At 41.3% G+C, this 68,931-nt stretch overlaps 1 protein-coding gene across 1 annotated transcript; it reads right to left on the reverse strand.

Annotated features, from left to right (window-relative positions):
* Positions 1-20,512: 20,512 nt before the first annotated feature.
* LOC149439354 (uncharacterized) lies at positions 20,513-56,699 on the reverse strand. Its single transcript, XM_089659162.1, has 4 exons — positions 56,473-56,699; positions 55,501-55,556; positions 22,299-22,610; positions 20,513-20,738 (listed from the first exon to the last, which is right to left on the reverse strand). Exons 2-4 carry the CDS (start codon positions 55,544-55,546, stop codon positions 20,608-20,610), a joined length of 489 nt encoding a protein of 162 aa, XP_089515288.1. The 5' UTR covers positions 55,547-55,556; positions 56,473-56,699; the 3' UTR covers positions 20,513-20,607.
* Between the last annotated feature and the right edge of the window lie 12,232 nt (positions 56,700-68,931).

Raw genomic sequence — 68,931 nt, forward strand, 5'->3', positions numbered from 1 at the left:
CAATCATTTTGCTGCATTTATTAAATGAAATATCACCATGTTTTTATATTGTTTCACTGTAAGATCCAAGTTGTGAAATAAACAGACCCAAGGGTCTTTTGATATGCTAGTTCCTGTTATCTCCTGTATCTGTTGTATTATTCCTTGCCAGAACTCCTGTAGTTTAGGACACTCCCACCATATACAGTTGCAAGAAAAAGTATGTGAACCCCTTGGGATTACGTGGAGTTTTGCATGAATTGGGCATAAAATGTGCTCTGAACGTCATCTAAGTCACAACAATAGAAGAACACAGTCTGCTGAACATAATACTACACAAACATTAGATGTTGCCATGGTTTAATTGCATATAACATGTAAACATTCACAGTGCAGGGAGGAAAAAGTATGTGAGGCCCTAGCTTAATGACTTCTCCCAGAGCTAATTGGAGCCAGGAGTGAGCCAACCTTGACTCCAATCAGTGTGATGATATTGGATGTGTTGCTGACAGCTGTCCTGCCCTTAAAAAACACACACCTGTTTTGGGTTTACTGGTTTCAAGAAGCACTGTCTGATGTGAACCATGCCTCGCAGAAAAGAGCTGTCAGAAGACCTACGATCAAGAATTGTTGACTTGCATGAAGCTGGAAAGGGTTACAAAAGTATCTCCAAAAGCCTTGATGTTCATGTGTCCACGGTAAGACAGACGGTCTACAAATGGAGAAAGTTTAGCACTGTTGCTACTCTCCCTCCAGATCGTTGTGCAGGTCTGATCTGCAACTACAGGAAACGTTTGGTTGAGGTTATTGCTGCCAAAGGAGGGTCAACCAGTTATTAAGTCCAAAGGTTCACATACTTTTTCCTCCCTGCACTGTGAATGTTTACATGTTATGTGCAATTAAACCATGGCAACATCTAATGTTTGTGTAGTATTATGTTCAGCAGACTGTGTTCTTCTATTGTTGTGACTTAGATGACGTTCAGAGCACATTTTATGCCCAATTCATGCAAAACTCCACGTAATCCCAAGGGGTTCACATACTTTTTCCTGCAACTGTATGTGCCATAGGTCCTGCCATCCTACAACCCATCCAACATAAAGGTGAATTCTGTGGTTGTTGCTTATTTGCCACACTAGGTGTACAATATCATTTTGCTAAACATTTATAGTTCATTTCTACTATGTTCATATCTACAGCACCATGTGTTAATTTAAATATTTTATTTTTTTCTTGCTCGTCCAATTTTAATCCAAGCTCTTTTTTCCACTTTTCCAAGAACAGTGGAGAAACAGATCCAGATATATTAGTAAGGATCTTATAAATGCAAGAAGGTACATGTTTAAGTATTGTTTCCTGGCTAAAAAAATGTTCCAAATTATACATGTCCTCCACCGCCCTTAGTGGCTGCTGGAGCGCTACAACAAACTGTCTCAGTTGATAGTAACACCACTCATCTAACATAAAAAATAAACTTTTCTTGTTTTTTAAATCTAAAAAAGAACACAATTCCCCTTTTTCAGTGATATCTTTTAAACATGCATTTTTATCTTTTATCCTTTTACCTGCAATATTCTCTTTCCCCGGAGGGAAGAGCTCTGTTCCCTCCAACGGTATTAACAGTGAATTGTACTCCCACCCCATTTGCTTATGAATTCTATCCCATGCCCTTATAAAATGTTAAAGTGCTTATATTTTCAGAAAAAATTCAATACTGTTGTGGGAGCCAAACTGTCTTATCTAATTGTGATCCATTGTGTGTGTTTTCCATTTGTACCCAAATTTTCCCTCGTGTATTATATATCCAATCAGCTATTCATGAAATCAACACAGAACAATAATATCTCCTAAAATTTGGCACATCTAAACCCTCATTAGTTTTATCTCTATACAGTACTTCATAACTAACCCTTGGTTTTTTTATTTACCCATATATTTTTAAGTATCTTTTTTTATAATGCCAAGAATGACCCCAGTAGATATATTGGGAGCATATGAAATTTATACAGGATCTTTGGAACTATTACCATCTTTACCATATTTATGCAACCCACCCAAGAGAGTGACCCTATTGATATTCTCCTCAGTTCATCCTTTAACTCATTTATTAATTGGATATAATTCATCTGATAAAGGTTCTTTAACAAGGGGTTAACTTTACTCCTAAATAACTCAATTCTCTTTTTCTCCATACAAAGGGAAAATCTTTCTGTATAATCTGCTTCTCTGTCTTCCAAGCTGTAATATTTAATATCTCTGATTTTGAAGGGTTAATTTTCAGGTTTGATAGCTTTCCATAATATTTTAACATTTTCATTAGGTTGGGTAATGTTACTCTAGGGTTCACGATATAAAATAACATGTCGTCTACGTAAGCCGCAACTTTATGTTCTTCATCTCCTATCAAAATTCCCTTTACGTCTGTATTCCTTTGAACAGTTGCTAATAACAGTTCTAAAGATATAACAAACAGCAAAGGAGAGAGTGGACATCCTTTCTTTGTTCCATTATACATTTTGAAAAATTGTTACAATGTACCATTTAACCTTCACTGCTGCTGATGGAAAACTGTACAGCTTTTTTATCCATTGTACCATCCTGGGTTCAATTCCTAATACCTCCAATGTGTCAATCATGAATCCCCAATCCACCCTATCAAAAGCTTTTTCAGCATCAATCAACAAAACTAATGCCAAACCAGTTTCTCTCTTACTCTTTTTCAAAATAAGCAGTGATCTCAATCCATTATCCCTTCCCTCCCTCCCTGGTACAAATCCCACCTGATCTATATGTATCTAACCCGACATCAACTCCATCCTGTTTGCTAAAACCTTTGCATATAATTTTGTGTCTATATTTAGTAGTGATATAGGTCTATAACTGGCACATTGGGATAGATCTTTCCCCTCTTTCGGTATAATTGTAATGTATGCCTGCAGCGACTCCTCCCTCATTTCCATCCCCTCCCCTAGTGCATTCATGTGCAAGCACATTTTAGGCACAAGTTGTTCTTTACATTTCCTATAATATCTTAACTTATAACCATCTGGTCCAGGGCTCTTTCCTGCAGCTGTGCTCTTCAAAGCTGCATAAATTTCCACCTGCAATATTGTTTTTTCTAAGGCTACCAACCTCTCTTCCTCTAACCTGGGTAATCCGGCCTCTTTTAAATATAACTGCCTTTCTTCCTTTCTTTCTCCCTCTGATTCTTTCGAGTTTTTAGGTTTTATATCGTATAATTTGCTATAATATTTTTGAAACATTTTAGCAATATCAGTGGTTGAATAAACCATTTCTCCAGTCTCATCTTTAATTTTCGCTATATAATTCCTCGATTTCCTTTCCCTTAACTATCTCATTAAATATTTTCCTGGTTTATTCCCCCACCGATATCTTTCTTTTGCCACCATGTTAAAGACTCTTCTCATTTTCTGTTCCATTATATCCTTTAATTCTCTTTTTAAAATTATCTCCTCATCTTTTTTCTTTTTATATAACTGTTCTAGGTCATATAATTCCTCAGGTAATAATTTTATTTTCTTTCCCTGTTCTGTCTTTTTTTTGGCCCCTATCAAGATTAGAATTCCTCTAATGTAAGCCTTATGAACTTCCCAGACTGTAGCAACAGATACCTCTTCAGTCTCACTAAGTATAAAATATTGCTTTATCTCCTTCTTTAATCTCAGCTCCGTCTCCAAGTCCTGTATAAGCGTCTAATTTCGTTTCCAATTTTCCACATGTTACTTCTGTTCCGTTCCCTTCCCTTCCCAACCTTAATCTCATTGTGACAGGTGCATGGTCTGATAATGACATTACCTCAGTATTGGAATTTACCAAAGATTGTGTTCTATCATTATATAGTTCAATCTTGAGTATATCATGTGCACCTGAGAGAAGGTATAATCTCTTGAATGTTTCATTCTCTATGTGTCCAGCAATTGACACTGGCATAACATTTTTTTAACCAACTTTAGACTACTACCTCGAACCCTCTGCGCCCGTGATGATGTGTGCATCCACGGATCCATGCAAAAATTAAAATCTCCTGCCACAATCAGCTGACCCTTCTGAAAGTCCATAAGTTTTCTTAATAAACTCTTCAGGTATACCATTGGGTTCTTATTAGGTCAATAGATATTCACTAATGTACATTCTATTCCCTGTAATTTCCCTCTCAAGAACAAAAACTGAACGTTTGAGTCCACCAATCTATCTTCCATAGCAAAGCTAACATTTTTTACTAACCCAATTGCCACCCCTTTTGCACGTTTGATTGGTGAGTCCGCATAAAACCAAGGTGGATAGTATTTGTAGTATAACTTAACATTTGTATCCTGGGATAAATGTGTCTCCTGTAAAAACACAACATCAATAGAACGTTGAACAATTTCCCTAAGGATCTTATGACTTTTAGTCGGAGTGTTCAATCCTTTCACATTATATGTCATGAAATGACACACATTCATTCCTACTATTTCATCTATTCTCCATCTATATACCAACTCAAAGGGGTACAGATATATGCATTTTGGAACAGGATGAAGTTTTCCTCAGTGTGACCTTTACCTCTTCTTCCGCTTCCTCCTCCCACCTCCCCTCCCTACTCATAAAACCCCTTGGCCCATATTCTAGCCCTAGAATCAGTTGTGTTTAATTCCCACTATCAATTCCTCTTTGGGGTGAGACTCCGATCACATACACCTATCTGGACCACTATCTCCAAACTTTAATTACCAGTGTAATATTGAGCCTCCTGATACCCTTCTTTTGATTTTTTCCCTTCTTCTTTCTCCCTTCTTTCTTCCTTTAAGAAACAAGAAACAGTTTTTTTAATTTTCTTACTTTTATTCTCTTCTCCTTAGTTTCCTTCCACCCTACCCCCTTACAGTGTCTACCTTTATACTTTGTATCTAGTCAGCTATTTCCAAAGAAAAAAAACAACAGGAAAGAACAAGAACCAGGAATTGCAGCCTTTCTATCTTACTCTCTATTTAGAAACCAATTGCCAGATGTTTTTTTTCTTAATTCTGTACTTTCCTTGGTCCCTTCAGACCATCCTGGAATATCTATTAACTGTAGGTCTAGTCTTTCACAAAAGGCCTATAGATCCTCCGGGAACCACAACCTCGCCGATTGTCCATCTTTCCACCCAATCAGGGAAGCCCCAGCTATATCAAACATTCCCCTTGCTCATCAAGTCCAATAATGGTTTCAAAGCTCTTGTTCTGGCCAATGTCTCTGGTGCTATGTCTGCAAAAATTCCATGCAGCTTCTTCCAGATATTAACTTTATCTTCATAATGATGAAATCACACAATTACATCTCTAGGAGCATCCGGGACCACTCCCTGGGGTCACTTAATCCTGTGCACTCTATCTATTTTTAGTTGTTCTGTCATTGGCCTACCTATTATCGGATTTAATATTTTTCTCATTTCGTCCAATAAATCTCCTGATGTTACTTCTGGTAGGCCTTGGATTCTCAAGTTGTTTCTTCTATTTCCATTGGTATCTCTGTATGCTAGCTTCTTTTGCTCCCTGCGCATTTCCTCAACTTGCGCTTCTAGGTTAATGATTACTTGTGCATGTTTCTCTAATTTTTCCTCTGTCTCTTCTACTAGAGATAGAACTTGTCCCAAATCATTATGTAATACGACCATTTTATCCTTTATTGAATGCTCTAATTTTGCAAACATCTCTGCAATTTCTGTTTTCGTAGGCATTTGCAAACATTCCTTGTTCTTCTATGTTTCTAGAGTCTATTTCACTTTCCATGTTAATAGATTCTTTAATCTGGTTCAAATTTGATGCTCCTAATGACAGTCTGGATTTGTCTCCATTGTTATTTCTCAGCTCACGCCTCCCCCTTGTCTCTCATGGGTATGACCCTCTAGACTTTTCCAGTAGTGTATTTAGGTTTTGTGCTGCCCCAGGCAACACAAAAATCAGGTGCCCCCCCACGGAGAGAGCCTGCCATTGACCAACAACACCCCTGCCCACCTCCCACCTGACAGAGCCTTCCACTCACATCCCCCCCGGTGAGAGAGAGAAAGATACTCACCTTCAAAGCTCCCTAGGAATGAGAGTTGGGCTCTCCATACACTATAAAGCAGCCCGCAATCTCTCTAGGATCCCACCTGGTCCCTATGCCGCATGTGTCCCTTCTGCCATCCCTTCTTCCGGAGGGTGGTGCTGCCCCCCTAAAAAATGCCACCCTAGGCAAATGCCTTGTTTGTCCTGCGGTAAATACGCCCCTAGACTTTTCTCCTGTGGCGGCATATATTTCCTTATTGTACTAGATTGGGGAGTTTTTGTTCCTCCCCTTTAACAGATCTACTCTTCATGCTGTTACAAATTGTCCTTTCATCACTGTGACTCCGAATCAAGATAATATTTTTCAAATTTTGCAACTTAATAAAAAATTCCAAACAGATGTTCTTTTCTTCTATTATACAAGGTACAGCACACCAAAGAAAATTCAGCCTCTTGCTCCTTATCTTCTATGACTGGGTGACCCCTTTCTTTTCCTTTTTCCTTTCCTTAAATGTATTGTCCCCAGGACCCCTCCTAGAGCCTCCTGTAGAATTTTAACATCCACTCCTCTTAAGTACAGACACTGTATTTGATGATAATCAAAAACATTTTTGCCACTACCTGTGGCAACTCACCATCACTGTCTGTATCCCATTTGAAGGGGACCTCATATTTGTTCCTCCAGTCTAGGGTCTTGTTACAGAGGCAGTCGCTTTAACTCACCGGGGGTCACCCTCCGTGGGTAACTGGACTGCTAAATGGCTGTATGGTCAGTTCCTAAAGGATTCTAGCAGCAGATAGAAAATTCCCAAAAGTCGACTATATTCCTATTACAAGCAACAGTTTCAAATCGCATGACAAGTTGTATCCTATTGTCGGCAATAGAACTGTTCAAATCGGTTTGACTCTGATTTTGTGGTGTCGCAATGATTTGATAAAATGGTTCCTGCACTACTTTTTCGCGATTTCAGGTGCGAATTGCATAGACATCAATGTATGAAGTCTCACAGATATAATCCAAGTAGCATCTGAAGTCGCACTGACATGCGGCTTTGAAATTGTGTGACTTCAAGTGAAGTTGCACGATTTCAAATTCAGATCCAATGTGAACAAGGGCTAAGTGTTGTTTCTCTCTGGTGTATCGTTTCTCTGTTATCAGCATGTGTCACCGCCTCCTCTGTGATACTGACAGATGAAGAAGGATTTTATCTCATTTCAGACCTTTATAGGGATGTATAAAAGAGAAGACTGCACATAAACAAGTAAAATTTATGTAGGATGACTTGTTTCATACAGTATCTGTGTATTTGAGGCTATTCACTTCACTGGGTATATGTGAGGGCTTAAAACCACATTACCCTAGGTTCACACCTAAGTGTTTTCTACAGTGTTTTGCGTTTTGAAGAAACACAGTACAGCCCATTTAACATGGTTTCCTATGAGACATGTTCACATCTCTGCGTTTTCACTAGGTGTGTTTTTTAGAAAGGGTCAGGGACTTTTTTGTATGCAAAAAGTTGCATTTTTGGGTCTATAGGCTTCAATGGAAATGCAGCAGAAAAGCAGGTATTGCATTTTTTATGCGTTTTTGCTGTATTTTTGATGCGGTTTGCATTTTCAGTCTGCCTAGCAACAAGAAAAATAAAAAAAATAAAATAAAACTCAGCAAAACGCATCAAAAACGTGTAGAAACGAGTCAAAAACATGTGCAAAACGCAGTGCAGAAACGGGTCAAACACAACCTGCATAGGTGTGAACCTAGCCCTAAGGTAAAAAACCTGCATGCAGCCCCTCCCCAACCCCCAGCCACCCCTTATTCTTAACTGAGGCAACCTCAATCCAGCGCTGTGCACAGAAGCAGCTGCTCGCTCAGCTCTCTCCCTCCTCATTGGCACAGAGACAACTGCTGTCCATCACATCCAGTGAGGGAATGAGGGCTGGTCCAAGCCGCACTGTATGTGTCAAAGGAAACACAAACCTGGCATGGGAGTGGGTGCGCATGAATGCCCCCATGAGTGTGGCTTGCTATGGGGACATTCGGCAGGGGGGAGGAGCTAGGAGTGCCCACGGATTCGGATCAGGGCTGCTTTGTGCAAAACCATTGTACATAACAGATTAGTATAACATGTTTATTATTTTAAAGAAAAAAAATATGTTTAAAATCACTTTACCAGTTGCCAGGAATTCATCTTTAAATGTTGTAGTTTAGGCTTGACCATATTAAAGTAAGAAACTTAGGGTTGCACCGATACCTATTTTCTATCCGCGAGTACAAGTACTAATACTTTCAGTCAAGTACTCACCAATACATTTGCAGTTTGCATACAAAATGAATGGGCTCAAATCGCACTGCAACAAATCGCATGCGATTTGAACAAGAATGTGGTGTGATTCCTGTCCAAAGCTCATGCGATTTACCGTACTACTGTGTGATCCCACAATAGAAAGACTGGGAAGCGCCATCTAAGAAGTGCAGCAATGGGCAGTTTTAAATGTTATTACAACTCTCATGTCAAAAGTGTATGATATCTTGCATGTCAAATCCAAAACTGGCCACTTGTCGTGCTCACAGGCCTGGAGGAGATGTAGGAAGTTCCAGGACCTCTGTGGGTATAGGGCAGAAGTGATGTCAGCTTGGGGGCATCCCACACAGAGGCGCCTAAATTATATAGATATATTCACTTTATCCTAAGCCGTTTGCCTAGTTACAACGTGAAATATCATCATGAATTCAGATTGTATTGGTATTGGGTCCCTGTTCTGCTGCGCCCTGTAGAAGTCACCTACTGTGGCTGTAATCGCGACATTTCGGGTTCTGCCATAGCTTTCTGTAGTAAAAAAAATATATATATATATATATATATATATATACACAGTATATACACTATATTGCCAAAAGTATTGGACCAGCCCTCCAAATCATTGGATTCAGGTGTTCCAATCCCCTCCATGGCCACAGGTGTATAAAATCATCACTTAGGCATACAGACTACTTCTACAAACATTTGTGAAAGAATGGGTCGCTCTCAGGAGCTCAGTGAATTCAAGCGTGGTACCGTGATAGGTTGCCACCTGTGCAATAAGTCCATCCATGACATTTCCTGGCTAATAAATATTCCACGGTCATCTGTTAGTGGGATTATAACAAAGTGGAAGCAACTGGGAACAACAGCAACTCAGCCACCAAGGGGTAGGCCACGTAAAATGACAGAGCGGGGTCAGCACATGCTGAAGCGCACAGTGCGCAGAAGTCGCCAACTGTCTGCAGAGTCAATAGCTAAAGACCTCCAAACTTCATGTGTGCTTCAGATTAGCACAACAATAGTGCGTAGAGAGCTTCATGGAATGGGTTTCCATAGCCGAGCAGCTGCATCCAAGCCTTACATCACCAAGTGCAATGCAAAGCGCCGGGTGCAGTGGTGTAAAGCACGCCGCCACTGGACGCTAGAGCAGTGGAGACGTGTTCTCTGGAGTGACCAATCACACTTCTCTGGCAATCTGATGGACGTGTCTGGGTTTGGCGGTTGCCAGGAGAACGGTACTTGCCTGACTGCATTGTGCCAAGTGTAAAGTTTGGTGGAGGGGGGATTATGGCGTGTGGTTGTTTTTCAGGGGTTGGGCTTGGCCCCCTAGTTCCAATGAAGGGAACTCTTAAGGTGTCAGCATACCAAGACATTTTGGACAATTTCATGCTCCCAACTTTGTGGGAACAGTTTGGGGATGACCCCTTCCTGTTCCAACATGATTGCACACCAGTGCACAAAGCAAGGGCCATAAAGACATGGATGAGGGAGTTTGGGGTGGAGGAACTTAACTGGGCTGCACAGAGTCCTGACCTCAACCCCATATAACACACTTTGGGATGAATTAGAGCGGAGACTGTGAGCCAGGCCTTCTCATCTGATATCAGTGCCTGACCTCACAAATGTGCTTCTGGAAGAATGGTCCAACATTCCCATAGACACCCTCCTAAACCTTGTAGACGGCCTTCACAGAAGAGTTGAAGCTGTTATATCTGCAAAGGGCGGGGCCAACTCAATATTGAACCCTACGGACTAAGACTGGGATGCCACTAAAGTTCATGTGCGTGTAAAGGCCAGCCGACCAATACTTTTGGCAATATAGTGTACATTTAAATCTGTACATAGCATGTGATGATAGTGACCTCCTCTGGCTGTTTTAGGGAAGCATTTCATTAATAGCTACACTGTACTGTATGTGCTTGGTCAATAGTGCTGGGCAAGTATGCACTGGTTTTAGTCATTTAATTTTACTTAGAAGTAAAGAAGATGTTTGGTTGGATTATGCAATTTAAATAAGGTTTCCCTTTAGTGATGTTGCAAAAGCTATTTTATTTTAATTCATAGATTAAAAAAGTAACAACATTGGCCTTTTCCCTGCCAGTCCCCCCGATTACTGTTCTATGAAACTGAAACCAAGACCTTAACACGGAGAACATCACTTAGTCCTCATTCACGCCACATGTGCAGAAAAACTGACACTTGCAGAGACATCAGTCTTCAATTGTATTTATACACATTGCAGATTCATGCACAGAAAATTCCTAACATGATACTAGTGTTGTGGTGTGAACAGGACACATAAAGAATAATTGATTTTGTTATGCCCTTGCAGAATGCATGCAGAGAAACTGACATCTTCACACCAATGGTGTGAACATGCGCTTACAGTTAAAGTGTTACTAAACCCCGGACCCTGCATTCACTATATCTGGTCTCCCCGGACCCTGCATTCACTATATCTGGTCTCCCCGGACCCTGCATTCACGATATCTGGTCTCCCCGGACCCTTCATTCACTATATCTGGTCTCCCCGGACCCCGCATTCACTATAGCTGGTCTCCCCGGACCCTGCATTCACTATATCTGGTCTCCCAGGACCCTGCATTCACTATATCTGGTCTCCCCGGACTCTGCATTCACTATATCTGGGCTCCCCAGACCCCACAATCACTATATCTGGTCTCCCCGGACCCTGCATTCACTATATCTGGTCTCCCCGGACCCCGCATTCACTATATCTGGTCTCCCCGGACCCTACATTCACTATATCCGGTCTCCCCGGACCCTGCATTCACTATATCCGGTCTCCCCGGACCCTGCATTCACTATATCTGGTCTCCCCGGACCCTGCATTCACTATATCCGGTCTCCCACAGTACACAGAACATGGAAGTGCAATTATTTTAGTACATGTAAACTGCTAAATACCTTTTCTCATCAGCAGTATATAGCAGTCTTGTGACTATTATCAGTATCCAGCTGAGCACTGATTAAAGCTTGTAGGAGTTTTCATTCTGCCCTGATTGTCCTATGAGGCTGCATAACCCCTGACCCTCTGTCTGGACAGTCTTGATTGGCCCTGTGATGATCACATGCACTCTCCCAAGAAAAAAAAATTCTCTATAGCAATATACACTAAATTGAGCATCTGCAGCTTGCCTCCAAGGCTCTGTTCTATCAGAAGATGGATTGGGGACAGTAAACGAAGGGGAGGATCAGAGAAGACAGGACCAAACATCCTTTTTACACAATACAGAGGATTAACCTCTTAGGTTCCACAGTGAGTATAATAAGCATGCTTTACTGCACATACAGACTGATTTTACTGTTGTAATTTATAAACCTACTATAGTACAATTTTATGGTACAGTTCATAGAGGCTCCTACTAGGAATAATGCTCTGCTGGACCTGGTAATCTCAAACCATACAGAGCTTATTACGAATGTCCATATAAAAGAACATCTGGGTAGCAGTGACCATAACATGATTTCATTTATTGTTAGCTGTAAACAGCAAGCACATACGGGAAAAATAAAACTGCTCAATTTTAAGAGAGCTAATTTTCCAAGACTGAGAGCTGCTCTCCAAGACTTAGATTGGGAGGGAATATTGGCATTGATGAACACAACATAGAAATGGGAGTTGTTCGAAAACACTGTATGTGAACACACTGCAAAATATATTCCCATGGGCAACAAGTTTAAAAGGCTAAAAATCAAACCTATGTGGCTTATGGACAAAGTTAAAAAAAACTATAAATAATAAGAAAAGAGCTTTTATTCATTATAAAAATGAAGGAACGCTATTATCATTTAACCACTTGCCTACCAGGCACTTATGCCTCCTTCTTGGCCAGGCCAATTTTCAGCTTTCATTGCTGTCGCGCTTTGAATGACAATTGCGCGGTCATGCAACACTGTACCCATATGAAATTTTCATAATTATTTTCACACAAATAGAGCTTTCTTTTGGTGGTATTTAATCGCCGCTGAGTGTTTTATTATTTGTGCTATAAACAAACAAAGAGCAAAAAAATTGAAAAGAAAAAGTTTTTCTTTGTTTCTATTATAAAATTTTGCAAACAGGTAATTTTTCTCCTTCACTGATGTGCGTTGATGAGGCTGCACTGATAGGCAGCAGTGATGGGCACTGATAAGCAGCACTGATAGGTGGCACTGATGAGGTGGCACGGATAGGCAGCACTGTTGGGCACTGATAGGCGGCACTGATGAGCTGGCACTGATGATGCTGCACTGATATGCAACAATGATGGGCACTGGTGGGTGGCACTGATCATCAGGGCATTGATCATCAGTGCCCTGATGATCGGTGCCGATCTGTCCCCTGACAATTGCCGGTTATTGGCGGTACTTTCTTCACACTGTGACAGCGTGAGAAAAAAGTGCAGCCAATAACCGGCAACTGCATTTACAGATGATCTGCTGTGTCATTGGACAAAGAAGAACAAAGCACCTGGACTGGATGGCATACACCCACGGGTCCTTAAGAATTGAGCTCTGTCATTTCAAAGCCATTGTTTCTCATTTTTAGGGACTCTTTAACCGCTTCCCGACTGCCCTATAGTGGAAATACTGCTACAGGGCGGCATGGGTGCACAAAATCACGTATATATACCAGCTCCACCATTTGTGGCCGCAGCTGTCAATCACCAGGTCCCGGCTGGTGATTACTCGCCAGCGCCTGATGATTGCCGAGGATCTCTGGCGGGGAGAACTCTTTGTAAACAAAACAGTTCTCCTTCCTGTCAGCTCATGCACACTGCTTTGCATGGCTGTGCACAGCACAGCCATGCAAAGCAGTATGATTACAGTGAAGCACAGGGACACAGGACATAGTGAAACAGCACACAGTTAACCCTTTGATCACCCCTCATGTTAACCTCTTCCTGCGCAGTGCCCTTAGTACAGTGTCAGTGCTTTTTATTAGCACTGATCTCTGTATTGGTGTCACTGGGGATGTCAGTGACACCAAGTCAGTTCCCCCCAGTATCAGAATGCCCGCCGCAGTCCTGCTAAAAGTTGCTGATTGCCACCATTACCAGTAGAAATATATATGTTTTTAAAAGCCCAGTAAATATACCGCCATTTGCACATGCTATAACTTTCACATAAACCAATTAATTTACATGTATTGGGATTTTCTTTAGCAGAGACATGTAGCAGAATACATTTTGGCTTAAATTTATGACAAAATTAGATTTTTTTCTTTTTTTTACTGGACATGTTCTACAGCAAAAAGTCAAAAATATTGTTTTTTTCTCAAAATTGTCACTTTTTTATAGTGCAAAAAATAAAAAACGCACAGGCGATCAAATACCTCCGAAAGAAAGCTCAATTCGTGGGGAAAAAACATGGCGGTGGACGTGGTATACTTGGACAGAGGGGTGGCGGTGGATGTGGTACACTTGGACAGGGGGGTGGCGGTGGATGTGGTATACTTGGACAGAGGGGTGGCGGTGGACGTGGTATACTTGGACAGAGGGTTGGCGGTGGAAGTCGAACACTTGGATTTTACAAAAGGGTTTGACACAGTTCCCCACACACGGCTAATGTGTAAGGTAAAGTCTACAGGCTTGGAAAAATTGGTATGAAAAACGGATAGAAAACTGGCTAAAGGATGGTATTCAGGGAGTAGTGGTTAATGATTCATACTCTGAATGGTCTGGGGTCATCAGTGGTGTACCCCAAGGTTCAGTGTTGGGACCCTTACTTTTTAATATATTTATAAACAATATAGGGTCTGAGATTATAAATCCCATTTCAGTCTTTGCAGATGACACCAAGCTGTGCAGTGGAATAACGTCCTTACAGGATATCTCCAACTTACAAGCCGACCTCAATGCTCTGTGTAATTGGGCAACTATGTGGTAAATGAGGTTTAATGTTGATAAATGTAAGGTTCTGCACTTGGGGGCTAAGAATATGCATGTATAATACATACTAGGGGGGGTACAACTGGGGGAATCAATGGTGGGGAAGGATCTGGGAGTTCTGGTAGATCACAAGCTTAATAATGGCATGCAATGCCAAGCTGCGGGTTCTAAAGCGAGCAACATCCTCTCTTGTATTAAAAGAGGTATAGACTCCAGAGAGAGAGATATCATTTCCCCCGGTACAAATCATTAGTAAGACCTCATCTGGAATATGCAGTTCAGTTTTGGGCACCAATTCACAAAAAGAACATTGGGGAACTGGAGAAAGTACAGAAAAGGGCAACCAAACTGATAAGAGGCATGGAGGAGCTCAGCTATGAGGAAAGATTAGAGGAACAGAATTTATTCTCTCTTGAGAAGAGGAGATTAAGGGGGGATATGATCTCCATGTATAATACATAAGGGGGGATATGATCTCCATGTATAATACATAAGGGGGGATATGATCTCCATGTATAATACATAAGGGGGGATATGATCACCATGTATAATACATAAGGGGGATATGATCACCATGTATAATACATAAGGGGGATATGATCTCCATGTATAATACATAAGGGGGGGATATGATCTCCATGTATAAATACATAAGGGGGGATATGATCTCCATGTATAATACATAAGGAAGGATATGATCACCATGTATAATACATAAGGGAGGATATAATCTCCATGTATAATACATAAGGGGGGATATGATCACCATGTATAATACATAAGGGGGATATGATCTCCATGTCTAATACATAAGGGGGGATATGATCACCATGTATAATACATAAGGGGGGATATGATCTCCATGTATAAATACATAAGGGGGGATATGATCTCCATGTATAAATACATAAGGGGGGATATGATCTCCATGTATATATACATAAGGGGGGATATGATCTCCATGTCTAATACATAAGGGGGGATATGATCTCCATGTATAATACATAAGGGGGGATATGATCTCCATGTATAAATACATAAGGGGGATATGATCTCCATGTATAATACATAAGGGGGGATATGATCTCCATGTATAATACATAAGGGGGGATATGATCTCCATGTATAATACATAAGGGGGGATATGATCTCCATGTATAATACATAAGGGGGGATATGATCTCCATGTATAATACATAAGGGGGATATGATCTCCATGTATAATACATAAGGGGGGATATGATCTCCATGTATAATACATAAGGGGGGATATGATCTCCATGTATAATACATAAGGGGGGATATGATCTCCATGTATAATACATAAGGGGGGATATGATCTCCATGTATAAATACATCAGTGGTTCATATAGTGAACTCAGTGTAGAGCTATTCACCCTGAGGTCATCACAGAGGACAAGGAGGCACTCTTTATGTCTGGAGGAAAAGAAATGTAATCTCCAAACACAGAAAGGTTTCTTCACAGTAAGAGCTGTGAAAATGTGGAATAAACTCCCTCAAGCGTTGGTTCTGGCCAGCTCAGTGGATTGCTTTAAAAAAGTCCTGGATTCTTTCTTGGATACACAGAATATAACTGGATACTAACATTTATAGGTAAAGTTGATCCAGGGAATATCCGATTGCCTCTCGGGGGATCAGGAAGGAATTTTTTTCCCTGCAGGAGCAAATTGGATCATGCTTTGCTGGATTATTTGCCTTCCTCTGGATCAACTGTGGGTATAGGATTATAACTTTTTTTTTTTTTATGGTTTAACTTGATGGACTTTTGTCTTTTTTCAGTCACACTATGTAATTATGTTGTGGGTTTAGTAACACTTTAAGGCTTTCGCTGTATACAGTATTCCATGTGTACTTGTATCACTCCTATGTTTCATTTTACGCCTGTTTAACACTGCAAGACTCTCATATATATATATATATATATATACATTGCTAGAAATTAATTATTCAATAATGGACACAACAAATATAAAAGAAAACAATTTAATTTTAATGGTTAAAAAAGGCTAAAGTGGGTAGGAGTTAAAAACTTACCTACAGGGCACTTTAACCCCTTTCCTGCCCAGGCCAAATTTCAGGTTTCAGCGCTCTCACACTTTGGACGACAGTTACGCAGTCATGCAACACTGTACCCATATGAAATTTTTATAATTTTTTTCACACAAATAGAGCTTTCTTTTGGTGGTGTTTAATCACCATTGAGTGTTTTATTTTTTGCACTATAAACAAAAAAATAGCAAAACATTTGGAAAAAAAAGTGTTTCTTTGTTTCTATTATAACATTTTGCAAACAGATAATTTTTTTCCTTTACTGATATTCGCTGATGAGGCTGCACTGATAGGCAGCAATGATGAGCACTGATGAGGTGGCATGGATAGGCAGCACTGATGGACACTGATAGACTGCACTGATGAGGTGGCACTGATGAGGCAGCGCTGGTGGGCATTGTTGAAGAGGCACTAATGATGCTGCACTGATATGCAGCAATGATTGGCACTGATGGGTGACACTGACTGGCAGCACCGATGGGCGCAACTGCTGGGCAATGATGGGCGCAACTGCTTGGCGGCACTGATGGGTGGCACTGCTGGGCACTGATCATCAGTGCTGATCTGCTCTGTGACATTTGCTGGTTATCAACAGTACTTTCCTCACACTGTGACAGCGTGAGGAAAGTGCTGCCAATAGCTGGCAACTGTATTTAATCGGTGAGCTTCTGTGTCATTGGATATAGCTGATCATGTGGTAAAAGGCCGCTGACCGTTTACCTCATCATGTGATCAGCTGTGTCCATACGACACAGTGATCATGGAGAACACCGGATGCGCACCACTGGGGATGCGCAGGAGGGCACATTCTGGGAGGACGTCATATGATGCCCTCCAAGAACTGGACAACCATGTTGTAGTTGTCATTCCGCTACAGTGGTTAATTAGGGCTGATTAGGGTTACAGTTGCAAGAAAAAGTATGTGAACCCCTTGGGATTACGTGGAGTTTTGCATGAATTGGGCATAAAGTGTGCTCTGAACGTCATCTAAATCACAACAATAGAAGAACACAATCTACTGAACATAATACTACACAAACATTAGATGTTGCCATGGTTTAATTGCACATAACATGTAAACATTCACAGTGCAGGGAGGAAAAAGTATGTGAGGCCCTAGCTTAATGACTTCTCCCAGAGCTAATTGGAGCCAGGAGTGAGCCAACCTTGACTCCAATCAGTGTGATGATATTGGATGTGTTGCTGACAGCTGTCCTGCCCTTAAAAAACACACACCTGTTTTGGGTTTACTGGTTTCAAGAAGCACTGTCTGATGTGAACAATGCCTCACAGCAAAGAGCTCTCAGAAGACCTACGATCAAGAATTGTTGACTTGCATGAAGCTGGAAAGGGTTACAAAAGTATCTCCAAAAGCCTTGATGTTCATGTGTCCACGGTAAGACAGACTGTCTACAAATGGAGAAAGTTTAGCACTGTTGCTACTCTCCCTAGGCGTGGTCGTCCTGTTAGAATGACTGCAAGAGCACAGCGCAGAATGCTGCATGAGGTAAAGAAGAATCCCAGAGTGTCAGCTAAAGACCTACAGAAATCTCTGGCACATGCTAACATTTTTGTTGACACATCTACAATAAGGAAAACATTAAACAAGAATGGAGTACATGGGAGGACACCACGGAGGAAGCCATTGCTGTCCAAAAAGAATATTGGAGCACGTTTGAAGTTTACAAAAGAGCACCTGGATGTTCCACAGCACTACTGGCAAAATATACTGTGGACAGATGAAACCAAGATTGAGTTGTTTGGGAAGAACACACAACACTATGTGTGGAGAAAAAAAGGCACAGCACACCAACATCAAAACCTCATCCCCACTGTAAAACATGGCGGAGGGAGCATCATGGTTTGGGGCTGCTTTGCTGCCTCAGGGCCTGGACGGATTGTTGTCATTGATGGGAAAATGAATTCCAGAGTTTATCAAGACATTTTGCAGGAAAACGTACGACCATCTGTCCGCCAACTGAAGCTCCGCAGAGGATGGGTGATGCAACAGGACAATGACCCAAAGCATACAAGTAATTCAACAAAACAATGGCTGCAACAGCACAGAATACACCTTCTGGAGTGGCCCTGTCAGAGTCCTGACCTCAACCAGATTGAAATGCTGTGGCAGGACCTTAAGATTGCGATTCACACCAGACATCCCAAGAATATTGCTACACAAACAGTTTTGTGAAGAGGAGTGGTCCAAAATGACTCCAGATCATTGTGCAGGTCTGATCTGCAACTACAGGAAACGTTTGGTTGAGGTTATTGCTGCCAAAGGAGGGTCAACCAGTTATTAAGTCCAAAGGTTCACATACTTTTTCCTCCCTGCACTGTGAATGTTTACATGGTATGTGCAATTAAACCATGGCAACATCTAATGTTTGTGTAGTATTATGTTCAGCAGACTGTGTTCTTCTATTGTTGTGACTTAGATGACGTTCAGAGCACATTTTATGCCCAATTCATGCAAAACTCCACGTAATCCCAAGGGGTTCACATACTTTTTCTTGCAACTGTAACAAAGGATTTATAGGGGTTTAAATAGGAGCAAATTTAGTGTACTTTTTGTTTAACCAACATCAGATGTAAATCAAGGGTCCTACCTCGTGATCTGCAGAAGAATTGAACAGAGTAAATTCACCGTAACACTAAAGTTGCATTGTATCTCTGAAACACAAACACTTATCAGAAGCTCTGTTTGGACAGCAGCAGCTTCAATCACTGCTGGTTATAGTGACATGATAGTATTTCTGGTGCAAACCATATTGAACTTATTTTTTAAAAAACATGTATTTACGTTTTTATTTAATTCCGTGAATTTTGTAATGCAATGTTACAAAAGCAAACACCATCAGTAAATTTTTTTTTAATCTGAAAAAATTTGCTATGAAAAGCGGTAAAGAAGTTAATTAGTACTAAGGCCTATTAAAGTGTTAACTGTCAGGAACGTGTAAAGATCCTGTTCGTCAACAGCTGCTGGTCTCATTCCAGCAACCTGGTTTAGGTTGTGATGCATTCTCCCTGCGTTCCAGTCCACCTGCAAGGTAATTGATGTAGCCATTCTCTGGGTGGAGACCAAACTTGATTTAAGCCACCCAAGCCTGCAGTCTCATGCTTGTGATAGTGTTTAACAAGTGCCTCAAGCTCCCCGTTTGTCTGCCCTGTTCTGCTGTTTGTATTCCCCTGTTTATGACCTCAGATTGGAACTTGGACTATTCTCGGAACTCTGCCTGCCTGTTGACTATGGATTTGACCCTGACTATTCTGAACCTTACCTGTTAACCTGACTTCCAGAGGGGTTGCAAGTCCATTTCCTGTAAGGGGCTGTTACTACTGATCCGCAAAGACGTAAGAAGAGGGAGAAGGCTCAGTGTAAAGAACAGTTGGACCCCATTGAGATTTAGAGTAGGGCATACCTGAAACATACCTGCAAAAAGGGCCAGGCCTACTGTACATGGCTAACGGCTGGCACAAAGGTTTCCCGACCAAATGGGTGCTGGTGTTCCACTCTCCGAATTAAAACAATGGGGAGTTATGTGACAATACTAGGTCCTGGCAGGACTGACAAAGTTGGGACAATTGAGCAAATCTCGGAGACAGGTAGAGCTGAGCCAACTACCCAAGTCCAAGAGACGGAGAGACTGTAAGTCTCAGAGTAGTGAGAGAGCCCTGGGTCCAGGAGATCCCCTATTTAGAGGCGAGGAGTGGACACGTACAACAAGGTGCTGTAATTGAAGGCTCAGTAAGCCAGGAGAACCAGAGAGCTGGGTCTAAAGGAACCTGAAAAGGGCAGTGGTGCTACTAAAGAGTAAGCCAGGTGGCTTGGTATTTTTTTCATTACCTATTTTTGCTGATAGCTGAAACCCCTGTGTGGGAAATACTGACATAAGAGGCTTTGTTTTTTCCTTTTTCGTATTTTTAATAAAAGTGGGTCAGCAAGCTCTAACCACAGTTTGCCTTGGCATGACTCACTGAAAGTGCTCACCACCACTGAGCTAATCAGCCCCCATATCACAGGCCACGCCAAGGCCAAAGAGAAGATAGCACAAATGTATAAAGAACAACAGGGTACTTTCGAAGTATGCTTAGCACTCCGCTGGATTTGGGATTCCACTCCCCCCATTCCCTGCCCCCCCCCCCACCACCACCACCACCAACATCACCACGACAACCCTGATTCCAAGACGACGCAGTCGGTAACACAGCTTACAATTTTTGAGACCTTGAACAATTATTACTTGCAAAAATTTATTATAAAATTTGACAGATGTGTTTTGCATGGAGTTCATATAGGAAATGTTTATTTCTGCTCTTATGTCGACTTTACCAAACCTTCCAAATTAATATGACAAGGAGGATGAGCAGAAGTGTCAGGAGGATGATACGTATCAGATCCACCACTGGCTGGAGCACATATGACCTGGTTACTTCAATTTCATAAAAGTCAGGGTTTGCTGTGAGATAAAAAAGGAGAACATTACCAACGATGGGCAAACTGAACACCATCAAAGATAATTTAAATACACGTGAATTGTTTTTGTTTACAAAATAAGGATCAGTATGGAGGAGATTTTTTTCTCATCCCATTTCTCTCCGTACAATTAATGGGAATGCAAAAGCACGTTAGAAGGAGGTTAAATGCAGATCTAAAGTTGGTCAAATGCACCTGTCAATGTGCTATGAATGATCTCAGAAGAATCACAAACTGATATTAAATGCAAGCCGAAAGCAACTGAACACAACTGCATTTGTCAACTAACACAAGCCCAAAGCCCATCTGCACAGGCCCCCAATTCTGTTTAGACCCTCTTGTTATCTGTACCTCCCCTTACAACCCATAGCCTGGAAAGTGACAGCACTATTCAGAGCCCTACATTTGCAGCATCCTGTGTCACCCCTATCCAATAAGCCACTTAAACTCCTCCCAGCCAGCTACTAGTGCTCTATATGTCCTGGTGCACACTGTGCAGTTGCCATCAGAATGGGAATACAGGGGACATTTTGAAAATGAGGATACCAAGTACAGAGGCAGTTAAAAGGGGATTTCCTCTCAGTTGGACCCTAAGGTGACTCTGTCACATTGGCCATTCAGGTTCAATAAGTTGTGCTCAAAAGTTTGCATACCCTGGCAGAAAATGTGAAATTTTGGCATTGATATTGAAAGTATGACTGGTCATGCCAAAAATGCTCTTTTATTGAAGGATGATGATCATATGAATCCATTTATTACACTGGTCAAAAAAAAAAAAAAATTCTGGCCTGGACTTTTGCAGCTGTTTTAGACTAATTTCAGGGTGCTGATTCCAAAACAACCACGCTGTCTTTTTCCAGAACAGCCTGTATTTTGTTTGTGGTTACCCATGGGTTTCCCTTTGTATCCCGAACAATTCCTCTGGCAGTTGTGGTTGCAATCTTTCTTGGTCTACCTGTACCTGGCTTGGTATCAAGAGGTCCCTGAGTTATTACTTCTTAGTGGAAGTGATAACTGGCATATTCAAGGCTTTGGACATCTTTTTATGTCTTTTTTCATCTTTATAAAGTTCCATTACGCAGGACTTTTGACAGTTTTTTTCTGATCCCCATGGCTCAGTATCTAGCCTAGTCAGTGCTTCCACGTAAGAGCTAACAAACTCATTGACTAATTATACACTGACACTAATTGCAATTTAAAAAGCCACAGATGTGGGACATTAACCTCTAATTGGCATTTTAACCCGTGTGTGTCTGTACCAAGGCTAAACATTCCAAGGCAGGGAAACTTTTGATCCGGGTCATTTGGGTGATTTTTGTTATCATTATGATTTAAAAAGGAGCCAAACAACTATTTGATAATAAATGGCTTCATATGATCATTATCCTTCAATAAAAGATGATTTTTTGTCATGATCAGTCATATTTTCAATATGAATGCCAAAATGTCACAATTTGTGTCAGGGTATGCAAGTGAGCAGCACAGAAATTACAGCCCAGCTCGCACTTTTTTGAAATCACTGAAAAGGATATATACAGGTTACCTATTACGATCAGTTCAGTCCCACTGCCATTAGTGGGATTTCCTCGAATGAGCTCAGCAACGCAGACGTATACTCCGGCGTCACAGAGGAGGGTGCTGGAAATGGACATAGTGAGCGCGGTGTCACTGTGGCTGAGTTTAATCCGACCATCCAAAGTATTCTTCATGGGGTTCCTGTCATCAGGCAAGCGATATAATTTTGCGAAAACCGCCAGTCGATCAGAGCCAGTCTTGAAATCACAGCGGAGTATTGTTGGGTGTCTCTCCTTCACAGTGACATTGGGGATTTGAATGATTTCGAGACAGTAGGCCACTGCAGAAAAGACATTGAAGAGACCTGATCATTAAAGTGCATGTCCAGTGAGTGCAATTCGTAATTATCATCCCAATTTGGGACCAGGACAATTTACTCATTTTTATTTATTTATTTCAGGTACTTATATAGCGCCGTCAATTTACAGATATATATTGTATTTTGCACACGCATGTTAAAATCCTGCAATTTAGCTAGGAAATTACTTAAAGCCCCCAGGTAATGTTTTCTGCAAGCAGAGGCCCTTTAGGATATAAAATGGTTTTTATGTTGCACAATTTTGTGCACAAATGTTTTATTAAATGAATATTTTAGGGAAAAAAAACACTAAAAAGAATTTTAGTGCGCACAAACACAATGTAATACCCAATTTTTGGTAAAACATAAAATCTGGGGTGTACATCGAGTACATAGATACCAAACATGTCAGACCTTAAAACTGCCCTTGCCTGTGAAATGGGAAAAAAACTACAGTACTCCAAATTGTCTATAGGCAATGTATTAAATGCCTTTACAACTCATAAATGTAGAGTTTACAGTGAATGATGGCTCTAGAATTAATGCTGTTGCTCCAGTGTTCACAGCAATTTGTAGTATGTGTGGTGCAATCGTCATTTTTGCACGTAGGTGGAGCCGATGCATGTTTTGTGATTCTATATGTGTGTATTGATAGCAACAAAATTCTTGTACACTTAAAGCAGAACTAAATTCTCTCAATCAACATTGACTATTTTCAATCCTTATGCTGCTAGCATTGGTAAATCACTAGGAAGCAGGGGCGGACTGACAACTCATGGGGCCCCCGGGCAATAGGGGATCATGGGGCCCCTGTGTCCTTGCCCAAACTCAAAAAAGCCTATGAAAAAGGTACCCGGGGCATCTCATGGTGCCCCCTACTGACCCTGGTCCGTCGGGCAGTGCCCAAGTTTCCAAATGGTCAGTCCGCCCCTGCTAGGAAGGTATATTATATATACTTGTTTTAACCTTCTTTAATTCTTCAGTTGCTTCCTGGTTTCTGGTCTAGGCCAAAATTACATCATACATCCCAGGAGTCTTCATGGGCATTCTTTTTCTTTCATCTGGAGGAGGAGAGGAGGGGCTTTCTCAGATATATCTGAGCTAAGGGCAGGGGGATTCCAGGATATAAATGCTACAGGAATCATCTGCCCTAACCCTAGGTTCACACCTAAGCGTTTTCTGCAGCAATTTGAAGAAATACATTACAGCCCATTTAACATGATTTCCTATGGGACATCCAAGCGTTTTCACCAGGTGTATTTTTTGTAAAGGGTCAGGGACTTTTTTTAACACAAAAAGATGCATTTTTGGTTCTATAGACTTCAATGGTAAAGCTGCAGAAAAGAATGTATTGTGTTTTTGCTGTGTTTTTTATACGTTTTTGCCACGTTTTTGATGCGTTTTGCATTTTCAATCTGCCTAGCAACAGGAAGAAAAAAAAAGAAAAAAAAAAACACAGGTGCAAAACACAATGCAGAAACCTGCATAGGTGTGAATCTTTTTCTTTTTGCTACATTTTGATGCATTTTTTAATGCGATTTACATCTGCCTAGCAACAAGAAACATTTTAAAAAATTTTAAAAAACCCCGCAAAAACGCATCAAACATGCAGGCGCAAAAACGCAATCCAGAAATGGCTCAAATGCAACCTGCATAGGTGTGAACCAAGCCTTACTCAAGATGGTCATGGCTAGAAATACTAGGGGAGTGTTTTACAAAGTGACTTCTCAGCAAAATAAAGCATGTAAACATGGATGGATTGGAGATTTTGCTTTGAAAATGAAAAATTACTTAAAAAGCATTTTCAGTTTTTGGTGCTCAGATACCGTAGAGATTAATTCCACTTTAATTTTATTGCCCCCTATGTGATAGTATAGTGGAAGTGACAGGTCCTCTTTATGGCAACCTCAGGAGTTTTGAAATAATATAAGTCCACATTCATATATTAAATAATTAAAAGTCCCAAAATCCAATAACAGTGCTTTGTGCTAAAGATATCCTCCTCCTGTTCTGCAATCCCATAGGACGCGCATCGGGCGGAGCTTTCTGTGATGTCACCTTGTTCTGGTCGGTGGTCTGACACTGCGGGAATTTTGAATGTTTACACTGCCTTTATGCACCTTATCTATGTAAATGCAATACTTTAATACATTTTGTGCTGGTTTATCGGGTCACACTATGACTGTTTTAAACCTTTCCTTGCATGATGTGGAGAGCTGTCTGATGTGATGGATTCTTTCAAGTGAACCTGCAGTTGTCCATTCATCTCCTATTCATCTCCTTAATATGGCTAACTAGGGTGTCAGTGTGGGATCTGAACACCATCTGCTCGTTTGATCTCTTTATTTTAGATCAAAGTGTCTGGTAAAAGGCTGATTTTTTCTTTTGTCTCAAGCAATTGTGGACACCTATGCACTTTCCGTGGGAGGATTTCTTTAGCACACAGCACTGTGTTATTGGATTTTGGGATTTTTAATTATTTAATATATCAATGTGGACGTATATTATTTCAATTAATTTATGCGCATTTTTTATGTAGCAGTATTTATTTAATTTATTATTGTTCATGATTTTTTAGTGTACAGCGCACTCATTTTTTATATGTTTTGTATTTTCCGGTGTTCAGGGAAAGAGTCACTAATTGTTTCACTATTGTTTCAGAATATATTTTTTTTACACATTTATTCACATATTGGATTGTCTGGCGTGTAGCGCAGGTTTTTTCCCTTTTTTTCGACCTTAGGGGTTTATTAGACTTCTGATGTCGTCTATGGACCCTTCTGTAGTTGTTGAAGCACAGATCGTGCTTCAACAGCTTCTCCTCCAGCCACAGCAGCCAGGGTTAAGGACAGCCGGAAACCGGAAGTGACCAAATCTTTGTCGCTTATGGCTTCCATCACTGGAGGTGAGATCAGCGAATGGATATTCTGGGATTTCCCTCTGATCTACCTGCAGATATCTAGCATAGACATCATGTGGGATAATTATTAAAACTGGAGAGTGCAAAATCTGGTGCAGCTCTGCATAGAAACCAATCAGCTTCCAGGTTTTATTGCCAAAGCTTAGTTGAACAAGCTGAAGTCAGAAGCTGATTGGCTATCATGCACAGTTGCAGCAGATTCTGAGTGCTCCAGTTTTAGTAAATCTCCCCCCCATGTGTCTCTTCTACATTAAAGTGTTTTATCTGCCTGACCACACTATACACTGAGATGTGCACCCGCATGGCATGTGCATCTGCCAAGATAAATGAAGTGCTGCCCATGCACAGGAGTGATGTCATCTTGGACCAGCCATTCAAACCAGCCAAAGATTGGTACCTGGAAGAAGACCAGCCAAGGATGTCAATGGTCAGTGATGGAGCTCCGAAGACACCACAGTGCTGGAGTGGAGATGAATATAGTTCAGCTTTAAAGCGGAACTACACCCTCCAATCCTTTTTAGCCAAGGAAAAGCTCATCTTAGCCTCTTTTTGAACTGCAACTGCCACGGTGCTGCACATGTGATCAGTCTGATGGTTTGACAGTTTTGGTGAAGAGCACAAGCGAATGGGACCAGGGGCAGACTGACCATTTGGAAACTTGGGCACTGCCCGAGAGCCAGGGGTCAGTAGGCTTTTTTTGAGTTTTTTCATAGGCTTTTTTTGAGTTTGGGCAAGGACACAGGGGCCCCATGATCCCCTATTGCCCGTCGGCCCCATGAGTTGTCAGTCCGCCCCTGAATGAACCTATAAATCAATGAGTGCTGTCAAAAATTGTCATTTTGAATTAGCATTCGAATTTTGACCATTAGTTGGGCCGCAGCAATGGATGATTTTCGTGTAGCCATCAAATTTGAGCCCTGGTTCACATATATGTGGCCGTTTTGCACAGGCACAAGAGAAATTCATTTGAATTGACTCCCATGACACGCAGGGAAGAAGTCCCTGCACTTCTTTGGAAAACTCAGCCCACACGGGAACCTTGGTTCCCAGTACGGTTGTGTTTTCCAGTGCGGGCGGCGTGCCATTAGAACTAATGGCACCTGCCCGTTGGTCTGCAGTCCTCTGTGCGGGTGGTGCGGCTGCACAGATTTTTGTGCGTATCCACAGCAGCACCACCCGCACAGATGTGAACCTAGTCTGAGTGATTAGGCACGTTGGAAATTTAAAAAAAAAAACGAACAAATTTCTAATCAATGATGGAAGAATTGCGTGATAATTATTTTTTTGTTTACAAAGGTTTTTATTAGGAGATAGACAACAAAAACAGCACCACTTCATGAAGTATAGCATACAACAAGAAAAAGGCACATAAGTAAAAAAAAACTGTCATACAATAGAATCATAAGCAGAGGCGGACTGACCATTCAAGCAATCGGGCACTGCCCGAGGGCCCGGGGTCAGTAGGGGGCTCCATGAAATGCCCCTGTTACCTTTTTTATAGGCTTTTTTGAGTGTGGGCAAGGACACAGGGGCCCTATGATCCCCTATTGCCCGGGGGCCCCATGAGTTGTCAGTCCGCCCCTGATCATAAGAAATCAAAAATCAAAACGAAAGAAATCATAAGAAAGCAAATAGTATCAAAAGAAAGTTTGAGTCCATGAATGAGGTAGGCAGTAAGATATACTGAACAACTTCACAACCAACAAAAATATAATGGCAATAAATCTATGGTAACCCATCATTCTAACAATAAATTCCGAAATGTCTTCCAACCATCCCATTTTCTGAGAATCACATGATAATTATAATCAAGAAAGAAAAGAATATTCCCGGCCACAATTTTTCTTCTCCGTAACAACATGAGGTGAAATTGAAGGCTTGGTTGGCCGATTTTCGAAATCATTGGTGGCATAATGGAAATACATTACAAACGACATTTTCAAATTTCGACCAACAAACTTAGAAATTCAACTCATGTATGGCATTTATTAGCTCAGATTTAAGATAAGAATTGACCTGAACCCATCACAGTTGTTCTATACGATGACCAATTTTCGGTCTATACATAAAGGTTGGTCTCCTACTTTCCCAAGCTACGTGATTTTTTTTTTGTAGTGTTCTTGTGCTGCATTCTTGGCTGAAATAATTGCCAAAGTAGCAGCTTAATTAGGGAACAATGTGTATTCTGTTTAGAACACAAACATCTCAGTGATATGCAGTTACAGGCAGATAAGATCTGGTCCAGCAAACCTCGGCTCCGCCCACCTGTCAGAGTGAAAGGAAACTTTCAGACTTCCATTGTTCTAAAAATGTAGAATGGATAATCTCTTAGCAACAGGCAACATGTATTCACTGAAGTTTTGTAACAGAATGTTTCCAAATAACAATCCTAAAAAACTCAACTGAAGGTGGAACTATGGACTTCCAAAAATATGTGCAGCCGCACTTCATTTTAAGAGTCCGTTTTACAATTTTCTCTTAAACCCTGTACACACAATGAGAGTATCGGATGAATCATCTTCTGTTCTTTTTTGCATGCTAGCATCATATCAATAATGAAAAGGTTACTAAAGTTACAAATATTCTCGTAAAACAGAATAAAAATGTGTGAAGTCTTGTATTGTAATGTATGTCTTGTATTTTATCCACTTGAGCTCCTGAGGATTTACCCCCCTTAATGACCAGGCCTCTTTTTGCTATTTGGCGCTGCACTAATTCAACTGATAATTGCGCGGTCATGCAATGCTGCTTCCAAACGAAATTTACGTCCTTTTTTTCACACAAATAGAGCTTTCTTTCGGTGGTATTTGATCACCTGTGCGCTTTTTATTTTTCACGCTATAAACAAAAAAGACCAAAAATTTTGAAGAAAAACTATATTTTTTACTTTCAGCTATAAAAAATATATAGTAAACTCAAAGTTAGTTATAAATTTAGGCCAAAATGTATTCTACATGTTTTTGGTAAAAAAATCCCAATAAGTGTATATTGATTGCTTTGTGTGAAAGTTATAGCGTCTACAAACTATGGTATAGATACTGCAATTTACGCCATTTTTTTTGCTATACAGCACTGCACTAGTTTAACAGACCATTGCGCGGTCATGCAATGCTGTACATAAATGAAATTTACATCCTTTTTTTCCCACAGATTGAGCTTTCTTTCGTGGTATTTGATCGCCTGTGTTTTTTTATTTTTTGCGCTATAAAAAAAAAGGCTGACAATTTTGAGGAAAAAAAACAATATTTTGGACTTTTTGCTATAAAACATGTCCAGTAAAAAAAAAATGTAAAAATCTAATTTAGTCATAAATTTCTGCCAAAATGCATTCTGCGACATGTCTTTGCTACAAAAAAACCAATACGTGTACATTAATTGCTTTACATGAAAGTTATAGCATTTACAAATGGCGGGACAGATACTGGGATTTTTAATTTTTTTTATACTAATAATGGCGGCGATCAGTGACTTATGGCGGGACTGCGGCGGACATTCTGACACTGGGGGGGAACTGACTTGGGGTCACTGACATCCCCAGTGACACCAATACAGTGATCAGTGCAAAAAAAAAACACTGACACTGTACTAATGGCACTGGGGAGGAAGGGGTTAACTTTATTATTCAGTGAAAGGGTTAACTGTGTGAGGGGAGTGTTTTACTAGGGGGCGGGGGTGTGTACTGCAGGGAACACTGCTGATCGGGACAGATAAACTCTTCTGTCTAGATCAGCCTGTCAGGAGCTGTCAGGGAACTGACAGAAAGCACAGCTTCTGCAGCTGTGCTCTCTGTCACTGATTGCCGCTAATCGCCGGGACATAGCCGGTAACGACTGGCTGTGACCCGGCAATTGACATCTGCGGCCGTGATTGGCGGGACAGGTAGGGTGGCGACGCGCCTCGCGCGCGCCCCCTACCTGTTTTAAAAACACACGTTTTAAAACGTGGTTTTGCCCAGCAGTGCCGCCCTGCCGCCGTATTTCTACAGTGGCTGGGCGGCATGTGGTTATTGTATTTGTATTGTATTTTCAGACGAAAACTGTACTGATTAACCGCTTCCCGACCTCCCTAAAGCAGAACTACTGCTACAGGGCGGCAGGGCTGCGCAAAATCACGCATATACTTGATTTTGTATTTCTGGTTAGGGGGCGCATGCACGCCCTATCCGCCCCGGCATTGGCAGCCGGTCAATCACCGGGTCCCGACCGGTGATTCCCCGCCGGCACCCGGCAATCACCGAGCATCACTGATGAAAGAGAGGTCTGTATGTAAACAATACAGATCTTTCCCCTGTCAGCTCCTGTACACTGCTTTGTATGGCTCTGCATAGCACAGCCATACAAAGCAGTGTGCTTACACAGTAAAGCACAGCACACAGTTAACCCTTTGATCACCCCAGATGTTAACCCGTTCCTGCCCAGTGCCATTAGTACAGTGTCAGTGCTTTTTATTAACATTGATCACTGTTTAGTGTCACTGGGGATGTCAGTGACAGTTAGTCAGTTCCCCCCCCAGTGTCAGAAACACAGTCCCACTATAAGTTGCTGATCACCGTAAAAAAAAAAAATTCCAGTATATATACCACCATTTGTAGATGCTATAAACTTTCATGTAAACCAATTATATTACATGTATTGGAATTTTTTTTTAGCAAAGCCGTAGCAGAATACATTTTGGCCTAAATTTATGACGAAAGGTTTTTCTGTTTTGGTTTTTTTGGGGTTTTTTTTTTACACTGAACATGTTTAATAGCAAAAAGTAAAATATATTGTTTTTTTTTCTCAAAGTTGTTGGTCTTCTTTTGTTTATAGCGCAACAAATTAAAAACGCACAGGTGATCAAATATGACCAAAACAACGCTTCATTTGTGGGAAAAAAAGGACGTAAAGTTCATGTGGGTGCAGCGTTGCATGACCGCACAATTATCAGTTAAAGTGACTCGGGGCCGTATCGCAAAAAATGGCCTGGTCAGGAAGGGGGGTAAATCCTCTTGAGGGCAATGAAAATTGTATGATATGATATCATACAAGAAAAATTTTTTGTGCTTGTCCCTTCTAATAATTTTGGTCGAAAGCTGTGTACTAATGATCAGATTATCGTACGATCACTTTGAAAGCAATATTTTACGTACGATTTTCTGACCATGTGTACTAGGCTTTAGACCCTCTGCAAAGTCCCAAAAATTTAATTTTTGGGACTTTGCAGAAAAAAAAATTAATCAGTTAATTCTGCCAGTAGAGACCACTATTTGCAGCTTCCTGTGGTGGGGTGGCAACGATGCTGCACTGCTCCTGAATTCAAAGCAGAGTTGCCTCTCTTTTGGAGGCTGTATCTGATTGGACTATAGCAGATTGAAAAAATGTTTGCAAGGGATGTGACTATCGGTGGTGTCACTGTACATTCACAAGCCTGTAGCTTCTGAGTCAGCATCTGACCACACCTAGTCATGCCCACTGCTGTCTGGGTTAGCAGCTCTGCCAATATTGCTGTTGAGCTGCAGTGTCTGGAAGGGGGAGCATGTGACACGAAGGAGGACTTGGCTCAGTCAGGAAAGACAAAGGACATTTTTTGTTTATTTTATGGGTCATGTGCATCACATAGTAGCTGGATTTGGTACTCCAGCCGAGCGCCCCTTTACGTATCATGCACAGATGCAGTTATGTGCTCCTTTAGTTTAGTTTATTTACTGAATAAGCTGTACTTTTATTTCAAGCATAGTACTTTTATATACACTGCATCTTACCTTTCCATTGTAACAAAACAACTTTCAATTTCTAAAACTACTCCACACTGAATTTTTTTTTTTTAATTTTTCAAAAATTTCCTTTTTTTCCCAGAAAAAAACAGGGAAAATGTTTTTTCCCATGGCTTCAAAATTTCCAGACATGTTACATCTCTAGTCAGCACAAGTTTCATCACTGGAGGAAAGTAGGATGAGTTCCCAGCACAGCCAGAAAACTGATCATGCGTAGTGTGGTCAGTTTGCAAAAGCAAAGGGACTGGCAGGGTCACCATGGATTTCACACAAAGGAAGCAATACAAAGAGAACAGGAGACTTTTTCATACAAGTACATGGTACAGCAGGCACATATCAGGAATAGGAAATGTTGGGGTAACATATTCTTAAAGTGTTACTAAACCCACAACAGTAAAATCAGTCTGTATATGCAGTAAATCATGCTTGTTATACTCACTGTGGAACCTAAAGGGTTAATTCTCTGCATTGTGTGCTGTTTGATCCTGACTTCTCTGATCCTCCCCTTCTTCCAGTGCCCCCCCTCTTATCTCCTTATAAGACAAATCATGTGGAGACACTCTGCACATGCTCAGTTCAGTGTGTATTGCCAGAGAGTTTTTTTTTTTTTTTGGAAGAGTGCATTTGATCAGCACAGGGCCAATCAGCACTGCCCAAACAGAGGTCAGGGGTTTTGCATCCTCCTAGAGCAAAAAGAAAACTCCTCCTACAAGCTTTAACCAGTGCTCTGCTGAACACTGATAGAAGTCACAAGACTGCTCTAACTGCAGATGGGAAAAGGTATTTAGCAGTTTATATTTACTAAATTAATTGTATTCCCATGTTCTGTGTACTGTGGGAGACCAGATATAGTGAATGCAGGGTCCGGGGAGACCAGATATAGTGAATGCAGGGTCCGGGGAGACCAGATATAGTGAATGCAGGGTCCGGGGAGACCAGATATAGTGAATGCAGGGTCCGGGGAGACCGGATATAGTGAATGCAGGGTCCTGGGTTTAGTAACTCTTTAATTCTTTTTTGCACAATTTCCTGGGTTTGCACAGCATCATAATCTTCTCTTTGCATCGCTTCATAATCTGTTAACATTGTTCTGTACTGTATGTCTGCTGTTTGCTATTCTGTTTGCATTGTAAATATTACTCTGCAGCTATTTAGTGAACTTCAAGTCACCCTATCTCTGATCATTGTGCTAATCTATGATTATGTTACACTTGGCATCACAAACAAGATGTGACCATGTTAGACAATGGTGATGGGGGTGGCACACAACAATCATACTCTGAAGTGAAGCAGACAGCCTATAGCCCCCCTTATTTATATATATATATATATATATATATATATATATATTGCCCCCCTTATTGATGGTGGTGTTCCTTCCACAACAACTACCCAAGTACACAGAGCCAGGTCAAGGCTTGGATGATTGGATCTGAGAATAGTTCAATCATATAGAATCCCATCCATTCAGCAGGTGGAACTGGCAAGGAGAAGCAAGAAGGTTAACTTTGCACTTCCAAGCAGAAGACAAGGTTTCCCTTGACAAGACAGTTAACAGCTCAGAAGCAGTGTAAAGCCAGTCAGTGGCTTTAGGAGAGCTTAGGGCTCACTTCATCGCAGAGAATGGGAGAAACCATTCTTCAATATGCATTGCAGCTACATGATGTAGCAGCAGAGATCCATTGAAAGGAACAGGGCTGAGGAGGACCGCCCAACCAGGGTGATGTGAACAGATGGCTAATGGAAGACTTTGTAGATGGACTGCTGTCCAACAAGGTCAAAGAAACCTTGCAAGAGAAAGACAAGAACAACGCCAATTTGTTCCACAAACTGTTAAAAGCAGTCATTGGAGCAGAGATTGGATGTATCCATGCCTGTCATAGGCAGGAAACCAATAAACCCACCTACAACCAAATAAATAGCCCCATGGGAGGTGGTCATCCACAAATTGACAAAAGGCATGTCTGACAGAGTTATCTGCATTGAAGTGTAGACAGGAATAATCCTCAGCGGGGCAAGGAGGAGATTCCCTCTTGTGGAGAAGGCAATCATTGCCCCAGAGGCAGCCAAGATGGGCAAGGTTATGATCCCCATGCTGGGACTGTCCACTTGGGCCAACCGGAGAAACTGCCCCAAACATACACAACACATACAAACATACTCTCTTTGGCAGAAAGAATCCACCTTCACCTGGTTCAAGAGACAAGACGTGTGTGGGTCTGTTCCATTTGATTAAACAAATCTGCCAACACTGTGTGGTCTGTGCAGGTTGACTTGGCACACGGCTGCCTCACTGGAATTATTGACCATCAATTTTCTTACACTCAACATACCAGAGGAAGACACAATCACATTCTAGTTATGGTGGACCACTTTACTAAGTTTTAGGTAGCGGCACCAATCCGCAACTAAACCTCCAAAACTGCTGTCCAGGTGGTGTGGATGTATCTCTGCCAGTCTATGATTTCCAAAGATAAAGATCTGAACTGAAAATGAGGGAGAAATCCAATATTTTGAGTTGCCTGCAGAATAGGAATACAGGGGGATTTTTCTAATGGGGATTTGCACTAACTTTCATTAGATTTCAACTATACACGTTAAAAATAATTTATAATTACCTAGCAACCTCATTAATTATGGGCTGCAGCCACCCATCTAGCCAAGTAACATCATGGAAGGATAAAATTAGGAAAGGTATCTGTGGTATCGTCGATGATTTTTTTTCCCTTGCTATGACAACTAAAAGGTTACATAGGCAACGCTTTAAAAGGCAGGGGCGGACTGACAACTCATGGGGCCTCCGGCAATAGGGGATCATGGGGCCCCTGTGTCCTCGCCCACACCCAAAAAAGCCAATGAAAAAGCCAGTGAAAGGTACCAGGGGCATCTCATGGCACCCCCTACTGACCCCGGGCCCTCGGGCAGTGCCCGAGTGCTCTAATGGTCAGTCCGCCCCTGTTTACAGGTTACCATTTTAGAGTTATACAGGGGGTTTGGAGCTAAAATGATTGCTCTTGCTCTGACGTTTATTTTTATTATTTGTTTTATTTGAAACTTTAGTTTTTTACATTGTCTCTTTAATTTTTTTTTAATCAACTTTATTGCTATCAAAAGGGATTATTATTACTATACAGGAGTTATATAGCACCAACAGTTTGCTCAGAGCTTTACGATGTAACGGGAGACAATACAGCAACAATACAGTTCAATACAAGAGGGTTGGGAGGGCCCTGCTCCTCGGAGCTTACAATCAAAGAGGGAGGGGCTAGTGGTACAAAAGGTAGTAACTGTGGGGGATGGACTAGTAGGAGTAGAAGATTCCATTATTAGCTGAGGGCAGGATAGGCTTCCCTGAAGAGATAGGTGATAAACAACATCCCCTGTGAAAGCATGGACCATGCCTTCTATTAGACTCCAGATCTCTCCTCTGGTCTCCAATGCAGCTGATCAGACACAGATCAAAAGAGCTGAAGCCAGAAGTGACAGGCATCATCTCGGTCTGACCACTTCCACCCGAGGATGTCATATGATGTCCTATGGGTGGAAAGTGGTTACATTTTCCCATACACTATACCAGGGTTTCTCGACTAGGGTTCCTCCAGAGTTTACTAGTGGTTTCTTGAGCAATGAGCAATTTCTGCCTCTTTAATAAGTTCACACTGACATCATTGATCTGTAAGGGGGCTATCTGTAAGGGGTAATTCTTCTCAGTGACCACAAGTGTAAGGACAATTCTTCCTACTGACCATCACACTAATGTATCATGAGTTGTAGATATAGTCATTTTTAGCAGGGATTTCTTTGAGACCACAAAGCTATATCAAGGGTTCTTCTGTGTTTAAAAAATTGAGAAAGGTTGCGTTTTACTTGAGACTGTGTACTTGAGTACTGCCATATACCCAAGTACAGCCGCACAAAGCCATTCATTTCTATGGGTGGATGTAGGCAGCACCTGACCTTTCCAGACAAGGGAATATACATTGCATGGGCTCAGGTGCCCATGTGCAAGAAGCCTAAAGAGGAAACGAGAGAGAGAGGAGGAAAAAGAAAAAGAGGGATAGTGGGGAGAGAAAGAAGAGGATAAGAGGAAGAGAAAGCATGAAGGTGCATGAGTACAGCAAAGTGAAAACAAAAAGAAAGCGCACCAGCCTTGCGCATTACCTCAGTAAAAACTGTGATTTTATTAAAATGAGATATATTGTATACTCACAAACAAAGCAGTATAGAAATCGTATAAAATCCTGAAGGAACGTTGAAGTACAAGACCAGTGCGAGTCACATAAAGAGGGGAGACACTCAGAGTTCTACTGACGCGTTTCGGGGGGTAGGGTCCCTTCTTCCTCAGAGCTAACAAAACCATGAGTGCCCTCTTCTATATATATCTTGGAACTAAGACTGAGCCCTCCCAAATGGGCTGCGCAGTCCCAAGAAGGTCTATCCATCAACATACCCTTGATCTGGGTCCCTGAGCGCAGGAGGTGTTGTTTCTGTTTCCAGGTGCATGAGTGCAGAAAAAGGTAGGGAATAAAAGAGAGGATGAGAAAGAGGGGAGAGAGGATGGAAGACAGAGGTAGATAGAGAGAATGGAGGTGGGTAGCTGGGGAGAAAGAGGGAAAGGTGCAGTTTAGAGGGAACAGCAAGGCAAACGGGGGAGACATGGGAACAAATGGAGGGCTTTAAAATAAGCAAGAGAATTGAAGTATTGAAGGAGGTGGTTACCACGTGTGGTTACTGGCCTAGATTAGAATTGTCGGAACTGAGCTGCCAGCAACAAGCTTCTTATGTCTTCCTGCCCTGTCCAGCTTCCTTTCAAGCTGTATTTGATGAAGAGTTATTTCACACCTTAACACAGGGGTGTTCATAGAATCTAGATGTCAAACTTCTCAAAACACAACACAGAAATACTACATGACACTAGATGAATCAAAAGAAAGTAGAAAATGTATGTAAAACACCTGGTATTACTCAGTGGTCTCCCACCTGTGGGACATGTAGATCTTGGATACATCTGATGTTGCTTAGAAGCTCTCTCCATTTATTGAGCACCTACCTCAACACAAGCTTTCTTCGCTTCACAAGAATGGCATTCCATTAACCTCCCTAGCGGTATGATTAGTTCAGATTTTTGATGCTGAAAGCGGTACCATTTTTTTGCATGGAAATATGTAGTTTTTTTCATGTAGACCTGTAATATTTAGGAATAACTCACTGAAATCTGTCCGAACAAGAGTCTAGTAAACATTCCGGGTATGATAAAATTTGAAACACGAAATCATAAATTATAATTTAATAGATAATCATAAAAAATAATAATATAATAATAATATATTTAATTCAATAATATAATCAAACCGAAAACACTGAAATTTGAAATATAGCGCCAAGTTGGTACATTGCTGAGCAAAGTCGCAGAATCGTTTTCAGTGTCTGATGACGAATTTCCCCCACGAATCATTATCACTCAATTCTGCAAGTGGTTCTGATTTACTATCGCTGTTCTCTAGCTGGTCTAAACCCGCTTTTGACCTAAAGGGACACTTTTTGGACGCCATGGACTTTTCTCAGTTTCCAGGCAGAAAGAACAGACAAAATGCAGGCAGGGCGCAGGACAAAGCACTAGGGACAAAAAGTATGTGAAATGGGTTGAAACAGCAATGTTTTACTATGTAAAATTTGTTTTGAAAAAAATTACATTTTTTAAAATTTTCAAATTTCCCACCGCTGGCGGCGCCCGTACATCCCGACGTCACAGAGGCCGGGACACAGAAGCCGGATGCCGGCATCGGCCGGAGGTGATGGCCGGGGACGCTGCAGGGGACACATTGGGGGAGCGAAGGACAAGGTAAGCTCTGCAGGGACTCCCTATGCAGCGCCGCATGGTAAGCCCGAGTGTAGCTCGGGGTTACTGCTTTTGGCACAGATATTTTACCCCGAGCTACACTCGGGAATACTGCCAGGGAGGTTAATGTTATATTTGAGATGTCTTCCCTTACTTGATAGTGCTTACTAAGATTTGTTATGACTGAATGTGGCTCAAAGGTTGGTAACTTTTTAAATATCAAATTTATATCAATACTTTTCATTAACACAGCAAAATAATAGAAAATAAAGACGAACAGGAGTATTTAGAAGAAACACAGAAACCAAGATTTTCCAGCCCTGGATTGTCAGTAAAAGGATTCATTGATTGCTCTTTGTGTCAAAACTTTCCTGGCTATGCCATAGAAACATAGAAAAGTGATGGCAGAAAAAGACAGAATGGTCCATCAAATATGCCCATTTTTTTTTTTGTTTTTTTATTATTTATTTTTTTTCCTTGGCTTTTTTGTCTGAGCATAGATCTATGCTTGTCCCAAGCATGTTTGAGGCTATTTACTGTTGACTGGCTCACTACCTCTGCTGGACGTTTATTCCAAGCATCAACTCTTATATCAACAATATAATACTTTCTGAGATTAGTTTTGAACTTTTCTCCACTTAGTGCCAGTTCACATATAGGCAGATTGGATGGGGATTGAACTGCATCCAATCCGCATGAAATGTGATAAAACATTGCTTCCTATGGTGCCTGTTTACATATGTGCGGTGCAGATTCAGTGCTGTTTGAAAAAGAGTCCTGTACAATTTCTGAGCAGTGCCTTCAGGTTCAGGTGAGGATTACAGGCTTTTGACTTCTATGGGAACCGTTTCTAAACCGCATATGTGTGAACAGGATACTCCTGAGAGCTAATCTTGTCCTGAACCTGATGTAAACCTGACCTGGAGCGCTGAACAACTACTGTATCAATTAGCTGTGAAACCTGAGCTTCAATCTGCACCGCACATGTGTGGATCCGCTCTTAAGGTCATGTCCCCGTGTTCTTGATTTTGGTTTCCTGTTGAAAATACTGCCCTTCTGAACCTTATTCACCCTCTTGATGTATTTAAAAGTTTCAATCATGTCTCCCCTTTCCCTTCTTTCCTCCAGACTGTACATATTAAAGTGATATTAAAGACTTAAAAAAAAAAAAAACAACACATCATGCCTGCTCTCTGCAGTGGATTTGCACAGAGCAGCCCAGATCTTCCTCTTCTCAGGTCCCCCGCCAGCACTGCTGGCCCCTCCCTCCTGTCTGGTGCCCCCACAGCAAGCTGCTTGCTATGGGGACACCCGCTGCTCCGTGTGTCTATTCACACACAGAGCCGCGGCTTGGCCCCGTTCCCTCTCTTTTCTCATTGGCTCACTGGTTGTGATTGACATCAGTGGGAGCCAATGGTTCCCACTGCTGTTTGAGCCAATGAGGAGAGGGAGTCCCGCGACTGCAGAGACACCAGTGCACATTGCTGGATCGAGACAGCAGTGAGAGTCATTGGCTTCCTGAAATCCAGCTTCCCTTAGCTCAGGCAATGATGAACTGAGAATTCTCCCTTCCCTCCAGAAGACTGCCAGGAAGTATGATATCATTTGCCTTGGCATGGAAACCAGGAATTAACTGAAGAAATATGAAAAAAAAGTTTTAAAACATGAAAATATGATATGTTCCACCCTGTAAGCAAAGTGATTGCACATTGAGTGTTAAACTGCCTCTAGTGTCTAATCTACAATTGTCAAATAGTTCAACTCACACATTTTCACAAAAGAAAAGGGATGTTTATTTTCATCCACGTGACTGTAATTTTCAAATCTCTGAAAGTAACTGTCACTTTTATGAAAATAAGGATCCTTATCCTGGTTAGTTTTGTGAACTCAGCCCAATGTTTGATGCAATAAAACAATAGACAATAGACAAGTCTGTAAAGACAAGTCTGTAAAAATATGAAAGTTACATAAAAAAAATGACAACTCCATACATTCAGTACAATGAAAAAAGTGTTGTCACTCTAAAACAGGAAGTGTGTCACTGACCGAGTCACCTAAAAATGGAGAAAAGTAATGCAGCCACCATGAAAGATTGGTAAGTTGCAATATATTACATATCTGATTTTTGGTTTTAAATATACTTTTAGCCAAAACAGAATTTACTCTTCTTGAGAAGAGGCGCCGGAGGCGGGTAAGATCATCATGTATAAATACAAAAATGGTCCATTATAATCTATATCCATAGTTTTAGATGCACTCACTTCAAGAGATCTGAACTGAGAGAACTGAAGTGTTTTCAATATCCCTGACACTTCTAGGATTGCTCTCTGTAGGGGTGTAGGAAATGCTGTATGTCGGATGCTGAAGATTCTTCAACTGCCAGAACTCTTGTAGACACCAAACTATTAAATCTCTTCTAACGCAAGAAGCTTTTTTATTTTTTGTGGCTTTAGCCATGTTACCTTCTCACATGAAGTGTTTTCACAAAGTTTCTCAAAATGTGGGCCACAGTATTATGGGGGTGCTGTGATATTGCAGGGGTTGTGCCACCACCGCTGCCAGCCATACCATGTTAGTATGCAAAGTTTGCTGCCACTCCAGCTCCATTTTTAAAAAAAAGCTGGACGTCATGGGTGGTAACATAGAAGCAGATGACGTGAGTGATCTGTGACAGAGGGGTGCAATGGTGCAGATGTGATTAGTCACAGAAGGATGCAATGGTGCAGATGGTGCCAAGGTGATCGGTGGCAGAGGGGTACGGTGGGGCAGAGGTGATCTGTGGCAGAGGGGTACGGTGGGGCAGAGGATATCTATGGCAGAGGGGTACGGTGGGGCAGAGGTGATCTGTGGTAGAAGGGTATGGTGGGGCAGAGGTGATCTGTGGCAGAGGGGTACGGTGGGGCAGAGGTGACCTGTGGTAGAGGGGTACAGTGGGGCAGAGGAGATCTGTGGCAGAGGGGTACGGTGGAGCAGAGGTGATCTGTGGCAGAGGGGTACGGTGGGGCAGAGGTGATCTGTGGCAGAGGGGTACGGTGGGGCAGAGGTGATCTGTGGCAGAGGGGTATGGTGGGGCAGAGGTGATCTGTGGCAGAGGGGTACAGTGGGGAAGAGGTGATCTGTGGTAGAGGGGTACGGTGGGGCACAGGAGATCTGTGGCAGAGGGGTATGGTGGAGCAGAGGTGATCTGTGCCAGAGGGGTACGGTGGAACAAAGGTGATCTGTGGCAGAGGGGTACGGTGGGGCAGAGGTGATCTGTGGCAGAGGGGTACGGTGGAGCAGAGGTGATCTGTGGCAGAGGGCTACGGTGGAGCAGAGGTGATCTGTGGCAGAGGGGTACGGTGGGGCAGAGGTAATCTGTGGTAGAGGGGTACGGTGGGGCACAGGAGATCTGTGGCAGAGGGGTATGGTGGAGCAGAGGTGATCTGTGCCAGAGGGGTACGGTGGAACAAAGGTGATCTGTGGCAGAGGGGTACGGTGGGGCAGAGGTGATCTGTGGCAGAGGGGTACTGTGGGGCAGAGGTGATCTGTGGCAGAGGGGTATGGTGAAGCAGAGGTGATCTGTGGCAGAGGGGTACTGTGGGGCAGAGGTGATCTGTGGCAGAGAGGTACGGTGGGATAGAGGTGATCTGAGGCAGAGGGGTACGGTGGGGCAGAGGTGATCTGTGGCAGAGGGGCATGGTGGGGCAGAGGGGTACGGTGGGGCAAAGGTGATCTATGGAGAGGGGTACGGTGGGGCAGAGGTGATCTGTGGCAGAGTGGTACAGTGGGGCAGAGGTGATCTGTGGCAGAGGGATACAGTGGGGCAGAGGTGATCTGTGGCAGAAGAGTGCAGTGGTGGAGGGCATGCAGAGGGGATTTGTGGAAGATGAGTGCAGGTGGTACAAAGCTGAGGTATGGATGAAGGATTCAGAGGTGAGGGGTGGACAAAGAATGTGGACATGAACAGCAGACGAGCGGTGCAGAGTTGAGCTATGAAGGTGGGGTGCAGGGGATGCAAAGTTAAGCTGTGGATAAAGGGTGTAAAGGGGAACAGTGGACAAGGTGTGCAGAGTTGAGCAGTGGATGGGGTGTGCAAAGATGACTTATGGACAAGGAGTTCAAGGGTGCAAAGTTGATTTGTGGATGAAGGATGCAGAGGTGAGTGGTGTACAAGGGGTTCTGAGGTGAGCATTGGAAAAATGGTGCAAAATTGAATTGAATAGTGGTTGAGGAGTGCTGAGATGAGCTGGGGATGAGGCATGTAGGGAGTGTAGAGGTGAGCTGTGAATGAGGAGTGCAGAGGTGAGACACGTTTGTTTCAGGTTATACATTAGTGCCTATGTTAGCTGTTGGGGAACACAAGTATAGCTGCTTCCATTGGCTGTAGCCAAGACTTAGTAAATACATGAATAGGTAGGCGCTACTTGATTAAATCAAATATATTATATGGCGTAAATAGAATTTTCTATCAGTGACATAAAATAACTAATACTGTACTCCCAAACAGAATATAGATAATAGACATATATTGAGTGACAGTCCCATAGGAATGTAGTCCCATGGGTAAAGGATTTTCTTTTGCACCACGTGAAAACAATAAGTGAATTTCTCACTCACCAGAAATTATTGACCCCGGTTAAGGTGGCCAAAAGGAGCTTTGTGAACATAAAATGTTGACAATCAACAGCAAGCTCTCATAGATGAAGGATTTCTGGTCTCCTAGTATGGAATATGGATCCAGAAGACCAACGATGACAGCCCCCAGATAAGTGGTCGCAAGACTCTGGGTGGACTGATGTTGGATGGATTCCTAATCCCAGGCTCAAGATAAACATATTGCTCCAAGTTGAGCACACTCCATGCAGTCAACAGTCCTCTGTACTCCTCGTTCTTCCAGGTCTCTCAAGGCTTGGCTGAGCATCAAGGGTGGCAACACAGAAGCGGCTGAGCAGAGTAATTTGTGGCAGAGGGGTGCAACGGAGCAGGTTGCTCAGAAGGAATCTGCAGTGGTGCAGGATGGGCAGAGGTGAGCTGTAGCAGAGGGGTGTAATAATGAAGTTGTGCAGAGTTGATGTTTGGCAGAGCGGTGCAATGATACGGAGGAACAGAGGTGAGCAGTGGATGAGGGGTGCATAGCTGATCTAAAGAAGAGGGGTGCAGGGGAGCTGTAAAAAGCTGAGCCATAGATTAGGAATGGAGAGGTCAACAGTGGACAAAAATATGGAAGAAGAGCAGTGAACATGGGGTGCAGAGTTGAGGTGTTGACAAGGGGCGCAGAGGTGAGCTATGGATGAGGGGTGCAAAACTGTTGGATGTTGTGGATGATGGTTGCAACATGTTCCCGATCCTGCACTCGCTCTCCAATCCCCGCACTCCCTGTAACAGCAGTACAGGGAGAAGTGTCCTAGCTGTCACTTTTTAAAAAGAGCACGGCTCTGTGGAGCTCCGCCCACACAGCCACGTCATTCATTCACAAAGTTCTGTGAATGAATGAACTACAAGTCCCAATAGACTTTGTGGCTGTCGGCTTGTAGTTCTCAATGAACTACCACGGCGCTGTGTAGCACTGTGGTAGTTCATTGATTCTTCCTGTCAGACTGTATCTGCTTGCCTGTACAGGATGTACCGGTACAGAGATACACTGACAGGTTTGCAGGAGTCCTGCATGGCACCAGTGATCTGCTGATCGCTGGGGCAATGCTCTCCAGGCTCCCCCCCAAAAAAATAGTAAATGCACATTTTGTTACCTGCAAAAAAATGTACATTTATGATTTTTTTTTTAAAAAGTGAACTTATCCTTTAAAGTGGAACTAAATATTCTCAATGAAAATTAACTATTCTAGTCCTTATGCTGCTAGCATTAGTAAATAGATAGGAAGGTATATTATGTTTACTTGTTTCAATTTTTGTTTTTTACATTTCTTTAGTTGCTTCCTTGTTTCTGGCCTAGGCAAAGATGATGTCATACATCCTATGATTCTTCATGGGCATTTTTTTTTCATCTGGAGGGGGAAAGAAGGGCTCTCTCAGCTAAGCTCACACTCCTGTATGCATGTCTGAGCTAAAGGTAGATAGATTACAGAAAGTAAATGCTAGATTAATCATCTGCACTTACTCAAGATGGCCTTGGCTAGAAATGCTAGGGAGGTGTGTTTCAAATAGACTTCTCAACAAAATAGAGTATGGAGACATGGATGGATGGGAGATTTTACTTTAAATATTAAAAATGAAAGTGTTACTAAACCCATAATTCTGCATTCACTATATCTGGTCTCCCACAGTACACAGAACATGGAAATGCCATTATTTTGGTAAATATAAACTCCTAAATACCTTTTCTCATCAGCAGTATATAGCAGTCTTGTGACTTCTATCTGTTTCCAGAAGAGCACAGGTTATAGGAGGAGCTTGTAGGAGAAGTTTTCATTCTCCCCTGATTGTCCTATGAGACTGCAGGACCCCTGACCCTCTGTCTGAACAATGCTGATTGGCCCTGTGCTGATCACATGCACTCTCCCATGAAAACAAAAACTCTCTAGCAATTAACACCAAACTGAACACATGCAGCTTGCCCCCAAGGCTTTGTTCTATCAGGGAATGGATTGGGGACTGTGGAAGATTGGGAGGATCAGAGAAGACAGGATCAAACAGCCTTTTTACACAATACGGGTGATTAACCCCTTAGGTTCCACAGTGAGTGTAACAAGCATGCTTTACTGCATATACAGACTGATTTTACTGTTGTGGGTTTAGTAGCACTTGAATTAAATAGCGTCTTCAGTTTGTGGTGCACAGATGACCTTTAGTTCAGCTTCAGCTTCTTAACAACTCTTAAGCTGGGGAGCAGGGAAGACAAAAAAATATTTTATAAAGAAAAAAGGGAAAAAAGCAAAAAAAAAAAGTGTTTTTCCAATTTTAACCACTTGCCTACCAGGCACTTATACCCCCTTATTTACCAGGCCAATTTTCAGCTTTCAGCGCTGCCGCACTTTGATTGACAATTGCGCGGTCATGCAACATTGTACCCATATGAAATTTTGATCATTTTTTTCTCACAAATAGAGCTTTCTTTTGGTGGTATTTAATCGCCACTGGGCACTTTACTTTTTGCGCTATAAATAAAAAATTGCCAAAAATTTGAAAAAAAAAAAAAAAGTTTCTTTGTTTCTATTATAAAATTTTTCAAAATTTTTCCTTCACTGATGTGCGTTGATGAGGCAGCACTGATAGGCACTGATAGGCGGCACTGATGGGCACTGATAGGCAGCACTAAAGGGCACTGATAGGCAGTACTAATGAGGTGGCACGGATAGCCGGCACTGATAGACAGCACTAATGAGGTGTCACGGATAGGCGGCACTAATATGCAGCACTGATAGGCGGCACTGATAGGTGACACTAATGATGGATACTGATAGACGGCACTGACTGGCATCACTGCTGGGCACTGACTGGCGGCACTGACTGGCACAACCGCTGGGCACTGATTGGTGGCACTGACTGGCAGCACTGCTGGGCTGCACTGGTGGGTGGCACTGGTGGGCAGCACTGGTGGGTGGGCACAGGTGGGTGGCACTGGTGGGCACAGGTGGGTGGGCACAGGTGGGTGGCACTGCTGGGCACAGGTAGGTGGCACTTCTGGACACAGGTGTGTGAAATTGCAGAGTGGCACAGGTGGGTGCACTGCTGGGCACAGGTGGGCGGAGCTAGTGGGCGCACTGCAGGGCACAGGTGGGCGGAACTTGCGGGTGGCACTGCTGGGCACCAATCATCAGGGCACTGATCATCAGTGCCCTGATGATCGGTGCCGATCACCGCTCTGACAACTGCCGGTTCTCGGCAGTACTTTCCTCACGATCTGACAGCGTGAGGAAAATGCAGCCGAGAACCGGCACTTGCATTTCCCTCTGATCAGCGTGTCATTGGACACCGCTGATCAGGTGGTAAAAGGCCGCTGTGATTGGCCTTTTACCACATCACGTGATCAGCTGTGTCCGTAGGACACAGCGATCACGGAGATCGCCGGGTGCACGCCCCCTGGGGCGCGCAGGAGAGCGCGTTCTGGGGGGACATCATATGACGTCCACTCAGAACTGGCCGGCCGCAGTGCAGCCGTCATTCGGCTATCTGCGGTCGGCAACAAGTTAAATACGGTGGAGGAGAGACTTCAATGGTGAAGGTCCGCTTTAATGGTTGGCCAACTCATAAACTTGCATTGTAAATGAAAGCAGTAAACACAACCATTGGGCAGCACTGCAAAGCAGGAAGAAGAGCCTGCATATGAAATGAGAATGGCTGCCCCCATGTATAAACAGTTTATGAGTACAAATTATACAAAGTCAAAGCCAAATTTTCAAAAGCGTGAACACAACCCAACATCGTTAATGACATCATCTTGGTCCCTTTTACCTTTATAGCTAAATAAAATACTGAAAAGTTCCATTTAAGTCTAACCATAAATATAATAAAATATCTCTCCATAAACATTCCTGATCACTTTGGCTGAATATTCTCGAATCTCCACTTGGAGTACAACTAAAAGTAAAAAGTTACTGCAGCATTTACCTAAGAGTACTGAATATGGATGGGCATCGCCTGATGACCTAGATTAAATATATACCTACAATTTGTCAATGTCTAGAATATTTTTTCAATGCAATCATAAATTCAGTAGAAGCATTTTAAATAATTGCCCGCAGCATCCAGACATAGAGCAGTGCCAGGGCTTCCCACTCCATGCCGCTCTGCGTCTTTATCCTACAGCAATAATATATTTCCAGCAGCAATTACACAAGGCAAGGCAGGTTTATGCTAATGACATTTCCTCACTTTCAGCACATCAAATAAGAGCATATTTACAAGGCAAACAAGACATTTGCCTAGGGCGGCATTTTTCAGGGGGGCAGTGTCACCCTCCGGCAAAAGTGACACATGTGGCAGCCAGTGATCGAGGATAGAGAGCAGGTGATGCACAGGCACAGCAGTGCAGGCTGCTGGAGGGTGTACAAATGTCATTCACAGATTATTGTCAGATAGCAGCGCAAAAAAGGCCGAAGACTTTAAGAAAAAAAGCAATATTTTTGACTTTTTGCTATTAAACATGTCCAGTAAAAAAATGTTAAAAAATCTAATTTTGTCTTAAATTTAGGCCAAAATGTATTCTGTTACATGTCTTTGCTGAAAAAAAATCCCAATATGTGTAAATTAATTGGTTTACGTGAACGTTATAGTGTGACGGTATATATACTAGGGTTTTAAAATTTAAAAAAATTTACAAATGCTGTTTTTTTTTTTTACATCCCCAGTAAAACCAATACAGTGATCAGTGCTAATAAAAATCACTGACAGTGAATAGCAGAAATGCAAAATCACACACACATATATATATATATATATATATATATATATATGTATAGATATAGATATATATCTTTTTTATATATATATATATATATATATATATATATAGATAGATAGATAGATAGATAGATAGATAGATAGATAGATAGATATAGATATATGTGTGTGTGTGATTTTGCACACCCCTGCCACCCTGTAGCAGTATATCTACTATTTGGCGGCGCAAAAGCGGTTAAATGATCCCTCTACCGCGTCCCTTAAAAGACGTGTTTAGTTATTTATAAATATTTTTCAGTTGATTTTGCCATTTTAATTTCTTTTTTTAAAGCTAGAATTTTTCAGCTTTTTAAAACAGTTTTTAAATCCTGATCTGCTCTAGGAATCCTTCGAAATGTGTTTGTAACACTATTTTCACAAGTTACTTTCGTTTTTTCATAGTGTTTTTGACATTTTACAACCACCCTTTTCCTGTTGAAAATAATGGCTAACGAATTCTGATGTATATTTCAATTTCTGACCCTTTATCAGTAAATGATTTTGACAGTGAAATGTATTGAAAGGGGAAAAAAACAATTAAAAAAAAATCACAGAAACTTTCTATAACTACAGAAAGTCAATGACATAAGAAATTATATTGAAAATGCAATCAAAATGAATGTTTTACATTTTGTATATAGTCAGAGTGACTTGCACTGTAGTCTTTAAATACTAGTTACCAATTTTACTAAATACATGTGCAAGAGAGGGATCTTCTACCTGAACTGCATGAAAGCCCCACTTGCTATTTCTCATTCAGGATCTTAAGATAGAATTTTAAAAATATTTTATGCAGAAAGTTTGGAGTTGAAGTGATAACCCTAACTGGTTGACTTAATCTATTATAAATGCAAGCTGAAGAAGGGATCTAAGGCATCTTGAAAGCCTGCATCTTCAATAAATTAAACAATCAAGGACATTAAACAAACTTTTTTACATGAATCAATGGCTAACAATACAACTGTGCGAAAAATATCATGAAATAGATAAAAACAGAAACCCACCAAAGGCAAAGAAAGATTAGGTCATTGACCCAATATTTTTAATAGCACTATGGTATGTCTTTAAAATCCTTCAATCCAGATGAGCTCAAATGTATCTAAAGTTCAGGTATGTAAATTATTTCAGCAGAGATAAAACAATGTGAAATTGAAGGCCCCAAAAATCAATTCTATTCCTTAATTTATAAACCTGATCCACAAGCTGCATATCTCCGCTCAATGCCCTGAAGCATTCAAGGGATATAATAATTATTACAGACTACAGAATTTGTTTTTTGAAGTTTGCAGATTTTAACCCAACATGAAATTACCGTAGACCACTTACTGACCGCTTATTGACCACTTACTGACCTCTCACACAGGAAATCTCTTTTCTTTGTTTCTTAGTCTCAGCTTTGACATTTTCTGTCTCCTTCTCAGTCATGATAATGTATAGAAATTAAATTTCATGTGTAAGGTGATTATAGCACTTGTAACAACCCAGTTGAGTGCTGTTAAGTACTGCACTTTCTATTTTTCTATTTTTACTATCAATTAATTCTTCAAGACAAGATTGTAGTGGTTTATCCCCAAAATCTTGTCCTGAAAAATTAACTGACAGTGCAAATTAAAAAAAAAGATAATATGTAAAGTACTCAATGTACCTTTCTTTTCAAAATTTTTTTTACTTTTCAACATTTTTTATTAAAGTTTTACAAAATACAAAATATGGCAAATGTGTTTTTTGTTCAAAAAGTTTGCAATATTAAAGTACACTCAACAGAGTAATAGTTGATTGGGTAGACTATAGACCATTTTACAATAATCTGAAGTATCAGTAATAATATGCTAGAAAAATTAACTGACAGTGCAAATAAAAAAAAAGATAATATGTAAAGTACTCAACGTATTTTTCTTTTCAAAACATTTTTTTTCTTTTCAACATTTTTTATTAACGATTTACAAAATACAAAAATTGGCAAATGTGTTTTTTGTTCAAAAAGTTTGCAATATTAAAGTACACTCAACAGAGTAATAGTTGATTGGGTAGACTATAGACCATTTTACAATAATCTGAAGTATCAGTAATAACTTTAGATTGTACACCCCTTGAGGGTTTGGGACTGATGTGAATGTACAATATATATGTAAAGCGCTGCATAAAATTGACAATGCTATATAAGTACCTAAAATAAATAAATAAATACTATGCTTGAAAAAATAACTGACAGTGAAAATTAAAAAAAGATAATATGTAAAGTGCTCAGTGTACCTTTCTTTTCAAAACATTTTTTTTCTTTTCGACATTTTTTATTAACCTCCCTAGCAGTCTGATTATGTCAGTATTTCTGTGCTCAAAGCGGTAAATTTTTTTGCATGGAAATATGTATTTTTTTTATTGTAGGCCTGTAATTTTTAGGAATAACTCACTGAAATCTGTCCAAACAAGAGTCTAGTAAACATCCCGGGTATGTTAAAATTTGAAACATGAAATCATAAATTATAATTTAATAAATAATCATAAAAAATAATATTATAATAATAAATTTTATTAAATGATATAATCAAACCAAAAACACTGAAATTTGAAATATAGCGCCAAGTTCGCACATCACTGAGCAAAGTCGCAAAATCGTTTTCAGTGTCTGATGACGAATTTCCCCACAAATCATTATCACTCAATTCTGCAAGTGGTTCTGATTTACTATCGCTGTTCTCTAGCCGGTCTAAAACCGCTTTTGACCTAAAGGGACGCTTTTTGGACGCCATGGACTTTTCTAAGTGTCCAGGCAGAAAAAACGGTAAAAATGCAGGCAGGGCACAGGACAAAGCACTCGGGACAAAATGTATGTGAAATGGTTTGATACAGTAATATTTTACTATTTGATTTTAGTGTATTTAGTGAATGTCACTTTTTCACATTTTTAAATTTCCCGACCGTTCCGTCCCCCGTACGTCCCGACGTCACAGGGGACGGAACCCAGAAGACAGATGCCGGCATCGGCCGGAGGACATTGCCAGGGGCACTGCAGGAGGGACATCGCGGGAGCGCAGGACAAGGTAAGAGAAGAACAGATCCAGGAGCAACGCTGCAAGCAGGGGTGGACTGACCATTTGGAAACGCGAGCACTGCCCGAGAGCCCGGGGTCAGTAGGGGGCCCCATGAGATGCCCCTGGTACCTTTTTCATAGGCTTTTTTGAGTTTGGGCAAGGACACAGGGGCCCCATGATCCCCTATTGCCCGGGGTCCCATGAGTTGTCAGTCCGCCCCTGGCTGCAAGGTATTCCTGAGTGTAGCTCGGGGTTACCGCTTGTGGTGCTGAAACTTTACCCCGAGCTACACTCGGCAATACCTTCCGGGAGGTTAAAGTTTTAAAAAATACAAAACATGGCAAATGTGTTTTTTGTTCAAAAAGTTTGCAACATTAAAGGACAATCAACAGAATAATAGTTGATTGGGTAGACTATAGACCATTTTACAATAATCTGAAGTATCAGTAATCACTTTAGATTGTACACCCCTTGAGGGTTCGGGACTGATGGGAATGTACAATATATATGTAAACCGTTGCATAAAATCGACAGCGCTAAATAAGTACCTGAAATAAATAAATAATAGTATGCTAGAAAAATTAACTGACAGTGAAAATTAAAAAAAGATATGTAAAGTGTTCAGTGTACTTTTCTTTTCAAAACATTTTTTTTCTTTTCAACATTTTTTATTAGCCTCCTAGCGGTCTGATTATGTCAGTATTTCTGTGCTCAAAGCGGTACATTTTTTTGCATGGAAATATGTATTTTTTTTATTGTAGGCCTGTAATTTTTAGGAATAACTCACTGAAATCTGTCCAAACAAGAGTCTAGTAAACATCCCGGGTATGTTAAAATTTGAAACACGAAATCATAAATTATAATTTAATAAATAATCATAAAAAATAATATAATAATAATAATAAATTTAATTCAATAATATAATCAAACCAAAAACACTGAAATTTGAAATATAGCGCCAAGTTCGCACATCACTGAGCAAAGTCGCAAAATCATTTTCAGTGTCTGATGCCGAATTAAAAAAGATCATATGTAAAGTACTCAATGTACTTTTCTTTTCAAAAAAATTTTTTTCCTTTCAACATTTTTTATTAAATTTTTACAAAATACAAAAAATGGCAAATGTGTTGATTGGGTAGACTATAGACCATTTAACAATATTCTGAAGTATCAGTAATAGTATACTAGAGAAAAAGGGGGAGGGAGTTGTCCCAAAGAGAAAGAATCTCAGGGACGATGGTAAATTGTGTGTATGAGGTAGCACGGAACCACCTCCATGGTGGGTGAGCCTATTAAACAAAGTGAACAAAACTAAAAAAAAAAACGCAGGGGGGATATCACAAAAATCCTCCACAAGAAAACCTCAAGGAAAAATAGAAAGTATTAGAATTTAAAAATGAAATACTATTGTGGTATATTGCTAAAGATTTAATTAGTTAAACATGTACAGTCAAAGTCTGGCAGCAGATAATTAGAGACCCAAGATTCCCATATTTTTAGAAATGGGGTATCTTTTCATCCATTGTGGATGCTATCTTCTCATATGTCATATGTAGGTTTATATGAGCTTTACGTTCTTCAAAGGGGATGGCCATTTTCCAGGTACTTATGATGGTTTGTTTAGCTGCAGTAAAAATAAAGGAGTTTGAGCAAAGTTCTGTCCTAAAACAGTCATCTGGTTTCCTACCCAACAAAGCCTCTGAGGGGTGCTTTTGCAGGGGTCTACCTAAACCAGTAAAAATGAGTTGATATGTATGGGACCAAAAACAGTGGCTGTTATAGCAATCCCACCAGATATGTCTAAACGTTCTAAACAGCCCCTAAAACAAACAGAAGGATATCCCAGAATCATGCGGAATGAACGTCAGGTATCATATATCAATTTATTAGCACTTTATATTTTTTTCATTTTCGATATAGTGGAGAGAGATCAGAACACCTGCCAGGTTTTTATTGCTGTGTGGTCCCCGTTAGGGACATTCACCTTCTCTATTTTTTCCGGTTTACCATTATCATTGAAAGTGAAAGTCATCTTGTCCCCAGAACAGTAATGGGGGGAAATCCCCTGATGGGGAAACTAGTTTGGACTATGAGTAAGGTCTTTTTTTGACTGAAATGCACTAATGTTGGTTGCTCTATGGAATATTTTACTCCTTGCAAATAATAAAAAATAATTTTTATTTTCACCGTGTTGCCAACATTTTTTATTTTAGATGTCCATACATGAGCAGGTGGAGATTGTTGGTCTGGCATGGTGATATTTGAGCTTTAGCCTGACATTTGTCTAACCAGGTTGTAGCCCATTACTTTTGCTTTGAACTACAGTTCTGGTGACCCTGGTGACAACCAATTATTTCCTCACTTTGGAGGGGCAGGAAGTGAAGAGAAATCTCCCCAATGGGACACAGATGGCAAAAAAAACCTGACAGGGGTTATAACGCTCCCTTGCTCAATCCAACGGGAAAGCAAACATTTTTCCTTTTAGTGCTATCCTAGTAGAGTTCTTTAACCTATATACTGTATCTCATCAATCTTCCCGAGAAATATTAATCCCTATATCAGAGGCCCAACTAGACATATGACCAGGTGGTGAAGAACAGCGGGACATTAGTAGCAGCAGATAGATAGAAATGTAGGTAGAAATGTTTAAATGTAGTAAACTGTAAATGGGTATCAGAGTAGTGAAGCATGGAAGACACTTCATTTTTAATTTGAACGTATCAAACATTTCTTTAGGTGGTATATTATGCAATACTTTAAGGCAGGGGCGGACTGACAACTCATGGGGCCCCCGGGCAATAGGGGATCATGGGGCTCCTGTGTCCTTGCCCAAACTCAAAAAATCCTATGAAAAAGGTACCAGGGGCATCTCATGGGGCCCCCTACAGACCCCGGGCCCTCGGGCAGTGCCCAAGTTTCCAAATGGTCAGTCCACCCCTGCTTTAAGGCACAGGTATCAAACTGGCGGCCCTCCAGCTGTTGCCAAACTACAAGTCCCATGAAACATTGCAAGATTGAGAGTTACAAGCATGACTCCAAAAGGTAGAGGCATGAGGGGACTTGTAGTTTTGCAACAGCTGGAGGGCCGCCAGTTTGACACCCCTGCTTTAAGGAATCCAAAAGACTTTAATTCAAATGGACAACGGATATTGTACAGTTGAGTCAATTTTGTGCCCAGCCACCAAGAACAACTTCTGGAAGAATCCCAGCCAGGAATGAAAATCAATTTACTTTTATGAAGCTATAACAGTACATACAACAGTGCATTTAGGAATTTAGGATGTAAAAAATCAGATATAACCATTCAGGACAGGGAACAGAATAATCCTTATAGGGTCATCTGGCTTCCCAGCTACCAAAGCAATCCGACTAATACCCCTGGGTGCAAAGGTCTCTTAGGGGTAGAGAAAAACAAACAGAGGGCGCACCAGCCTAGTACATTACCTTAAAAGTATGTTTATTGAATGTTAAAAAATAAATATTCTACTCACAATAGTCAATAAATAAAAGGCACATCATGAAGGAACAGCTCTGTCCTACTCACTGCGTATCTGTCTTATGATGAGAATTCTGGACACCCAAAAGGTTGACGCGTTTTGAGGGCTAGCCTCTTCCTCAGAGCCCAAGTATATTTACTAAAGCTGGTTCACTCAGAATCTCATGCTCTTCTGCAAGGAAACCAATCAACTTACAACGTTTATTGCCAAAGCTTAATTGAACAAGCTGAGGTTAGAAGCTGATTGGCTACCATACACAGCTACACCAGATTCTGTGTGAACCAGGTTTAGTAAATCTCCCCCCCAGGGTATCTATGGAGTTTTGGTTTTCTAATCTGCATACCTTTTCAGGTCAGTGAGAACCTATTGAAGCCAAGAGGCATGGAGGAGCTCAGCTATGATGAAAGATTTGCTGAACTGAATTTATTCTCTTTTGAGAAGATGCGATTAGGGGGGAATATGATCACCATGTATAATACATAAGGGGGGATATGATCTCCATGTATAATACATAAGGGGGAATATGATCTCCATGTATAATACATAAGGGGGGATATGATCTCCATGTATAATACATAAGGGGGATATGATCTCCATGTATAATACATAAGGGGGGGATATGATCTCCATGTATAATACATAAGGGGGGATATGATCTCCATGTATAATACATAAGGGGGGATATGATCTCCATGTATAATACATAAGGGGGGATATGATCTCCATGTATAATACATAAGGGGGGATATAATCACCATGTATAATACATAAGGGGGGATATGATCTCCATGTATAATACATAAGGGGGGATATGATATCCATGTATAATACATAAGGGGGGATATGATCTCCATGTATAATACATAAGGAGGGATATGATCTCCATGTATAATACATAAGAAGGGATATGATCTCCATGTATAATACATAAGGGGGGATATGATCACCATGTATAATACATAAGGGGGGATATGATCTCCATGTATAATACATAAGGAGGGATATGATCTCCATGTATAATACATAAGGGGGATATGATCTCCATGTATAAATACATCAGTGGTTCATATAGTGAACTCGGTGTAGAGTTATTCACCCTGAGGTCATCACAGAGGACAAGGGGGCACTCTTTACATCTGGAGGAAAAGAGATTTAACCTTCACATACCAGACACCAAGGGTAGTTGATCCTTGGAATCAGAAAAGACATTTTTTCCCCCACTAGAGTGAAATGAATCAAGCTTTATTGTTTTTTTTTTTGCCTTCCTTTGGGTCAACTGTGGGTAAAAGATTGTGTATATTGAGGTTTTTCAAAATCTTTTTTTTTATCTGTTTGTTGAACCAGATAGATAACCTCACTATGTAAATTTGTAAAGGCAAAAAGGGAACAAGTTCTTCCAAATGTAGGTCAGCATTGGCACCCTCTATTTTTCTCTCAGTAGCGGTTCTCCTTAAAAGATGAATTGCTGTAAGCATCAGTCTGTCTATAATGCCCGTTGCCCACATCATCTAATTTGGTGCTATGTGTTAACACTTGACCATCACATCTGATGGGAGCAATATCTCAGCAAGCTACAATCTTGACAAACAGTGATGTATACAGATATCTATCTAGTGTTGAATGGCCACTAAAATAAAAATATTAAAGTGTATGTAATTGCTAAAAATAAACTCTTCATATTTGGTCCCTCTTGGTCTAACATGAAAGCATTTTGCAATAGCTGTTTAATAAGTGCAAAAAAAAACCTGAGCATTAATTACGAATGGTGTGAGCACATTGGTTTGAAGAATTTTTGGAGTACGTTTCTTTTTTGGGATTGAGCACAATTTATATATATTTTTCGTGTGGACTTTAGATATTTTTTTGGACTTTTATTTATAGTATTTTTAATTTTCACATATAATTTATTTGCACTGTGGAGTGTTTATAATTTAAAAAAAAAAACTGTTGATCTTGGCATAAATCTTGTCAGCTGATAAATTCCTGCGCATTTTGCTTGTTTTGTATTATCAGTTACATTGCTCCCAGTTTTCTCTGAGAACTACATAACCTCACCCATCTGTTATGAAGAAGAGGATAGGAAGAGGTCTCTGTAGTCATGTCCTAAAAGGGAAAGGGAAAGGGAAAACCATGGCTCCCTTTATACATACAATGAAGTAAAAGAGTGTTGTCCCTCTAGGACAGAAGGTGTGTTACTGACAGGTGAGAATAAAGGTAAAAATGTGTTAGCTCTTGAAAACTCATGTCCAGGTGGTACTATACCGTGGCGAGAATCACTAAATGCTTTCCCACTTATCCCTCCTTGTGCTTTCAGACGCACTTGGACCTGATATGAAGCACATATGGTGGATATGTGGATATGGATATTTTTTTACGGATGGTTGGTAACCCTGAACCCTGATTTAGGCAATGCCAACAGTGCTGAAATAATAGGAAATCACAGGTGAAGTCACAAACCTGGAAGAAACGCAACCTGGAGTAGCAGAATACAGCAAAGCGGCATCCTATCAACACTGAAAGCAAAAAAAAAAAACAAAAACCGTAAATACGCAAACAAATACACCCTCTCAATTTCTGCTTACATAATATTCAGCCAGAATTTTTTAAACAGTAAAATGTATACTATCCATACAGGTATTTATTTAAATTTTTATTTTTGGTACATTTCTTCCTTTGTTTTTTTATTATTGTTTACTGAACATTTAAATCTAAATGATGACCAAATAATGTAAACACATTTTTTACTATTATTGTTACTAATTATTATTATTTTATATTAATATTCATTTGTACTTATAATTTACATAGTGATATTGTCTCCCTTAATGCTGTACAAAGTACAGATCAGAGTGCATAAGATAATACAATAACCAAATTGATTTCCAGTACCACATCTATATTATTATCATTATTTTTTTTTCACCAGATTACTATTATTATTATAATACAGGATTTATATAGCGTCAACCATTTGTGCATCACTTTACAATATAAAGGGGGACATTAAAAACAAACACAAGATCTCTCCTCACAAATTTACATACTATGTAGGGGTATGGGAAAATAAAAATATAATTGGATATCTTAATTTTTATAGAGGATAGCATTTAATCCAGTTGAGTATACGTCAAGTAATCAATATTTAAAAAAAAAAAAAAAAAAGAAAAAGATGAAAGGAAAAGAAATTAACAATCAGAAAGAAAAAGACATTCTATCAATTTTCCTAAGGACGTACAAAAATCTGGATAACAGTACAGTTAAATACGTATTTAAAATGAATGCAAATAACGGCATGTATTGTAAAAACCTAAAACAATTAAATAAAATGATGTATACTTGTACTACTCAAAATAATAGCAAAATGAGTAACCCCATATCACAATTACTACATATAAACTGACCAAAAAATGAATTAGAGTTTTGGCAAACCTTGTGCTGGTGTAACAGTGTGGTCCACAGACTACTTCTAATGTATGAAATTTCTCTATGCAGTAAATAATTTATTAAGCTAACTTGTAGGTCCTTCTACTATATTCAATCTTCACAATTCTCCGCTGGAATCCAGGTCACTGACAAGCCACCAAGCCAAGACGTATGTGCTATACACATGCAGTAAACAGAGGCGAGAAACTTGGTGGTTGGTTGGGTCGCTGAGAGGATCCCCCATCTACTATTTACATACAATGTTATATGTTTAAGATATGTGAATCTCACCACATCCTTCCTAAGGAAGCCTTAAGCTGCCCATATACTTAGCAGACTGGGCCAACCTAGACTTCTGCTTCAAGTCTGCATTAAATTTGGTGATGGTCACAGCTTTGGACAAAAGTCACAAATATGTGTAAGCAGGTAGGTGCTGAATGACCTGAGTATGTGACCAATAGAATGAGCACTGATTTAAAAGTTGAATACGTGCATAATTACATATGTAAGTTGAAAAATAGATATTAGGACTCAAACTAAAAAAAACAAAAAAAAACAAAAACACAACCAAACCCTTAGTTGGTGATCCACATCCACCAGTGTTCCCCTTAGGGGGTTAAACGGGTGTTGCTCCCTGGATGAGAGATTCCCTCTCTGGATAAAGAATGGGTCTCCTCCTGAGGCAGGGCATGTAGGAATTAAAGGCTCCCCCAGGGGGTTAGAACAAAGATATGTCCATAGTGTAATAGGTTTAAATTAGGTTTATTAAAGAAGAGTTAAAACCGATGCATCAGGTAGTCTAGGTAAGCATAAGCATAAGAAGTACGTAGGACTGACCGTCCACTTTAACCCCCTAAGGGGAACTCTGGTGGACGTGGATCACCATTAAAGCCCTAAGGATCCTGTCTGATGACCATCCATCCCTTAGAGGGAAGACAACATAGTTCCTGACCCCCCTTGATGACATCTGGAGTATTGATTTAAAGGAGCATTATATATGCACGTCCGGTGAGTGCGCATTACTTACACTAATACTGCACAGACACCGGTTTCCAGAATAACAAGCACTTAAAGAGCACAAGAGTCACTTTGAACTGTTTTTATATCTATGAACTTTGCATTTGATTATACATATTTTTAGTTGATTTTATATTTCTTAAGCGCTGCACCTCCTTTTACAATGTATTTTAAAAGGTTTATTTTTGGTTACCTTTTGTGCACAGTGGCTTTTATTGTGTTTTAGAGCGCTCACATTTTTATCCATTTTTAAACCCTTAGTTGATCCACAGTAAAGCGAAAATCCCTTATGAAGAGTGCTCAGTTTTGCTTTAACAGATCCCCAGATCAACATATTATAGGGTAATTGAAAAATGAAAGTAACATATAATATTTTATTATCTTATTAATTACATTAAAAGGGCATTTTTTTCATTAATGAATTTATTGATTTTTCTCAAGAGGAGATTTAAACTGGAAAGCCCATGCAGGGGCTAAAACATTTGCAGAAAACAGATCAAAGAACAAAGATAACAAGAGAAGTAACAAATGAGTATAGACTCCCAAAGGGCAAGTTGGCCAACATTTGTACCAGAATTGGTGGGCTGCAGGCCAGGTAGGCTACCCCAAGCAGCTGAGGAGTTTTTTGAAGAGAAAAATAAGTTCAGGGTGGGAAAACAAAGGAGGGCAGAAGGGTGTAGAGGGGAGAAGGAGAAGGGACGGGGAAAGAAAGGTTGGGGAAGAGACCTAACAGACTCGGGTTCCCACCTGGATGCAAGGTACTGGAAAAGGGCATTTAATCCTCTTTTGAAACTATCTTCTGATTCTGCCAAAAACCAGCTCCCATGCCAGACTATTCCACATTTTCACTTTTCTTACAAGAAAGAACTTTGTCTGAAGCTGGAGATTACAGATTATCTCCAAGTACCCAAATACAAAGCTGAAATACTTATATGTGTCTGCGAAAGGATTTAGAACTGTTTAGCATGTTATTTGATTCACATACCTTGGCTACATGGTACAGCCAGAATGGTAACACTTCGTATATTCCTTATTAAATTGTATATATAGCCAACATTTTTTTGGGTTTTATATAGAATAGGGAAGAGTTATTATCCCTGCCAGGTTACTTTGGGGAAATTTTTATTCACTTGTCCCAGGGATGCAACAGGACATCAAAGGAAATCTTCCAAAGCAAAGGGAATTCCAGTCTTAGCCTGCTGTCTCCAGAACATGTGTTCCAATTGGATGATTTCTGCTTACCTCTGGGAACAACTTTAAAATTTTGGATTTCCTTCACTTTTTTTCTCAGTGAAAATAGTCCTTAGTGCAGGTAGAGTGGTAAATCTCCCGCGATAGCAAACAACTCGACATAGAGTCTAACTCTTCCAATTCTATCCAAAACGGTTTTACCTAGTGATACATTTTAATCATTACAGTTTCTAATGTCACCTTCCTACCTCCAGTCTGCTTGCTGTGTAAGCAATCAGCATAATCAATGATCGGAGAAGTCACCCAGGAAGCTGTAACACAAAGCAGGAGATCTTCCCAAATGGGGGTCACAGGTAGAAAAAAATAACTCATTTTCTAGTAGAGTGGCGGAGGGTTAGAACAGTATTTTACAACCTTTTTTGACATAGAGGAAAATGTGAAATAACTTTCTGGTCTCAGGCAATCCCTGATAATATAAATTATATCTACTGCTCATGATACATTAACGTGATGGTCATTGGGAAGAGTGCTCCTTATATTTGTGTTCAGAGAGAAAAATCCCCCCTCTTAGAGAGAGCTAAAAAGATCATTGGCAGTGTTGGATTTCCAAATAGGCAGAGTAGGCATGCCGTTTAGGGGCCCTATGACAACGGATCAAAATATTGATTGATCTTGAAAGAAAATGACAATGAAGCTTTCTTAAATTGTTTACAAATGATAGAAAAAATTAATCAACTCAAAGAAACTAAAACTTTACGTTAAAGTGGTTGTAAAGGCTCAAGGTTTTTTAAAGGCAAATTTGTCTTTATTACGGTTTTGCAGCAAGGTTTACAGAACAAAATGAAAGAGACATACATAACATGTACAAGTAGTCAAATAGAACTTTTGAGCATAAAGACGATCCAGAGAAGTAATTATGAAGAGCTGTACTCAGTGGATAAAATAAAGGATCAACATTAGCTGATATGGAGATGACAGTAACATAATTTTCAGGGAGGTACCCCAGGGTGAAACATGGAAAACATAGAAAGGCACCACTGTATGAAGCAATGTACCAAACAGGACTAAGAGAAGAGATAGTGGAGTGTAGGAAGAATAGAGAGAAGTGAGAGGCTAGTGCTAGAGACAGAAAAAGACTGAAAGAGAGAGGGGGCGGGGGGGGCGGGGAAGACACAGGGCAGGATTGCAGTGGCATACCACCAGGGAACCCTGGTGGCATGACCCAGTGGTATGTGGCCAAACGTAGACATGAAGGCCAAACTGATGACCGCAGATCGGGGATCCGGATAGACGAGGCCCAACTCTATTGGGACATAAAAGGGGCACACAACTCCAGAAGGATTGAAGAAGAGGAGAAATGGAGCCAGATTGACCACAGTAACTTGTGTTTAGCATAGGTATCATTGGCAAACGCCAACATTTCTTCCATACGCATGATATCATTGATCACAGAAACCCACATTGGAAGAGGCAGGGGGGTGGCCATTTTCCAAGAGAGAGAGATCAATTGGTGAGCCGCAGATAAAAAAAGACTGGTAGAATGGAGAGGAGAGCAATCTCCAGCGAAGGGGCCAAGGTCTCACCATATACCCTGTTATAAACATCAAAGACCTGACAGCTCAAGGTTTTTTACCTTCATGCATTCTATGCATAAAGTTAAAAAACCTTCTCTGCGCAGCAGCTCCCCCAGCCCCTCCTAATACTCATCTAAGCCCCTTCTCGATCCAGCGATGTGCACTCTGCAGTCTCGGGACCCCCTCTACTCATTGGCTAAAACAGCAGTGGGAACCATTGGCTCCCACTGATGTCAATCACAGCCAGTCATCCAATGAGAAGAGAGAGGGGCGTGGCCACACCACGGCTCCATATATCAAAGGACACACGGAGCAACACATGCCCCCATGAAGAGGAGGATCCGGGCTGCTCTGTGCAAAACCACTGCAGAGAGCAGGTAAGTATGATGTGTTTGTTATTTTAAAAAAAAAATTAAGCCTTTAATATCACTTTTAATACTCTATAGAGAAAATACTGTATTAATGTAACAACAACTTAATGTAATAACAACTTAAAGTGCATAAATCATAGACATAAGGTTCACATTGCAGTTTGTTTCTTAAAAGCTCATCTTTTTTCAGCTGTCAGTTTGTAAAAAAATGTTGGTGCCATCTTTATACGTGTAATGTACATTAGTGATGGTCACCTCCATCTAGCGGCCAACGTGCACACTAAATTGTTCAATGTTATCCCAATAGAGTGTGCGCATGAGAAACCTGTGAGAGGGGCCCCAAGACTCTGATTGCCTAGGGCCCTCCACAGGACTCCTAGCAACCTCTAGAGGAAACCTAGGGCTCCACAGAACCCAGTTCAAGATAAGACCTCTGTCAAGATTTTTTTACTGTCTGTGTCCTTATGAGGGATAAAGCAGTTGGCATTGCACCATGCAGATCCTAGGAATTTGTTTAAAATCCCAATACAGTCCTGCAGCATCTTGGATGGTGTGGGGGTCTGTGATCCCATTCCCTTTATTGTCTCTTCTCAAGGATGAACACATTAAGCCCTATCTTTGTTTTACAGTGTATCTATAGCCCAAACTGTTGGAGATGTGGAAGAGCCATGGGCTCTATATTATATATTTAGTGGTCTTGTTCCCATGTACAAGTTTTGGTCCCAAATTTTTCATGCATATGACATTGTCATGGATACACAGGGATTGATTTACTAAAGACAAATAGACTGTTCAGTGGCGTAACGAGAACCTTCTGGACCCCAGTGCAAGAAACTATAAAGGACCCCCCCTGACGCCCGGCCAGGGCCCTTCCCTCTGAGCCTGGTGGTGGAACTCCAGGGCCCAGTCGCAAGTGCGACCTTTCTGACCCTGGTAGCTCTGCCACTGGTCTCAGTAGTTTTTTTATTTTTGTTATTTTATTTTTTAATTTTTTACCATTTATTTATTTTTACAATATTTTTTTTTTATACAATTTTTTTTAGGAGCCCCGTTGGGGGGTTTTGGTGAAATATGAGGGGCCTAAACACACCTCTGATCTTCCACGTTTGGGACAGAGAAAGGAGATTGAGGATATAGCTCTCAATCTCCTTCTCTGCATCCCCAGCTGCACAGAATGAATGGACAGGAATATCTCTGTACAGAGCTTTCTGTTCATTCATAAACTGATGCATAGTAAACACAGTTTACTATGTTTCAGTTATAAATGGACAGAGTCAGTTATTAGTACCAATCACTGACTGTCCATTTAGAAAAGGAAGGGGCCGGCAAATGACATATTTACCAGCCCCTTCCCAGTTCTCCATCCTGACAGATCCCCCACAGCAACCAACGGGATAGGGGTGGGGGCAACCAGGCAGAGCTGCGGGGGAGGGGGACAGGAAAGAGCACTGGGGAGCTGAGAGCATGAGGGAGTGAGGGCACAGGGAGAGAGAGCATTATGGGCGAGAGAATGGGGGCAAATAGCACAGAGGGGCTGGACAGCATGTGGTCAGAGAGCAGGGGAGCTGAGGAGCATGGTGGGCATAGAGCACAGGGGGGGGGCTGCAGACCATCAAGGTAGATCAAATCCTCTATATGCAGCAGCCCCTCCTATCCAGGCTTACGGGGGGTGCACAGGCCCCCTGCAGCATGGGGCTGGGTCGCAATTGCGACCCCTGTAGGTACGTCCCTGAGACCCTTCACTTTGAAAGTACAGTCACACTCTGTAAGGGAATTATCCGTTTAGTGAATGAGGTGAAACTCTGATGATTTCCATCATCCAGTCATTTGCAGGCAAAAATACATTAGTGAATACACCACATTCAATAATCTCAGAAGAAAATTCCCTTGCAAAATGAACAGCCTGTTTGCCTCTAGCAATTTAAATCCACAGGCCACGGTGTCTCCCACCATTGTGCTCTTCTCCATGCTCTTCTGCTCTAATAAAGTGATATACAAGGCTAGCGTGCCTGCAATGCTTGGAATGATTATGTTGATGAGGAATGTCATCGCCCATAATGCACTTATAGTGATTTTGGGGTGAGATTATTCGTGTCTTTTTTCTTAGGATGGTTGCAAATTTATTTTGTAAGTTCCCTTGTGACTGGTGTAAGAGGGCTGTGAAACACACAGTGCGTGCCATACTCCTGGATAATATCTGAGACCTTCCTCCTAGATAAGAGTGAGTTTGCTATGCAGTGAAAACCTTTTTTTAATTTTGCACTGGAGGGTATATTTAAGGGCTTGCAACCATTAAAAAAAAAAAATAAAATAATATATATATATATATATATACACTATATTGCGAAAAGTATTGGTCCAGCTCTCCAAATCATTGGATTCAGGTGGTCCAATCACCTCCTTTGCCACAGATATATAAAATCAAGCACCTAGGCATGCAGACTGCTTCTACAAACATTTGTGAAAGAATGGGTCGCTCTCAGGAGCTCAGTGACTCCAAGCGTGGTATTGTGATAGGTTGTCACCTGTGCAATAAGTCCATCCGTGACATTTCCTGGCTACTACATATTCCACGGTCAACTGTTAGTGGTATTATAACAAAGTGGAAGCAACTGGGAACAACAGCAACTCAGCCACCAAGTGGTAGGCCACGTAAAAAGACAGAGTGGGGTCAGCGCATGCTGAAGCGCACAGTGTGCAGAAGTCGCCAACTGTCTACAGAGTCAATAGATAAGACCTCCAAACTTCATGTGGCCTTCAGATTAACACAACAACAGTGCGTAGAGAGCTTCATGGAATGGGTTTCCATGGCCAAGCAGCTGCATCCAAGCCTTACATAACCAAGTACAATCCAAAGCATCGGGTGCAGTGGTGTAAAGCATGCCGTCACTGGACTCAAGAGCAGTGGACATGTATTCTCTGGAGTGACCAATCACACTTTTTTGTCTGGCAATCCGATGGACGTGTCTGGGTTCGGCGGTTGGCAGGAGAACGGTACTTGCCTGACTGCATTGTGTTTGGGGATGACCCCTTCCTGTTCCAACATGACTACGCACCAGTGCACAAAGCAAGGTCCATAAAGACATGGATAAGCCTGTTTGGGGTGGAGGAACTTGACTGGCCTGCACAGAGTCCTGACCTCAACCCGACAGAACACCTTTAGGATGAATTAAAGCGGAGACTGGGAGCCAGGCCTTCTCGTTTGACATCACTGCCTGACCTCACAAATGCACTTCTGGAAGAATGGTAAAACCTTCCCATAGACACCCTCCTAAACCTTGTGGACGGCTTTCCCAGAAGAGTTGAAGCTGTTATAGATGCAAAGGGCGGGGCCATCTCAATATTGAACCCTGCGGACTAAGGTTGGGCGATACTTTTGGCAATATAGTATATATCTATATATATATATATATATATATATATATATACACAGGGTTTTTTTTCTCCCCCCATTGTCTCCGCCCCCTACCCTCCTCTGAGCACCGTCCCTTGGTTCTGCCCCCTACCCACCTTCCAGTACTCTTTTAGATAACTAAGTGTCTTTTTGTGGTGCTAAATAATTTGTATGGAATTTGTTAATGATAACAAGAAAAGCAGTCAAATAGATCCCCTGCAACCAGCAACAATAGATACCCCCAGCAACAACAGACCCCACCCCAGAAACAATAGATCCCCCACACAATAATAGACCCCACCCCAAAAGCAATAGTTCCCCCCAGCAAAAAGAGATCCCACTCCAGCAACAATAGATTCCCTGCAGCAACAATAGACCCTGTCCCAGCAACAATAGATCCCCCATGTAATAATAAACCCCTCACACAGTAACACTGGAACACACACAGCAAAATACCACCCCTAGCAACAAAATATCCACCCCAGCAACATTAGACACTCCCCCCCAGCAGCAACAGACCTCCCAGCAGCCAGCATTAATAGACCTTTCAGCAGCTAACAACCTCTCCCTCAACAGTATATCCCTAACAGCAACATAAGACCCCCCCAACAGCAACAAGAGACCCTCACACAAAAACATCCCCACCAGTGACAATAGATCCCCCAGCAGCCAGCATCAATAGACCCTCCAGCACATTGATTAAATAATATAATATAATACTGGTATAGCTCATCCATCAGCACCTCATCCCTAAATGTAGATCAATACAAAAGAAATTAAAGCAATATGTGGGATTTTTAAGGTGCTTGTAGACCCTCCAGCACATACCACCCCCCTTGCCATTATGTACATTCAATGCTGGAGGTGCTGGAACTTTGTTACCCCGTGTTTCCGCTGAACAAAAAGCAATATATATATATATCTTCTTAAACTTAGAAAAGCAACTAATTTATAATTCACCAAAACCAGAGTTTTCATCTCTGTCTGGGATGGGTGGTTTGCAAACCACAATGACTTCATGTTTCTCTGTATGCTAATACATTTCACAGGCTGGAATTTTTATATTGTTTTTTTTTATTCTGTGGGGCAATGGAGGATGTGGGCTGTCCCCAATATATTTTCTGAGAATTTTTTTTTTATATATTCTGGCAGCCGCTCAATTAGACTTATACACATTTTTTTCAGTAAATCACTTATTTCAGTTTCCACTTTGGCAAAATGCCACAGTGCAAAAAAGAGGTAATTTCTGCGCCAAAATCAATTTAACAAAAATCACTTGATTCATAAGAAACAGAGCACCCCCTCCAACCAGTTCACACTTTAAATGGCTGCTTTTTCCTAGTAAAAGCAACACACATGTAGCACTACCCTCATAAGGGTCGCTGAGTTGTTTTCGGGTTCCCTGTCTTCCGGAGCCTGCTTTGTAAGCCCAAACCCTTGCTGACACCACCTTAAACCTTTGGCCAGGAGAACCCTCTGGCCTTTCTCCATAAAACTGACTCACACACAAGTTAGAATGAACTGACACTTTGAATATTTTTGCGTTTAAATGGTTAGCACAGTAAATTAAGCACATTAAGGCTCCATGTACACGGGACACTTCTGAACGATGGAAACTGACTCCTGGAAAACGTAGGTTAAAAAATATGTCTGTTTAGCCGCATTTGCATACCGCGTTTATGAGCATTTGCATTTAGAAGTGTTATTTAAAGATAACCTCAGGAGACCTTTCAAAATGCCCAGAATGCACTGAAAAACAGTAAGAAATTAACTATTTCAGACATTTTGAGAGAAATAGAGAGAGCAGAAGCAGAGAGAGCAGTATGTGTTGAGATTAGCTGTCTTTTTTTTTTTTTTTTCGTGGTGTTTGGATGTGTTCCAGCTCATTTCTGTGCAGAAATTATTGCAGCAGTGTCTAACATATTTTCTTTCTTGCGAAACCTCAAAGTATGGTGTACCGGGTCCATTTGAGTACCTTAAAAACATTTTGCATGCATTTTTCATGATGAAAAAAAGACATCTGGAAATGGAAGAGTTAAAAAAAATTTCCAAACGCAAACATTTATAAACGCAGTTAACCGCGTTTAGCTGCATTTACAATCGTTTGGCATTTGAAATGCTGATAAAATCTACTGCTGAACGCAAATTTTCTGCTTTCAAAAGAACGACTGTAAACTCAACTGCCTGTAAACTACTGTAAACGATGATGTGTACATGGATGCATAGGAAAACATTAGGGAGAGTTCAGGGGCTGCTGAAAAAAACCCTGAACAGCTCCTAAATGTGAGTTTATCAGCTGCAGTGTACATGAGCCCTAAAATGACAAAAAGGTGTGTGTAAGAGAATTACAGTTAACATTCTTAATAAACTCAAAGGCTTGAAAGATAACACACTCAAATCAGTTCTTTTATATGTCCTGCAATCCAGAATTCAGACAGTAACCTCAGCCCTGAGACGTTTTCTTCCAAGTGAGCGGAGTTATTGACGGACTAGCTCACTTTGGGCCCTCAGTTACCAGTGGCTGGGTTCAATTCTGAAAGAGGAAAAGCTCTTTAAGGATGGATGAATGTCTTCTTAATCGGCAATGTTCAATCTTCTGCACGCTTGATGGGGCCCTGGTTGATGCACATATAAATTAAAATTTCTTCTTATGCAAGAGTAGGAGTTCTCCAAAGAAGGTGAACATAAAGAAAGAGAAGCTGCTCCCTTAAGTTATGCTGAATTAGGATGGTGTCCCCTTAACTATAGAATTTGGCTGAGATGAGAAAAGGAGGAGGGGGCTGCACACTTCTACACACTTCTTTAGTAGAATGGGAAGGTTCCCTGGTGATTGATGTAAGCTGGGTCTGAGGCACCAAGGCAGCTTGACCTGTAGGGTTTAGATATTGCAGTAGGCTGTTGTGATTCAGTATGTTGAGAATGTGTAATAATTAGTAGGCCTCAAGACCAGATGGGCCAAACAGTCTAGGCCATATCACTTGTAACTTGTAGCATAGAGGATACTAAGTTGAGAGAAGCAGGGGCAGACTGACAACTCATGGGGTCCCTGGGCAATCTGAATTCCAATGCCGCATCTTGGCATAATTCAGCTGGTGAGAATCAGCGCTCCAGGCTGGTGGGACAAAGATTGGTGGATCTACCCATCACCTTTGATCTTATCTTCAGGTCTCCGACCTGCTATCCCAGAGCATTAGAGTGCATGGAACCGGCACTGGCAGCAGAGGAAGCAAGCAGCCGCAGAGGAAGCAGGAGTTGCATAGCATCGGTTCCTGTCCCAGGCGGAGTGATACCAGATGCACTTTGCCTGGAACCTTTCTAGCAGCATGACAGCAGAAGCTGGAAGAGAAAAATGTCTGTAATAAACATCACATAGTTTTGCAAATGACGTGTTTATTTATTTATTTATTATCAGGTACTTATGTAGCGCTGTCAATTTACACATACAGTACATATATTGTACATTCACATCAGTCTCTAACCCTCAAGGGGCATACAATCTAAGGTATTAGCACTCTTTTAAAAGAGTTACTAGGCTGCTTTCACACTGATCCATGGGTGCAGCACAGTTCACCAGCAGCTTTCCTCAGGGTTAGCTGCACTGAACCATAGACTTCTATTATATCCTGAATGCAGGTGTTTTGGTGTGCTTTCAGAAAGTGCACTACACCTGCGAGATATAATAAAAGTCTATGGCAAAGCGCAGCTAACACGTAAGAAAGCTGCAGGTGCACTGCACTGTACCCGCGGTGCGGGTAAATGGTTCGGGTACACCGCAGCACATCAGTGTGAAAGCAGCCTTATAGGGGCTCAGGACCGTAAGGGCTTTTTTGCATTTGCAGTTTGAGGGTAAAGCCCCAAAGTTGAGACGCATTTTTACCGCGCGCTCCCAACCACTGATGTAGCATCAGGGGTCGCAATGGCAACCCTGCCCCATGCTTCAGGGTGCCCGTGCGGCCTTCTTGTCACCTTCTGTTTTATACTTGAACAGGAGGGGGGCAGCATATACAGTACAGGAACCGATCCTCTCCATTTTCCCCTTGCAACCGACATTCAGAAGCTGCAGGAGGAAAATGTTCATTATGCTATTCAAAATAAAATATTTGAAATTCTGAACCATTTCATTTAATTGCGGCCCCCAACTGGTTACTAAATCACTTAAGAGGTCCTCGCTCTTTAAAAGTTTGGGCACCCCAGTTTTAGGAGCTCTGTCCTTATGCTCGTCAAGTCATGGCCTGGACTGAGCGAAGCTAAGGGGAAGGCCAGCATGACTGGGGCTTGCAGACGAGGCGGAGATTGGATTTGGGTGGGAGGATATTCAGTAGGTAGGGGTGGTTACTCACCTGATTGGAGTATTCGAGTTTGAGGGTGGTCTTTCCAGGATGAGGAGAGGGGTTGGCAGAGGCGTCCCTAGGGTTGGTGTCACCCGGTGCGGTAACACGTGGTGTCACCCCTCTAGAGCTGGGCAGTCCCTGTTGTGCACACACAGCCTGGCTGGGCTCTTCCCCTCCCTGTGTCCCCGTTGGACCTCCCAGAGTCCCGGAACGGTAGTTTATTTCTATTACAATGGATGAACAACATCCCTTGTGATAGCATGGGCCATGACAGTTCCTGTTTATGGAGAGATCTGGGGTCTATTAGACCCCAAATCTCTCCTCTGGCCTTCCAATGCATGCGATCAGACACAGATCATTCTGATCGCTTGCATTGGGACTGCATGGTAGAGCCTGGTAAAGGCGTTGGTGGCAGGAGGGGGAGGGACGCCTTTCCGCCGCCTGTAAAAGTAACCCAGCGGCTTGTTAGTCCCAGATTACTTTTATCTTGTGCAAAAAGAGAGAGTGAGAGGGGGAGAGAGAGAGAAAGAGAAGATGGAGACGGAGGGAAAAGAGAGAGAGGGGGTGAGAAGAGAGAGGAGAAGAGG

This window comes from Staurois parvus, unplaced genomic scaffold (assembly GCF_062004578.1).
Source record: "Staurois parvus isolate SC_StPar_1 unplaced genomic scaffold, SC_StPar_1.0 ptg001133l, whole genome shotgun sequence".
In the NCBI taxonomy this organism is placed as follows: Eukaryota; Metazoa; Chordata; class Amphibia; order Anura; family Ranidae; genus Staurois; species Staurois parvus.

What these genes read in the sequence shown, in the direction of transcription:
- LOC149439354 (XM_089659162.1), bottom strand. Translation starts at nt 55,546, where the DNA reads ATGCCGCTTTGCTGTATTCTGCTACTCCAGGTTGCGTTTCTTCCAG. An exon ending in CCAGGTTGCGTTTCTTCCAG is followed by an intron (nt 22,611 to 55,500) that starts GTTTGTGACTTC and finishes TCTTTTCTGCAG; the next exon opens with TGGCCTACTGTCTCGAAATC. An exon ending in GACTGAACTGATCGTAATAG is followed by an intron (nt 20,739 to 22,298) that starts GTAACCTGTATA and finishes TTTATCTCACAG; the next exon opens with CAAACCCTGACTTTTATGAA.